At 40.1% G+C, this 72,089-nt stretch overlaps 3 protein-coding genes across 6 annotated transcripts in view; 1 reads left to right on the forward strand and 2 right to left on the reverse strand.

The window, feature by feature from the left end:
* Window positions 1–16,901: 16,901 nt before the first annotated feature.
* On the reverse strand, window positions 16,902–28,616 carry FBXW2 (F-box and WD repeat domain containing 2). 2 transcript variants are annotated; one of them, XM_072431825.1, is made up of 8 exons: window positions 28,492–28,616; window positions 27,541–27,602; window positions 23,773–24,282; window positions 23,106–23,300; window positions 22,121–22,254; window positions 19,832–19,918; window positions 19,034–19,203; window positions 16,902–17,811 (listed from the first exon to the last, which is right to left on the reverse strand). In XM_072431825.1, exons 3-8 carry the CDS (start codon window positions 24,260–24,262, stop codon window positions 17,523–17,525), a joined length of 1,365 nt encoding a protein of 454 aa, XP_072287926.1. In that variant the 5' UTR covers window positions 24,263–24,282; window positions 27,541–27,602; window positions 28,492–28,616; the 3' UTR covers window positions 16,902–17,522. The 2 variants fall into 2 exon arrangements, with proteins under 2 accessions (XP_072287926.1, XP_072287925.1); XM_072431824.1 differs by having other exon boundaries at window positions 28,469–28,588.
* A 211-nt stretch (window positions 28,617–28,827) lies between these two features.
* On the forward strand, window positions 28,828–38,271 carry SLC2A8 (solute carrier family 2 member 8). Its single transcript, XM_072431823.1, has 11 exons — window positions 28,828–28,984; window positions 29,254–29,328; window positions 30,722–30,884; window positions 31,743–31,949; window positions 33,999–34,098; window positions 34,178–34,389; window positions 34,473–34,622; window positions 34,723–34,831; window positions 35,990–36,154; window positions 36,549–36,694; window positions 37,387–38,271. The coding sequence occupies exons 2-11, from the start codon at window positions 29,255–29,257 to the stop codon at window positions 37,564–37,566; spliced, it is 1,506 nt and encodes a 501-aa protein (XP_072287924.1). The 5' UTR covers window positions 28,828–28,984; window position 29,254; the 3' UTR covers window positions 37,567–38,271.
* A 17,524-nt stretch (window positions 38,272–55,795) lies between these two features.
* GARNL3 (GTPase activating Rap/RanGAP domain like 3) overlaps window positions 55,796–72,089 on the reverse strand; it is a 140,321-nt gene continuing 124,027 nt past the window's right edge. For all 3 annotated transcript variants that reach the window (XM_072431882.1, XM_072431880.1, XM_072431881.1), the window contains 14 exons: window positions 70,893–70,997; window positions 70,565–70,639; window positions 69,577–69,688; window positions 68,693–68,791; window positions 65,508–65,624; window positions 65,216–65,367; window positions 64,205–64,363; window positions 63,636–63,702; window positions 62,466–62,573; window positions 62,078–62,196; window positions 61,348–61,483; window positions 60,410–60,619; window positions 59,831–59,942; window positions 55,796–58,935 (listed from right to left, as the gene is read on the reverse strand). In XM_072431882.1, coding sequence (XP_072287983.1) covers window positions 58,773–58,935; window positions 59,831–59,942; window positions 60,410–60,619; window positions 61,348–61,483; window positions 62,078–62,196; window positions 62,466–62,573; window positions 63,636–63,702; window positions 64,205–64,363; window positions 65,216–65,367; window positions 65,508–65,624; window positions 68,693–68,791; window positions 69,577–69,688; window positions 70,565–70,639; window positions 70,893–70,997 — 1,734 coding nt within the window. In that variant the 3' untranslated portion in view covers window positions 55,796–58,772. The remainder of the gene's footprint in view (window positions 58,936–59,830; window positions 59,943–60,409; window positions 60,620–61,347; window positions 61,484–62,077; window positions 62,197–62,465; window positions 62,574–63,635; window positions 63,703–64,204; window positions 64,364–65,215; window positions 65,368–65,507; window positions 65,625–68,692; window positions 68,792–69,576; window positions 69,689–70,564; window positions 70,640–70,892; window positions 70,998–72,089) is intronic.

Raw genomic sequence — 72,089 nt, forward strand, 5'->3', positions numbered from 1 at the left:
CTATAAAAACCATTAAAATGTATTTTTCACAATTTTGTAGAGGGTAAAGCTACGTACACATGTCCAATGGTTCTCGCCCAATAATCGTGAAAGATCCTTTCCAAGGACAATAATTGCACGTGTGTACCCAGCTTAGAACAGTATTATTTGTACAATCAAATTCTCCCCCAAACCAAGTCCATGAAAGGTTTTGGTTTTACACACGAGGTAAGAAGAGGAGTATCCTTCATTCAATGTGTTTTGCAGCACCAAGGCTGCTTTTTCAGGAACGAGAACAAATCTGGATAAAATATACAAACATCATATAAGCAAATATTTAACAGACAAAATGTAAGTGATATACATGTAGAATGCTCATAAAAATCATATAAGAATCATTGAGAATACTTACTATAAATCTAGTAACAGGAGACAATGGTTGTAAAGATTGCATGCAGTACCCATGAGCAAACAGGCACCAGCCACCCAGTTACAGCAACGGACAATAAGGCTATATAGATTGATGTTAGTTATAATATTTATTAAATAAAATAGTTTTATGTAATCAACATCCTATCAAAAAATAATACCAAGCCCAAAAGGAATTAAAACAACCCAGGGATCCGATAATGAAATAAACTCCATTCAGTGTTACAAATTGTTATTAAAGAGTGTCACATTAATATTATATTTAAAAGTGAATAAATGTGCCCAGGTATAATCTATATAATTCATATATTATACCAAACTTCTTTAAAAGAAAATATATAAATATATATGAGAGGATCAGTGCAAAGTACTGGTAGTCATTTTAATAAATTGAATAAAGGGGGTCATAATAAAACACTTTTAGCTCAATACATGTAAATAAACTAATTAAGGATGTATTACATATTGCCAATGAAAATACCTGCGATATAACTACCTCTATTCGAAAGAATGGTACCATTCACCAGCTCTAGAATTGATACCAGAAGTGTCCTATTTACAGCATTACAAAGATACAGAGTACATTACTCTGTACCAAGGGCCTTCAGGCAGAGCAGGTGGGTGTGTGTCACTATATGGGAAAAATCCCATCGGCATCGCGGGGGACCTGCTTGGTCAGTCATGTGTACTGATGCACCAAAAGTGACGTCAGTACTAGAAATACAGGGTCGACTTACGGTCTGTGGAGCGCAAATATGCACTCCAACCAGGAAGGAAAAACTGAATAGCCTGTGTATATATTATAGCACCTAGATAGCACTCCCAACATTAATAGAAGCCAAATTGTAGGAGGCTTAAGCAGGTCCCCTAGGAACAATACAGAGCTTACAGAACCTGGTGAGCAAGTAAACTGAAGAACAGATATCAGCCCCGGAAACTGAGAATAAAAAGGAACAAAACGAATTGGGTAAGTCTTAATGTGAAAAGGGTGGAAGAAGGTCTCCCTGAAGCACCCAGAAAGGTGGAAGAGGCTGACTTACCATTTCAGGGGTCGATCCTGGATTACAGAGAAGAATTAGGGAGGATAGCTCCTTTTGGGTAACTCATCGGTCAGAGGGACTAAAGAACAAAGTCTTGGAGGAGGTTAAGAGAATAAATAACCCTGTGTGAGAAAGAAAGAAATGAGCCAAAACCTATATAGTCCCTATACAAAATCTTACAATAGGCTGTCTGAAAAAAAATCTTGTGGATGAAACAAGAATGTCTAAAAGCCTAAATGGAGGTTAAGAAGTGCAGAGAGGATTGACATTAGATCCCACTGTCACAATACAAAAGGGGGGGAAGGTGTAAATCAGGATCATCTGGACAGTCAGAGGGACTTTTTGGGGAGGGTGGCCGTGCAGGTTAGGCATTCCTTTGAAATAAGGGCTTCAAACTTGCACTTTTGGACCAGTGCAGGAGATAAGCAAAGATACTTACGGCAAGGGCATGACAGGTACAGTCTCTATCTGTTCTATCCGGGAAAAAAATCCTTTGCTGGAGTGGAGAGATCTATTTTAAGGGATTTTGAACATAATATATTGAACAATATTTCTGCAATAACCTGACAAAGTAAAATTAAACCCAGAAAAGGGCCTGCTAGTGATAAATGGCATTACCCATCATTATAGCTTGTTTTTTCAAATACAGGAACATCCTCTACTGCAAGATGAATCTCCTTGTAAAGATGGCCCACTGTTAGACAAAATCTATTTCAAACAAAAACATTTCAAGGTGTTTACCCCATAGATGGACACTATAAACAAGTTGTAATGTAAATGCCTTTGGCATTAGGGGCTCCAAGAAAGACCCTAGACTGAAAATCTTGGTTTTTGTTTGCCAGTCTTGAATCCTCCTGTAGCCAACTGTATAATATTAAAGTAAAATGCTTTCAGCATCCCTTTATGGATGAGAAAGAAATGTTTCCTTTACCAAGGCTGGTTATTATCATACTAGTATATGGTAATCAAAATGATTCCTATAGACTGCTATTGAAGCTGCCTTGTTTAATATGATGGAAGATTTAATTCCAGGTTGAGGCATTGTGCTACAATGTACCAGAATAAACCTACCATGCTTTATCTTCTCCAAAACCACATCCAGTGAAGTCACATTACTGGTTTTAGACATTCTATTTATAGTATATGATCTGGTTTTGTTGGATTATGTTTCACAATGCAATGCAGGTACAGTATATATGTATTAGGTGGGATGGAATATAGCAAAGTTGCCCCTTTTTTATATGACCGCTGAGTAAGCAATTGGTTCATCACAGTTAAAGACCACCAGACACGCACAAGTAAAACTACATTTAGCTCACCACAAAAAAGGGGGTTTCCTTTTGAATAACCAAACAAATAACGGGACTTTATAAGCTGAAATTACCAATTTTCTTCAAGAGTTAACATATATAAAAACAGCTTTATTACAAATCACATATTAAAATGTACAACAAACCATAAAAAATATTATTAGCACCAGTATAGATCCCCTTATGGAAACTCTCTAAAATGAGGTGATCCAAACTTCTGCGCGTTTCGCAGCATCTCAGTCTGATTCCTCAAGAAGAGGAGATCTACAATTAAAACCTCAATTGGTATTTTATATCCACAAATCTATCCATACATCTAATATTAATTGTACAGCGCTGCGTAATATGTTGGCGCTATATAAATCCTGTTTATTATTAATAATAATAGAATCCCTTTGAGTTTACTTACTTTTTAACAGAGGAAAGGATTGCATCCATTTCCCATATGGTGCCTCACAAGTGTCTACACAAGAGAGAAGAAATACTCACCTCCTTCCATTGTCCTGCTAGTCCTTATATAATGGCGTTCCCACATGGGGAAAGCATCTGGCTCTGACGAGCTTCCCCCACGTTGGGCACTCTCCGAATCAATACCTAGCAATGCTGTCCTGTAACGTCGGTGATGCGGGGAGCACCCATCACTCAAGGAAGTGAGGGGCGTCAATCCCAGATAGGGAAACGCCTCCTTCCCTCTGAGTTTCAAAACCCCGCCAGATGGCACAAAAAGGGAACTCAAGGAGTTTGTTTAGTAACCATAAAAATATGTGAGATAGGGGGGCCGTGGCCAACCGATGGCAGAGGCAGACGTGCTTTGGTCTAGCTCCGCGATCTGCAGGGAGAATTAGCCTTTGTTTCAGCACAGCAGCGCCTGTATAGCAGCATCCATGGGCCCCAAGATCAAAGGGAGCCAGAAGGGACGACCCGGTGCGGATATACCGGCGTCCAAGACCATTCCTGGGATTTTTCAGCCCAGCATTAAGGCCGCGGCCGACCAGGCCGCAAAGCCGCAGCCTCAATTTAATCCGGTACCCAGATCCGGTTCGCGGGATAGCGTGGATCGGCGCCCTCCCGCGATTGCAGCGCCCATAATGGATCCAGCAGCCACCAGCTCAGCTCATACAGCGGTGACCCCTTCAGAGCAGGTAACTGATTCCCCTGCTTCTTCCCATCTGAGCCCCAGTGCATTATCCTACTCTGATGATTGTTCCAGGCCTTTATTCTCCCAGGAGAGGGATGAGGGTGAATGGGATTGGAAGGCCCACCTTAAAGCACTACCTACTCGCTCCGATTTGGATCATAGCATTGGGAGGCTGGAAGCGAGTTGTAAAGCGGAGTTTCATCATATCCAACAATCCTTACAACAGGTGTCTAATGCTACCACTGTACTACAGAATACCTGTTCAGATCTTTCCTCACGTATATCCTCCCACGACGCCATTTTGGAGCGTCAAGCCGCTCAAATTAACACACTCTATTTGATGCAAGATGATATTGAAAATCGTAACAGGCGCAACAATATTCGCATTCGTGGTCTACCAGAGACAGTACCTAATGCTGAGTTATATAATGCTGCATACGCCATTTTTGCCAAACTTTTGGCGATCCCCCCGGACGTGGACATTGAATTGGATAGAGTGCACAGAACCCTGGGCCCTCGAGGGAGAGATCCCCAGCGACCTAGGGATGTGATTTGTCGTGTCAATTTCTACAGAACTAAAGAGGACATCATAAAGAAGGCAAGAGTTACTGAAAATATTGAATATGCGGGAGCCCGCATACAGTTACTACCGGATTTGTCCAAACATACCCTGGACATGCGGAGAGCGGTGAGACCCCTATTGGACGTGCTCCGGGAACGGAACATCCCCTATCGATGGGGATACCCTTTTCATTTAATTGCTAGATACAACAGTAAAAATTATAATTTCAGGGGTCCAGAGGACTTACCTCATTTTCTGAGGGATCTTCGGCTTCCTGATCTCCAACTGGCTGAGTGGCCTACGGTGCCTTTATTCTTGTCTATTGGAGGCCCCACTCGTTTGGATCAACGCATTACCTCACCTGCTACATCTCCGGTCCGTCCGCGAAGTCCTGGACAAGTGACAGCTTCGGCCCCATTTGCATCTGCTATTCACCCTCAATGATTCTTCGGAATTGGATGGATGGTGTTATGAACGAAGGTGTGGACCCACTGTGCCGCTGGCCAGGTAAACTCTAGAGGGGCGTAACTAAGCAGCCACCCGGTCTTCACTAGAGCCTCTGATGGTGAGGATAGGCTTGGGCTGCGGGGTAGATGGAACATAGGTAGTGTTACCTGAGAGATAGAACCCGGCGCCCATGCCTGCGATTAGGAGCAGCGGCGCCGGCACGACCTGCAGTGCTAACAGATGGATTGCCTGACCCACAGCCTGTCTTTTCTGGACTCGAGAATCTGTTGCTCAACTTCTTAGTACATGTTTATTTTTCTTACCGTTCCCTGATACTGCTGGATGGTTTCTCGCCGAGAGGATGCTCTGCTAAGATTCATTATCTGGTTTCTTGGTTTGGTAATGTATAGCATATCTGTACTATGCAGGGGAGGGGGGGGAGGCTTCTGTTATAATGTATTTCTTGTACCTGGCAGATATGCGTGCATAATGAGGTATACGTTAATAGATTGCCCCCTATCAGTGGATCATCTGTTGCTAGGTCCTGCTGAATCTCTGTGATGTGCTCCCTTGTTCTGACTGGTTTATTGTATTGCCCCCCTGTAGTAGTATTATTAGTATTTTTTTTTTTTTTTTTTTTTGCAGTTATGTTTGGGTCCCTGAAGACCCAATACTTATTGAGTCTCCCCTTCATATAGATCTGCTCTGAGGTCCTGGATGGCCTAATACAATACTGGCTTATCCCCCGTGCAGATCCACTTGTATATTAGTGGTTCCTCCTGCTATCGCTTGGCTATATCACCCCGCATAGGAATACCGCCGGTGTAGGCGGCGAATAAGGAAGTTCCTTATATTTTTTTCTAGTTTGCCCTAGACGCCTGGGAATTAGCCCCCCCCCCCCTTGTTCAAATTACAGACCCATCTCTTTAATTAACGTGGACGCTAAACTGTTTTCTAAACTGATAGCTAATCGCTTGTCTCGACACTTACCGTCCTAAATTCATACAGATCAAGTTGGATTTATTAATGGACGGGAAGCCAGAGATAACACACTGAAAACCATATTGCTCACTCACGCAGCTAAAATAACCAAAACCCCTATGTGTCTACTTTCGGTTGACGCTGAAAAGGCATTTGATAGGGTTAACTGGGCATTTATGCTTCAGTCATTACGCCAGATTGGTTTGGGCCCTCAGATGTTAGCTAGAATAGCTGCCCTATACTCATCCCCTACGGCTCGGGTACGGGTCAATGGTGGTCTATCGAATCCATTCTCTATAACTAATGGCACTAGGCAAGGGTGCCCACTGTCCCCTCTACTGTATGCCATAGTGATGGAACATCTCGCGGTGGCGTTGAGGTCCAACCCGCACGTGCATGGGATTCAAATTGGGAAACATCACTATAAACTGTCCCTATTTGCTGACGATCTATTATTGTATGTGTCTTCCCCGCAGAGCACTATCCCTGCTATATTGGAAGAATTTGAGAAATTTGGGGTTCTTAGTAATGATTGGGAGAAAGCTTTCACCTTGACCCACAAACTGTCTCTCCCTTGTAAGGTCCAAGAGACTAATTATAAAATTATTTCCAGATGGTATTTATGTCCATCTGATATTCATCGCATGTTTCCCTCCCTATCTGATAGGTGTTGGCGCTGCCATTCCCACCGAGGTACAATGTTGCACATATGGTGGGATTGTCCCGCTATTCGTAAGATGTGGTCTCAGGTGGGAGATATTTATAACACTGCGTTTGGATCTGATTTGAGGATTACCTCTCAGATGGCCTTATTATCTATCCTTCCTGGGTCTATTAAGGCTAACAAGAGAGATGTTTTGCGGCATTTTTTTGTGGCCGCTAAATCGATTATTCCCAGGAAATGGAAACAGACTGTAGCACCCTCTCTGAAGGATTGGTTTACAGAACTAGAACAGATACAGCATTTGGAAAGGCTTGTAGCGGAGGATGACAACAAATGGGAACAATACAAGTTGGTTTGGTCCGCATGGGATTGGTTTAAGGAATCCACTCAATTTAAAGGTCTCTGGCAAGGTTCCCAATGAGAGCAGCGGTGCAGGTTAAATTGTTTTGCATAAGTGTATGACAGTTAGTTGGAGTACACGAGCGTGAGGCCAGTCGGGTACCCCCCCCTCCCCTTCCGGGCCATTTTGTTAGTTCCACCCTTTCCCCTTCCCCCCTTTTGTTCTTTTATCTCTACACCAGTGCCTTGTTGAATGGCTCCTCCAGTATACCGGGGGCGCTATCGCTACTCAACACATCTGATCTTCCTGTTTGGATGGTTTCCCTGAGTCATTCCAGGGAGGTTATGTGTTATGTTTATTATATTTAGAGTTTTCATTACCCCCTGATATTCTGTAGTAGCAGCTGTATTTCTTAACATCAGCACTGCCACATATTTAGAACTATTTGTACAAGTGTAAAATATTGTCAATTTGGAAAATGGCTGTACATGTTAGACCAGGGGTTTTAATGGCCCTTCTTCTCCCCTTTTATTTTTGTATTTGATTTGTCCATTACTTGTACTGTATAAATATATGAAAATTCAATAAAACTGATTGAAACGAAAAATATGTGAGATAGGAACTGAGCATTTTTTGTCAACAATAGGTAAAGAACATAGAATAAAGCATGACGTGGGCCTTTAGGTAAATAATTTCCAACACTGCCCCTGATTCATCATTGAAATCCGCGATCGCTAGAAGCGCAGCTTTTCCGGTTGTTGAATAGCGCGATCGCGCACGATTCCGGATCGCTAATACGAATGCGCGACCGATAATCCGATTTTGCTTGATGAATCAGGGGCACTGTGTTAATCATCTGATACACCCTTATCCACAATCTGGAGACTTTGGGACAAAGCCACCAGATATGGCCCATAGTACCTTTCACAGCACATCCTCAAAAACAAATTGGTGATAATGAGGGGAATGCGTATGCTATCCTAGCAAGAGTAAGGTACCACCGCATGAGAACTTTTTAGGATTTTTCCAAAGCAATAACATTCCTGGAGCTTTTGGGGATAGCTAACCATAAGTTCGAAACATCATCCTCTATAAAGACTATTGACAGTTCCTTTACCCACACTGACAGAAAAGGTAATGGACTTATTAAACCACGTAGTGACAATGGGAACATACAAAAAAGAGCTCCTACCATAACTGGATTATCCCTGCACATATGCTCAAATTCACACACAGATAGAGGGGACTGGACCCTGCCCAACAAACTACCAAGAAAATGTCGAATTTGCAAACAGTGAAAAAGTTCTCGGTTAGGTATAACATATTTCTCCTTTAAAAAAGAGAAAGTACGTACTCCTGAGATGGAGCGCAAAGACCCCACAGTAATAGGATTATGTTGAATCCACCACTCAAAATCCAGTTTATTAGAAAAAACAGGTAGAAAAAGGGGGTTGTCAAATAATTCCCTCAATGGACAGTAGCCACTAATAAGTTTCGTCTTAATCTTAACCAAATCCCAAATTTGAAGCATATGGAACAAAAACGGACTCATAGTCTTCGGTCGAATAGTCTGAGGGCTCCAAAACAAATTTGCCACAGAGCCCTGGTTGATAAGCTCCCTACCTTTTATAATGAGGAGATGGGAGTCCCTTCTCCCTCCAGCATCCTCCAGGTTGCCCCAAGCCCCAAGGATTGCCCTCCTCGAAGACCACAGACTGAGGTGAACAGGGCAGACCACAAGGTGAGCCCACTGCATTCTGTCTCTCCCTCTGCTCACTTTGATAGCCCTTCTCAAGCTTCCCAAAGTCCCGCTCCAGTCCAACACTCTCCAGTTTTGGACAGAGATCAGTGTTTAAACAATATTCACACCATTGATTACTTTGAAAATTTCAAGAAATGCTTGGTGGACACTCTGCGCTCAGAAATTGCCATACTTAAATGTGATATGACACACTGCATTGAAGAGGCAGAGAAAGCTACTGATGATCTAAGGGGGCATGTAACTGAGCATGCCTCTGTCCTAAAGGAGCATTCCAACCCTACTGGAACAGCTGTTTGTGCACCATGATGATTTGGAGAATAGAAGCAGGCGCTACAAAGTGCGTATTAGGGGCCTTCCAGAGTCATTTGAAACCAAGGATCTCTCTGGGGCCATCCTAGCCTTTTTAATGCTGTTCTAGATAAACCAAACGACTCCTCCCTAGAGATAGATCCCATCCATAGGGCCATCGGCATGCATGCTTAAAAAAAGTCAAAGATGAGATCATGAGACGGGCCCGGGACCAGGATGATATCCTATTTAATGACACCAAGTGCTGTTACTTCATGATTTACGCTGCCGCACATTGGTGCAACACAGATCACTAAAGCCACTACTAGAGGTGCTCCGCGCTCAAAATATCCGCAATCGGTTGGGTTTCCCCTTCCAGCTTACTGCACTGGCGGACCTCTCAGATATTTTGGATGTTTTCAACCTTACGGAAATAGATATCCCAGATTGGCCATCCCTACTATCTACAATACCTCACCCACCAGTGGACGCATGGCAGCTCTCCACTAGGAAACGCGTGCGTTCGCAAGGGAAAACCCGACCAAGAATGCTCGTCAATGAAAACTTTTGGATAGGTGAGATCACGTTGAGTGCTTCTATATGTATCTTTTGCACCTCCTAGAACTTTGTGGTTTATTCAATTACTACCTCATATAATGATTAAGTAATTCCTAACTAAGGGGTCCAGTGACCTGGTTTTTGTATTAGTATATTTTGCTGTATTTCTTGGTTTTCTTCTTTTCCTACAGTCCACTCTAGAACATCTTGAAGAATTCAGAGAGGGTATTCTGGTGCTAGGAGGGGATTTTAACTTCACTCCAGAACCAGCTGTGGACTCCACTAGGGATGTCTCTGGTGGAGCACCTAGAGGGAGTAAAAGGCTTCAAAGGTGCTTACTCCACCACCAACTATTGGATGCTTGGAGAATCATTAACCCCCGTGAAAGGGACTTTACATTCTTTTAACACCCCCAAATGTCCTACTCCAGAATTGATCACTTCTGCATTCGCCAAGCGGATCTGCATAGAATTAAAGGGCGCACGATTGGGGAAATGTTCCTCCCTGACCACTCCCCGGTGATTTTACTTATTCAACTCACTAAAGTTTGTCCAAAAGCTTGGAATTGGAAACTAAATGTAAATCTCATGAAAGGATCTGGTGGTGACAAAAGAAACTGAGAAAGAATTACATGCATATTTTGCCACTAACACTACGCAGGACAGTAACCCCTCAGTAGTTTGGAAAGGCCCATGAGGCTGTCATTAAAGGTCATTTAGATTAACATGGAGCAAGAGTAAAAAAGGTGAAGCAGCAAGAAATTGTGCAGCTTCTTGACCACAGAGAGCTAGATAAAGCACATAAAAGAGACCCGAGGGCGGAACTGACTTATTGGTTAATCTTTCTGGGATCCCAATTATCGACTCTGTCTTAATAATGCCAAAGCCTTCTTAGATAATGCAGGCCATCCTATTATGAATATAGGAATAGGTGTAGTGGCACTTTAATGAGAGCCCTGGGGGGGACACCTTTGTCCCATTCATATTTGATCGGACAGGAGTGTAGAATGTGCTCTGGTTGGGGTGCCTTGGATTTAACAACGGACCAATAGATCTTACAAAGGGGAAAGGTTTATTTACAGCTTAGGATAATATTTACATATGATTTTCAATACAAAAGGGAAGCAGGTAAAGGGTATATAGGCCCTCCCCCTTTCCCTTGATTCTTCCCAACCAAAGTTTTTTTTTTTAAACTTCTCTCATTTCACCCTTTCCCTTCCTTTTATCCCTCCACCTTCATAAATAAATTGACAAAATCAAAAGTGGATCCAGGAATATAAAATAAGAACACACCTTTCACATCCAAAATCGTGTAGAAAAAAAAAGTTTTGGGGGTTATATTTCTATTTGTGATCTAGCCTAATCCTAAATCGCATACTGAACAGCATAAAATTTCAAAAGACCAACATTAAAGACAAGACTTGGGGAGGAAAGAATACTGTAAGCTGTAGGGAGATCTCTCTCTCCTTCTTTACCTTCTGACTAGAACAATAGGTCTTCCATGGATCCCATACTAAGTTGAACTTAGCCATCCCATTTTTTTAAATATGAGTCATCTTATCATTAACCATAATCCAGTCTATTTTGGGGAAAAAAAGGGTTGAGTGTAATATTAGGTGGGTCCAAGATTTTGCTAATGTTATTCTAGCCAATAGCATCAATTTTAAAAGTTTCAATGAGGGTTTAGGAACCTTTAGTTCACATATGCTAAATAGAGCAATAGGTGGAGAGCATAATATGTTGCTCTCTAACACTCTCTGGAAAATAGTGAACATCTATTTCCAAAACGATTGAGCAACAGGACACAACCACCACATATGTGACATTGTACCAATGGTGTCACAACCTCTAAAGCATAGCGGAGATACTAACAGGTTACATTTAAAGAGCCGTTCGGGCACCAAATGCTGTCTTAATATCACCTTATAATTTGCCTCTATCAAAGAGGAATTGAGAGAAATCTTTGAAAGTGAAAAAAAATATCTTATTCCATTCCTCTCCTCTCTGGAAAATGTGAGCCCCCCTCCAGGAAGACGGAAGTTATAGTGAACTGATTTGGGCAGAAACTGCCACCAAATGGTCAAACTGGCCAATATGGTAATGATCCTCAGGCATGCACTCATTGAAGATCATTGTCTCTGTTAAGCAATCCTTTGATGTTTGAGGGACTGCATCTGTCTCCACAGATAATGAGGTTTATAGCTTGTTTCCAAGAAGGCAGAATTGTCTTTACATACAAGTCATATTCGTATCAATTTTGGTCACTTCCAACAAGGAGTTAAGAGATTTCTGGTTCAGGACATTGTGGAGGAATTCAAAAAGTTCTTCTTGCTCTGTACAATATTATTGCAATTGACCCTGCCTCTCCATCTCCCTCTGTAGTAATGGCTACCAAGGAGTACTTGACCAGGGTCAGGATGCCCATGCTTTGCTCCAGTGATATTGAAGTATTGGAATCCCCATTAGCGGAGAGGAAATTCTTAAAACAATAGCATGTACACCTTCTGGTAAGACGCCTGGACCAGATGGTTTCTCCCTAGCTCTTTATAAACAATTTCAGGAGATATTGGTGCCCCATATGGTAGACACTTTTAATGCTATTTCAGGAGGGGTGGCTCCACATCCAGACTTCCTGAGGGCACATATCACAGGGATTTCTAAGGAGGGAAAGGATCCGGCCAACTGCTCGAACTATAGACCCATCTCCTTACTCAACCAGGACCTAAAACTTTTTGCTAAAATCCTGGCAATGAGGTTACAGAAGGTCATTGGAAAATTAATCCACACTGACCAGGTAGGCTTTGTCCCCTTGAGGGAAGCGCAAGATAATAACATTAAAGTGCTTAATAGATTCAGGTGGCCTCTACACACTCTTCACCTGTCTTCCTGCTGTCCACGGATGGAGAAAAGGCATGTGATAGAGTGGACTGGACATTCATGGACCAGACCTTGCTGCATATTAGCTTGGGGCCGAACATGTTAGCCTGGATTAGGTCACTTTAGCCGCAGTTAGGGTCAATGGTACCCTTGCAGAATACTTTCCCATATTAAATGGTACTTGTCAAGGGTGCCCTCTTTCTCCACTCCATATTTGTTTTGACCTTAGAGCTTTTGTTACGAGCTATAAGGGCCAACTCAGACATTGTAGGGCTTAAATTAGGGAAGACAATGTATAAAATTGCAGCGTTTGCAGAAGATCTGCTGTTTGTCCTCCCCAACCCGGCAACCACACGCCCGAACATCATGAAGGAATTAGCATTGTATGGCACCCTTTCACATTTTAAAATCAATTATAGTAAAGCAGAGGCACTGAATCTTACATTAACCCAAAAACAGAAGGTTCAAACCGTTAGGAATTTCTCTTTTAAATGGGCAGCGGATTGCCTTGGACATTTGGGTGTTTTCTTGGCCAGGGATTTATCAAAAATGTATATTTTAAAATTCTCCCCACTTTCTCAACAGATAAAAGCTGACTTACTGATTTGGAGGTCGCTGATGATATCCTGGTCTTGGTAGGATTCAGGTGCTTAAAATTAATGTACTGCCAAGGTTTCTGTATCTTTTCATACCTTGCCAATTTGGCTCCCCAAGTCTTTTTTTGACAAAGTTAATGTGGACATTTTTCGGTTTATTTGGGGGTATTGCAAGCCTAAACTAAATCGTAACCTTTTATTTCAACCCAAGACAACTGGGGGTCCAGGTGTCCCTAATTTGTAAAAAAATTATATGGCCACTCACCTAGTTAGGGCGTTAGATTGGGTAAGACATGGTTCCGCCAAGCAGTGGGTGAGACTGGAGCAGTTGGCTGGAGGTCAAAGTTTGTCTTTGGCATCCTGGTTGGATAGTGGTGTAACTGGGAAGCTTAGACAACACCCTTTGATTGGCCCCACCCTGAGAGCGTGCTCAAAAATGTTCCCCCTTTCTCATATAGCACCAGCCCCTTCCCTGCTATACCCGGTGTTGGAAAACCCAGCCTTTGTACCAGGTATAGATGACCCGTATTTTGTCAACCTTGAAGAGCTGGGCTACCATAGGGCAGTGCACTTTTTCTGTAATGACTCCTGGCTACGGTTGTCGGACCTGGCTAGCCTGGGCGATTCGAAACCATTTGGTTTCTGGAGAGCAAGACAAATGGCTCATTTCTTATTCTTTACCACAGAGTAATGGGTTTGCCAGACCGCTAACCCTGTTTGAAGCCCTGTGTGGGGATAGACAGACACATTCTCTCAGCCCTGTATGCTATGTTTACTTCCCCACCCGGGGTTAGCCCTCCCTCGTATATGCTTGGGTGGGAGAGTTAAATATTACACTCGATTCTGAGCATCGACAGAAAGTGATTTGGTTAACCCACCATACGTCAGTTAGTAGTAAGTTCCAGGAACTTAACTACAAAATTCTGATTAGATGGTATCGTACCCCTGTTCTGTTACATAGGTTTTACACATCAATCTCAGGCCGATGTTGGCGTTGAGGTGGAGGATGGTACATTGCTCCATATTTTTTGGTCATGCCCGGTCTTACGTCCTTTTTGGAACAAGGTCAGGGAAATTGTACAAAAAGCGCAATGGTTCACAATTATTAATGATATTATGCTTATGGATATTAATATATTATGCTTATTATATTATGCTTTGCCAACTAAAGGAGACTGTTTCAAGTACCTCATTTTGGCATTTCCTAGCCTGTCATTTGAAAAAAAATAGGGGCCGGTGTGTTTGATGGTCCACAGATTCGGCAGTCTATCAAAGATGAACATCAGGACAATGTCAGAAGTCGAAAAGAATGCCTGGTTATCAATCAAAACCATTGTCAAGGACTTTCCTGGAAACACACGAGCAAAGAGACGGATATTGTGCAGAAACTTTTGGAGAGCTACAAAATGCTTGGTAACAATATGAGCATCAAGGTGCATTTTGTGCATAGCCATCTTTTCTAACTTTCCAGAAAACCTTGGTGCAGTCAGTGATAAGCAAGGTGAACAATTCCATCAAGATTTGAAGGTTGGTATCAGGGGAGATGGGATGTACATAGGATGGCTGACTATTGTTGAAACATCTGGCAGAATTGTCCTAACACTGAACACTCCAGAAAAGCTGTAAGTGTACATTTTTACCTTAACCACTTACCTGAATAATTTTCAAATGTTTTACTGTAAACAAATGTCATAAAGTAACAATAAATCCTTTTTATGAACAAAAGAAATTTAAATATACAGAACATTCAAGTAATTATTTCATTGTATGTAAAATGTGTATGCTTTTTGACAAAAATGGTGGGTACCCTGTGTCGTAAAAACTGGATCTGATAGCAAAAAAATGGGGTAATTTCCTTAAAGTTGTAACTCAACAAAAAATGTGTTCCCCAGTGTTATTTTTGTGCCCTGGTTTGGATCCTCCTGTATAAGCCCTGTCTGTTAGTGAATTAGACAAAAATAAAACTGTTATACCCTCCTCCAGGCACCAGTCTTTTAATCGATAGCAGTGTGGATGAACAAATAACAGCAAACACAGCAGTGAGTTAGAAAACAATTTAAGGAAAACATAGTAAAGGTTTCTCCTGTCCCCCAGTTAACTGACATTAAAAGCAGGTACAAAAGATATTGGTAGGAAACTTAGGATGACAGATAAAGGAAACCAGACCCCTGTTGTGATATCCTTCTAACAGCACAGCTAATTTAGAAAGGAATGCAGGTAAACAAAATGTGGTTGGAAGCATCAAAATTTAGAAAAAGAGTAAAACTTGCATGGGTTTATTCCCAGAAGACCAGACAAAAATAGGACCAAGATGGTCCTATGATTTGCTATGGTCTACCCACCAAAAATTAATGTAAGAAAATAAAGCAACACCTGGGAAAGGTGATAAAATAATTTTATATATGCTGCAATCTCAATTCAATTCTCCATAACTGATTGAAATATCTCCCACTTCATTCACCAGCAGGTATCTACCAGCCTTGTGTTTGTTTTTTTTTCCCCAACTGGAGCACATCCTCTGGATCATCAACCATTTCTTAAGACTCACCTCACATGGATTACAATGTATCCAGCACATGCTTTTGATCTGCGAACTTACTGCTACCCCTGAAGAAGCCTTTATCAGGCGAAACACAACGGGTATCACAAGTTTCACGTATGCAATCTTATACTTCACACTGTTGCTTCTAAATTGATGAAATATTGTACTCACTGTGACTAAATGGTTGATGTCTAGTGCCTTTATGGCCTAATAATGATTGCATATGGTCCTAGGTCTCCACAAAACCAAGCACCAATTTGTATTGTGTATGAGAACTTATTAATACAATACATTATTTGCCTCCAAAACCCGTTTGTTGTATTTTCTATCCCAATTTAGTAGTTATAAATACCAGGATGGTAATTCAAGGACTGCATATCCGTACAGCAGAGGCAGCAGGGTATAAACAGTGAACCTTGACACATGTCAATTTCTTTAAAATGGCAATTATGACAACAATCATCTTATGCATATCGTGTTTCTGGCCTTTCTAATACATCAATATAATGTAATTGGACCAATAGCTGGTGTCTAAAAATCATTATAGAAACAAGACAAGTAGACTGGTTTTTACTGGTACAGCTTCCAAACAATGCACCTAGCCTTGACAGCGAACCACAATTATTATCATGGTCTTAGACAAGGCTAGCAACAGACACTAATGCTCACCCAACCTTGCAGAGGTAGGTTTGAAGCCCAGGTCTAAAAAAAAACAACAAAAAAACAGATACTACATTGACCTAACAACTGCAAAGATAAATTCTTGTCAATGACTATTGTTAATCACTATTATTTCTCAAATAAAAGTGAACACTGATAATTATGCACGTTTGTTAATTAGGCAAAACCTATATCAGAATCTTGGGTAGGGTTTTGGAGGAGAAATATCCTAGAAGGCAAAAATTTTAGCATTACATAATGCTTTTATTGGTCTTGGATACTATTGACAGGTTATGATTTATAAAAGTCACTCTAATAACTAGTGATAAAGACAGAGAGGGTACAGAGCTACAAGGTTAACCAGTAAAGCCGAATAGACCATCCTAGTATAGGCAGCAGCGAATACTAAGGATGTAAATTACCAGCCAGTTGCTTTTAAAAAGCTGATTAGGGAGTAAAAGGAAGAATTTGATAACCTCTATCAACATTTATCAACAAGGGTGTGTTCCAATAGTGGTACTTACTAGATAAAAGCTTGTTAGTATTATTACATTTGTCTGCTTTTTGATGGGAGGTAAAGGTAAAATCTTAGTAATAAAATGAACTCATTCCAAGCCATTGCATGTAGCTGTAAATGTTTTCCTAATGACCATTCTACTAACAGGCAGAACATATACCCCATAATTCACGTGTCCCTAAATAAATAATAAAAGAAAAGAAGAAAACAGGTTGATCTTAATCGTGGGTACATGGAGCTTTATTGTGACAAGCAGAAAAAAAAAGGCTGTGGATTCTGCTCTACCAATGAGCATACAGGTGACATTACACTATATAACAGTTGAACACATTTTCTTGTGGTGGGAGACACCCAGCTAAAACATCCATGTGCAGTCTCTTACAGGACATTTGCCTGGGGTTTAAGTGCTTTTATACAACAGCTGGTGGTGATATTGATGAGGAATTCCTGTCATGGTTTAAATAAACTAGCAAATAATTTATTCTATTTTGTAATAAAATAGATTACGTGTATAAAGACTATCCTAGACTGAAATCTATAATAAAAATGGATGATGGACAAGATACAGGGTCAGCTTTATCTTCCTGTTTTCTTCAAACGTAATCCAAAGTTTGTGGTATGTATGTAAAAATAAGCAATGAGATCCTCTCAGCATGCAAAATGCTAATGTGGCAAAAAAAGGCTCTTTCCTCCTCTCCAAAAAAAAAAAAAAAAAAAAAAAATGATTGTGCAGTGCATGAAGGGAGACTTTGGTTCATGCAAGTTATGCTCTGCAAGTGGTTGCCGTTATTTCAGTCTGAATGTCCAGGAAAAAAAAGCACCTATTTTTCCTTTCAGCCATTTTCTTTCCACAACACTAAATGGATACTGTGATCAGGCATACTTGTGGCAAAGACCAATCCAATGTCATTAATACCATCCAAGCCGTTCAACCATTCCATTTCTCCTGCTAGGAAGCTGGAGCCCCTCTTGGACTTCCTATACTCTGGCAAGGGCCAGCGGCTGATCACTTTCTCAGTCCGTAAATCCATAATATACAAGTGGTGGTTGTCAAACAAAAGAGCAAATATGTCACCAAAGCCGAGAAGAGAAAGGCTGGTAGAGTCCGGCATTTTGATAATTCTAGAATAAAATAAACATTAAGACAATAAAATTGAACAAACTTTAAAGCAGACTAAATTTGACATCAGAGGGCTCTAATGGTTAGACTTCTGTATAAATTTCCTGTATTCTTCACACCTGACACAATATTATGAGGATTCCTACTCTTCTTGGTAATTTTACCATGAAGAGTAGGATCAAGACCACTAAATGTTAAGAGATCTCACTAGTAGGGATCTAAAGGAAGAAACAGATGACCTGTTCCGACACCGAATAGTGCCTACACTACTCTTAGTGTGAATTACCTGCTGTGTGTGCGACTGCTACACTTCAGAGATTCTCCTTACAAATTTGAGATTTTTCACTGTAACTAGTATAAGCTGTACACAAAGTGGTAAAATAAAGTTTACAATTTATTTATAGTGGACATTGAACTGTTTACATACACAGATTTTGAGGAGTTGAGAAATAGTCTGAGGCAGTAAAATTCCAGTTAATTGAAATCATATGACTGAAGGACTTACAGTTTCTGTTTGTTTGCTGCAATCTTAGTTGCCCACATCAGAGAGTGTTAAGGCAATGCCATTTATCTCAGCAAAGAATAGTGGCAAGGACAGGCTGTGTGTACTTCTTCTAGGAACCCCTAGCCACCACACATCTGCCTATCCCACACATCAGATAATTGGGCAGTCTTGCTGAAAACTGCTTGACCAGTTGATGTCACTTCATGTCTATGGGCTCCTACTGAGTTGTATCCCTAGCAAAGACATAATGGGTAACATGCCCATTGTTTTTACAACATTTCATTTCCTATGTTTTGTGTATTTAGAAAAGAGAAGGAACAGTTTAGGCAGTATTAAGTACTGCTGACACTGAAGACACTTGTCATTACATGTTAGGCACACCACTGAATGGCCCTGATCCTTGCCCAGGTTTTACAGAGGATTGCCTAGTAGGGCTATTAATGGTCTGTTTATGCCCAATATACACAAAAAGATATTATACCTTGATGGAATAAACTACAGATCTTTCTGAGACATCTAGTCATATTTATCTGTTTTTTTTGAGGCTTCTTATATCTAACTGTTTGTAACTTGGGTATTTATCTTCAAGTGAAGACTCCAGTCTTCTTTTAAACTGGGTGATTGGCAGGGTGGTATCAAGTGACTGATGACACACAAAAGAAAACATTTCCACTGTCTATCACATCTAAACAGAGGTAAGTGAGGAGTCTTCTATTTACCTTAAAATGTCATAGCTGGCAAAGTCCCATTGGTAGAGTCCTAATGCTGAGCTGCACACGATGTATCTGCCATCGAAATGCAGGCGTGGCTGCAGCGTAATGCTACGGTCATCCGACACATACAGTGTTTTCAAACATTTGCAGTTAATTTCTCTGCCAATTGGCCAAATCTGCAACGCAAACAATAATATACTCATAATCTCTACAGCGTACAGCACAAAATGAAAAAGCTTTGTGACCAGAACACAAATCCTTTGTAAAAGAAAACTGTGTAAATAAATAATAATAATATTAGTTTGTATAGTTAATTAAACTTCATCAACGGAATAGACGAGTCACTGTATGAGTAAGACTGCCTCGCAATAGTTGTAGAAGGTGACTGGAGTTTTTAATTTAGAATATAAAGTATCAGACAATCTGAATGCAATCCCCTTAAAAAAAGCCTTTTTTTACAGTGTGTGTAAAAAAAGGAGTCCAGCATTATTTATTTAAATAAATTGCCACTTGATAAGGGGGAGAAAGAAAAAAGAATTATTGCAAAACACATAGAAAAAAAAAGACCTGTGCACAATATAAGGTATATTACTACCACAACATTACCACCTAACTCCAGGTTTGTTTTTTTACTTACCTCTGTAACATGGGGGGGGGGGGGTTCTTTTGTATTTCCTGTCCTTGTAAGACCAGGACAAGCGTGCGGAGGTGAAAAGGCCTGCCAACAGTGTATCATTTATATATATACTGATATTTCTATATATAAAAACAGGAAACAATTTTAAACATACAGAACCAAAGTACCTTAATTTCATATTTATCTGCGCTTAGAAGGATGTAATCTCCAGGAATATGCATGACGGATTTCACCTCACATCTCTGTAAGACCACCTAAGGGTATACATAATGTTTGTGTTAGCTAAGTATACAAATACAACAGTTAACAATACTATTTTTTTAAGGTGTGTGTACATAGATGATAGTTGTTTTTAGTGACAATTTATATGAACTAGCAGAATGAGGGCAAAATAATTTTTAGAGCGGGGTCTGTCCTAAAAATGTGGGGTTTTTTTAATAGTAAGTTGTGAAGAGTGATACAGTTTGAGTTAAGGTCAGCATTCTCCAAAGAATAGGTACATATGACAGTTGATGCCTTGCACAGGTGGAAGAAAGAACAAGCTAGAAAAACTAATATTACTTCTTTCTAGATACATTTTTTTATTATAATCAGTTGACATGATCATTCTATAACACGTTTATTAGAATGAAAAAATCTATATATTTATAAAATTGTATGTATGTATGTTCTACCATCACTCGAAAACGCATTGAGGCATTTCAACCAAACTTGCCATACATATGACTGAGACTCATGTAAGTGCACCTATCATCTTTGTACAGCGCTGTGTTATATGTCAGAGCTATATTTGGATGAAACGATTGGAGACATTTCAACCAAACTTGCTATACATATGACAGACTCATGTGAGTGCACCACTGATCTTTGTACAGTGTTGTGCTATATTTGGATGTATGTATGTATGTGATCACTAGAAAATGCATGGAGACATTTAAACAAAACTTGCTATACATATGACTGAGACTCATGTGAGTGCATATGTCAGCTATATTTGGATGTATGTGTGTATGTCATCACTAGGAAACGCATGGAGACATTTCAGGCAAACTTGCTAGACATTTGACAGACTTATGTGAGTGCTGATCTTTGTACAGCGCTGTGCTATATGTCAGAGCTATATGTGGATATATATATATATATATTACACATACATACACACACACACAATTGAGTCAATAAATATTCGGAAACAACTTTTTTCTAATTTTGGTTCTGTACATTACCACAATTATTTTAAATGAAACAACTCAGATGCAGTTGAACTGCAGACTTTCAGCTTTATTTCAGTGGGTTGAACAAAAGGCTAAAAATGTGAGGTACTAAAGCCTTTTTTTAACACAATCACTTCATTTCAGAGGCTCAAAAGTTATTGGACAATTTAAAAAGCTGAAAATAAAATGTTCATTTCTAATACTTGGTTGAAAACCCTTTGCTGGCGATGACAGCCTGTTGTCTTGAACTCATGGACATCACCAGATGCTGGGTTTCCTCCTTTTTAATGGTCTGCTAGGCCTTTACTGCAGCGGCTTTCAGTTCCTGTTTGTTTGTGGGCCTTTCTTTCCGAAGTTTAGTCTTCAACAAGTGAAATGCATGCTCAATTGGGTTCAAATCAGGTGACTAACTTGGCCATTGAAGAATATTACACTTCTTTGCTTTATTAAACTCCTGGGTTGCTTTGGCTTTTTAAGATATCCAAGTCTACTGAAATGAATTGTGTAAAAAAAAGGCTTTAGTGCCCCACATTTTTATGCAATCTTTTTGTTCAACCCACTGAAATAAAGCTTAAAGTCTGCAGTTCAACTGCATCTGAGTTGTTTCATTTAAAATTGTGGTAATGTACAGAACTAAAATTAGAAAAAAGTTGTCTCTGTCCAAATATTTCTGGACCTAACTGTAGATATGTGTATGTGAGCACTAGGAAACGCATGGAGACATTTCAAGCAAACTTGCTAGACATGTGATGGAGACTCATGTGAGTGCACAGCTGATCTTTGCACAGCGCTGTGCTATATGTCAGAGCTATATTTGGCTGAAACAATTGGTATATATATATATAGGTGTGTGTATGTCATCACTATGAAACGCATGGAGATATTTCAAACAAAATTGCTACACATATGACTAAGACTCATGTGAGTGCACCTCTGATTTTTGTGCAGCGCTGTGGTATATGCCAGAGGTATATTTGCATCTATGTATGTATGTGTATATGAATTGCTCAGCACAGTGTTCCTTTTGCTTATATTTTTACATACTTTTTTTTTTAACTATAATATAAGATTGCAATAAATAAATACCCGGGCTAGTGGCTTTAATAAAAATAGAAAATGTTACACTTATATTAGATAGGCCACACACAAACAGTGCTAATCTATCAAATAATTATGTGAACTATGAGGATAGCTAATATCAGTCAGTCAGTAAACCATCGCTGAAAGTAATCAGAAACCTGCCTTGGTGACCCACTCAGTGTGTCCAGTGAGTGTATTCAAGCATGATCCGGAAGATAAGGCCCAGATTTTCACAGTGTTATCCGCAGAGCCACTGACCAGTATGTCCAGTTCATCATTATAGTCCACACTAAACACTGCACAGAATGGAGACAAGAACAACATTTGTCACCATATTCGATGAATGTACATACATACTGTTACATACAGTAACCTCAGCTGCATCATTTCATGGCCTACCTTACACTAGAAAAAGCCAAGTATTCATCTGATAAGTCAGCTAAACACTTTTCTTTCTATATCCATCAAAAACAAGCATACACGTTCTATGTATTTTATCTGGAACAGATACAATTCAATAGAGTTGGGGGTTCATGCATAGAACACTGTACCCTATCTACTAACCCCAACATTTGGCACACACTATAGGGGAAGGCCTCGAATTTAAATATTACACGCATAGGGTGGCCTTGCAGCACAAGTGTCCATCTGGGTGACTATCTGCTCAGAGTTTTATGTTATTCCCTTGTGTTGATTTCACTTTTTGTGATTAGCTTTCCTTTCAATTGATGCTATGATGTGGGTATGACTGTGGTGGGGATATTAGAGAATAAACTGATGTAATGTATCAAGTGGAACTTCCACAGCACAGAAGTAATATGTACTCGTAATAATTACACTAACAAGCATCAAAAAACAATAATGAAGAATACATAAGGAGCATTAGTTCTTATATATTTTGCAGCAGGAAGTATGTAAGACTCCAAGAGGGGATAACACCTGATATCCTCAAACAGCGGGTCCTGTAGACCCCAAAATCATGAAGCTGAGAAGCAAGTGCCCCCTGTAAATAGGATAGCAGTTTTGGGAAGGTCATTATTATCAGAGCTTTGTATGACCATTTAGATTTTACCATCCACAGAATCCTTACACTCTCGGATGAGTACCCCCAGCCATTTACCTTAATGCTTCTCTGTAAGCTGCTTACCTGCCCCTGTATGACCCCGGAAGTGCTGAATTCTGGCCCCTGAGCTCCAGTCCCAACAGGCCACTGTGTTATCGAAGGAGCCAGTGATGAGTTTCTGTTCATCAAAAGTTACAGCAGCACATGTGTGTGTCTGAATCCCATATATACATTGTCCAGTGCTGACATCCCATAGTTTGGCGGACAAGTCATCTGAGCCTGTAAGAGAGAAAGTTTTTTGTAGCCAACAGACAAAACATCCAAGTACCAGTAGGATCCATGTGTGACTGATAGATAAGACCTACACATATGGGAAAGATCTATGTGTGACTGACATTTATTAGCTGACTAATAGATGACTATAGAGTCATCTATTAGCTAATAAATGTCTGTCAAATGTTGTGCTTTTTGGCAGGTTGTGTGCATAGGTTGTACAAGCAGTAGTCTGGTGTAGTCAGGGTTGGCCAATTTTGGTGCAAGGTGTAGCAGTGCTAGTCCATTGGAGTTGACCTTTATTCACATATGCTAAAAAGTGTTGAGTTTAGGGAAGATCATGTTGCAGGCACTAATTTTGTGAAGAGTTAGAAGAGCTGGCAGTTATAGGACTAATACCAGGAACTGCTGAATACTAGAGGAAGAACACAATACATCTCCCAATTAAAAGAGGGAGGATAACACAGCAGACACTAACCTGTACAGAGGAGACCGTCTTTGTAATAAAGTGCATAAACTCTGGCACTATGCCCAATGAGTGACGCAGTCTGAAATGCTTCATGGTTAGCCAGCTGTTTCATTCGCAAGACAGCCTTCAGGTAAACTTTCTTCCAGTGAAGAGTATCCTGCACGGTGTCATCAATCTGCCAGCCCAAACTCCGACAAGCTGTCTGCCACACCTCTGTACAGGCACTTATCACCTTGTTCCATTGCTTGGAGACCAGGCAGCATGTGAGTAAGGTCTGTGGGTCCAGCCACTTAAGCAAGTAGAAGCTGAGCTCCAGTGGAAGAAGTTTTAGAAAATCTCTTTTCAGAAGAGTCTCTAGATTATTGGAGAGATGCCTTAGCTGCACAGCCCCACTCAGGCTGATCAAGTGATCCAAAGTCTCATTTTTCTGTAGCTCAGTCAAGGTGAAGAAGGATGCTGAAAGGTTTTCAAGCCATATTTCGAAATCCTTTTTATCCATAGGTTTCTGGTAGCAGTAGGCTGGGGAAAAACATATATTCACCAAAATGTCATCCAGCAAACTAGGCAGGCCATGTTACACGCAGACCTCTTTTGAAAAGACCAAGACTGATATTTATTAAGATATTTATTTATTGGACTGACATCCATCAAGTTTAGACACAACTGCAAATTTTGAGCAAAGCAAAGGTCTCTCTCCCTCAACAGCTGCCATTTTAACTAAACGGGAGACAAACTACACTTTCAATGGCATTGGAGTCAGTTCTCTGCATTAAACATAACTCCTTAGAAATTATAACTGAATATTTTATCACCTCCAGCTCTCACACCTCTGCTGTAGCTGGTCAGCACTATTTCTCAGGACTACCGTATTTTTTGCCGTATAAGACGCACTTTTTCTTCCCCAAAACTGGGGGGGGAAAAGTTAGTGCGTCCTATATGACAAATGTGTTATAAAATAATTAAAATAATATACTCACCCGATACCCGATCCTGCGTGTCTCTGGCTGCATGCAGCGTGTCTCTTCTCTCCTCTGCCAGCATCGTGTCTTCTCCTGTCTGTAAAGCAGAGCGAAAGAAGCCGGCACAGCGCCACCTGCTGTTCCCTGTCCTAACTGCCGTACAGTGGAAAAAAAGCACAGAGTGATCAGAAGGGGAATTTGAATGACAAAAAGTGATCAGAAGGGAATTTTGAATGACACAGAGTGATCAGAAAGGGAATTTGAATGGCACATGAGTGATCAGAAGGGGAATACCGGTATGAATGGCACATGAGTGATCAGAAGGGGAATAATCTTTCAGTCTTTTTTTTCTAGAATTTCCTCCTTTAAAATTGGGTGCGTCTTATATTCCGGAGCGTCTTATACGGCGAAAAATACGGTAAGTTAAGTTTTCCCCTTTGAAGCTTCCTTTTGTTTTTTGTTCTAACAAAAGTAAGAGACAAATTCTATTAGGAGTGGCAGTGGTATAAGATTTGTAGCCTCACCAGAAACATTTTGTAGCCTTATATTTCCTTAAAATTATTAACTCATTTTAACCTATAAAAGCAGTTGATGTCAGGTATCACATTCAATTTGGCAGGCAGCCAATTAAAGTGCGGAGATAAAATTAGATAATTTTATTGTTGAAACACTTACTGTTCTACCCAAAACCATACTTACATTTACACAATAAATAAATCCTATTATTTTTCTTTTCTCTTCAGTGAATACTTTCTGAAATATGTATGTGTCTGTATGTGTACGTATATCTTCCTTTGATGGTACAAAGAGAAGAGAAGAATCAACACTTATATTTACACATTACAGAACCTGTAATTTGTGATACAATATGGTGGTTACTATAAAAAATGACCTCCAACCTATTGCAGTTACAAATATTTATGCTTGTTATTGATCTGTTAGTTACACCCATAAACTTTGTATCATGCCACATCCTAATATTAATAGTAAAAACTAAAAAGTGATTTAAGTAACTTTTTAGGCATTTGTAATCTCATGATTCTTTTAGAACTTTTCCTAAAACCTAACAATTATATGATATTTAAACAGGACGTAAACTCAAAAGTGTCAAAAATAAAAAAATAATTCACTTTCCCTCAATCCCGCAAAGCAGTGGATCGGTCCGGAGGTATCTTTCATTGGGTTCCGCGTCATCCCGGTTTACGTCTTTGGGCCGGCGCCCCAGGCGCCGCCAACCCCTACGTCACCCGACGCAGGCGCAAGATTGGGTGATGTAGTTTGAAAAAAAAAAGCTTTGAGTGTAAAAGCTGCTTGTCATACTCTGCATCCTAACAACTCGCTGTGTTCCAACCTTCAGCTCTCCTAAACCGTTCTCTGAAACAGCAACCCCAAAGTTCATTTTTCATAACTTTTTACATTTGTGACCCCCATATCTTGAAATTCTTTAAAGCTGGGTGGCTGAAATTGTAATAACTAGTATCTATGAGGGTCCCCTGTACACCCTGAAGATTACAAGTCATTGTGACATACAGTTTAGGAGATATGGAGGTTTGTACACAGAGAGCTGTGAGGATGCAGAATTCACACGCAGAGCTAGAGGTGGATACATTTCACAGGCGGAAATCCCAGCTCGTGCTAAGAGATGGGGCGGGGCTGCCTGTCTCCTTCACATGAAGGCTGAACTGTGTGTGCTCACCTCTCATCGGCAGCAATCCTCTGAACGCATGACACAGAGCAGCCTCACTGAGATCCGTGCATCCCAGGATGAGAGCTGCCGAGAGCTGGGCGGGGTATTCACAGCAGCCGGGCGGACCAACCAGCTAAAAACCTCTGGGGAGAACTATGGGTGTTGAACATAACAAACAGAATTTTTATCATACATAAAAGGGTTGTCTACCCTTTTATGTAAAGTGAAAATTCTGTTTTTAGGTATGCTTTAAATATATTCACATAAAAACAAAATGTTGCAATCAGTGAACAATAACAAATTGTTTCATAACAAAGCATTATTTAAACCAGGGGTGCCCACACTTTTTTGGCTTGTAAGCTACTTTTAAAATGACCAAGTCAAAATGACCTACCAACAATAAAAACATAGACTTCACTCCTGTGCGCAATAGAGTTAAGTTTGAAAGGCAGGGCTCCCGGATCTACTTGCGTTGCCTTTGCTATCTACTGGTAGATGGCATTCAACCAGGGCACCCCTTATTTAAACATTTGATGTAATCAATGAACATCGACAGTTTGGATTGCAATGGTACATTTTCTGACACATTTCGCAGACACATAATCTGCTTCCTCAGGAAAATAACCGTGAGACTTACAGAGTTTTATCAATGAAATCAAAGTCAATTATATATATATTATAGACATGTTCTATATACATAAATAATTTAATATAATACACTTATGAAACCAATTTCAATCATTAATGACATTTTCTTCCCCTTTTCCAACACACCAATTGAAGACTGGACAAACAGCATCAAAGGTAGAAAAGGATAGAGCTTGAACCACCAAATACAAAGCTTATACCACCAATCTATAAATGAAATATATTTTTCTTTATTCAAAGATGTTTTCTCATAGTGGTTTAATGATTACATCAATTGTTTAAATAATGCATCATTAAGAACCAATTTACCATTGTTCACTGACTGCAAGGATTAGTTTTATATTGTCATTGTATTTTTTATGTAAATGTAATGGTTATGTTTTAAGAAAATTTCAAGGAGTCATAAGATTATATATGCCTAGAAAGTCTCTTTTTAGCTTTCATACAGAGTAGATTACAGTAACATATAGAAGCAATACATACCATCACAGTAATGTCTCCTGTAATCGGCACAATGCTGTTTCAGCGTACTCTATAGATAACACCTGGATGGAACAACAGCAGAACAATTATATATTATAAACACGATTTAATATAAACTACTTCTGTCCACACATTGACTGGGGAAATGACTCTGTGTTCTCTGTACAGCACAGTGTTTTATGTTTGGATTTTATATGTGAATATTAATAATGAAGAATGTAAGCTCCTCTGTTACAGGGTTCTCTGTACAGCACTACAGCTCAGTGCTCTCTATGTCTGGGCTATAAAATTATTATTTTTTTGATTGAACAATAAATGTATTAATCACACCTCTGAAAACAATACAGTCAGGGTACATTCATACATGGAGGAGCATAAAACACTATATTACAATCCCCACAACATACTTGCAAATAAATTCGTACATATTATTATTATTATTATTATTATTAATAATAAACAGGATTTATATAGCACCAACATATTATGCAGCGCTGTACATTAAATAGGGGTTGCAAATGACAGACGGATAGAGACAGGAGGAGTAGAGGATCCTGTCCTGAAGAGCTTACAATCTAAGAGGTGGGGGAAGCAGCAAGAAATAGGAGGACAATCTGTATGTCCAGCAGACAGGAAGCGGCAAGAGACAAATATCACAGAGGACTCTCTATATACTAATATAGCTGTTGTCAGAAAAGGCCTCTAAAAGTACAAGAAGTTTGCTTGTTCTCCCCATGGGTTTCCCCTTGGCACTCTGCTGCCCCCCCCTCCATGTTACCACCATGAGGGGCATTAGATTGTGAGCTCTTCTGACAGATTGTAGGTGGGAGGACTAAGGGCTGTGTACTGCACATGTCAGCACTACAACAATCCACATAGGCGAGAAGAGGTATCATTCTATATAATGTGTGGGGTGGGGGAGTCCTACCAGGGGCCAAGGTATCGTTGTACCTGGTTACCCACGACCTCGCTATCCTTATCGCCGCCATCTTTCTCAGGAGGCGGACAATCTGACTCCAGCCTGTCCCGCCCCCTACTTGCCGCCGTTCCCGGAGCTCGTCGTTCCGCTGTTCAGGTATGGCATAGAAGATATCGCAAGAATGCCTAAATCCGCCATGTTGGATAAGGGCAGGGTTGCAAATTAGGGAAAATATTGTCCTTGTAGGCTACTGGCAGTGAAATGGTATGGCCGCTCTCCGTTCATAGAACTTTCACAGGGGTCATTCCAGCGGCTATAACAAGATGGAACCTGCTGTATGAATGTTTTATTTATTTTTTAAACTTTTTTAGGGGAGTGCCACGATCTTTGTCACGTGGGTTCCTCAGCTGACTAGTGAAAGATGGTCACATGATTGATGCTCAGCCAGAGTGAGGTGTATACAGAACACAGAGGCGTCATGTCTGGCAGCACTGTACAGTGACGATACCATTGTGAGGTTTTAAGGTAAGAAAGTTCTCTGTAGGGTCATTTTCCGAGGTCAGAGAAGTATCCATGGTGACAAGGGTAACTATGATCGCTGTATAGCTGTACATCAATATCTGTTACCCCTTATTCTGAATCTGTTTGTCTTCTACATTCATAATAAGTTACCTGAACTGTTCAGTTTATATTTATTCAGGTGTCCTGGGTACTACAAAGCTGGGAAGTGTGAATGTTGTACAATCTTATGTGTGGAGGCCACTGCCTAATCTTATCCTTGTGTTTCCTTTCAGGATGGAGGAGGACAATAGACAACCATTGCTGCCTCCTACACAAGACCAACAAATACAGCACAACATATATCTCAGGTATATTTATCATTATATACTTATATCCCAGGTATATATATATATCATTATATACTTTCATCTCAGGTATATATATATACATATACTTTTATCTCAGGTATATATATATATATTCGGCTTGCTCCTACTTTCTGCTCATTTAAAAGAGCACTCAAAACCCATTTTTTTAATCTTGCCTACCCATCTTCTTCTGTCTCTTAAACCACCACTACTTCCCACTACTCCATATCTCCCCTCTTATTGTGTGAGACTTCCCCCACCTCCTAGATTGTAAGCTCTTCGGGGCAGGGTCCTCTTCTCCCCGTGTCACGGTCTGTCATTTGCAACCCCTGTTTAATATACAGCGCTGCATAATATGTTGGCGCTATGTAAGTTTATTGAAAAATAATAAACATAATATATCAGAAGAGAGTCACTGTAATGTTAACACAGTGACACTGACATACAATAGAAGAGATTTACTCGAATGTGCACATCCTGACACTGACGTACACAAGCAGAGAGTTGTCCAGTGCACACACCTTGATGCTGTCATATAAAGGCAGATCATTTTTCTGTGTGCACCTAACCTGATACTGGATTTGAGCAAGGGTGGTGTAGCAACAGCATAAATTGGTAATGTAACAGGGTTTGCCAAACCCTGGAAAATACTCTTTTAAAAGAGAATCCGCAATAAAGCAAACAATGTTTTAATGCCAAACAATGTTGTATGTTTGATCAATTCTCAAAATACAAAGTAAAGCTAAGCACAAGAAATACATGTATCTCAAAGTACACCGTAATTCACAAATATCTGGCACTAAACAATTTGCAACTGAACTTGTAACATCAATTAGGTGGGTAAACATATTCCCTTAAAAGCCCAGTATCAGCATATAGGTCTTAGCCAATCACATGTGTGGCAATTATACCTAACATGCTTCGCCCCATGTAGGCTTCCTTGGGGATGGTCGCACACGAACAGGAAAGTTACCTTACCATTAGCGCGTAAACACCCCTGAGGAAGCCTACATCAGACGAAACGAATCGGGTATGATAGTCACACATATACTGACATATAACCAAAGAGATTTCTCCAGTGTGCAGAGATTCTCCAGAGAATTGTCCTGTACACACACCCTGACACAATCTGCCAAATATAATAGAAGAGAACTTCTAGTGTTCACACTCTGATACTGACATACAATGGGAGAGATTTGTCCAGTTAGCACACTGACATGTAATGGCAGGAAATTGTCCAGTTTACATGCTGTAAGAGCAGCTATCATATAATTAATAATTACTGACTAGACAATTGTCCAGAGGGCACACACTGATATAATGGCAATGGATGGTCCTATCTACACACTCTGACTATCTGATCTATTTGTCTTTCCTCATTTTCTTCCTACAGGAGGGTGCAGAATAGAAATCTATATTTGGCTACTTGGGCCGCTGTATTGGGTCCTCTGAGCTTTGGTTTTGTCCTTGGTTACAGCTCTCCAGCTATCTCTGATCTAAAGAATGCAGATGATCCACGTTTAATATTGGACAAGGTCACAGCATCTTGGTTTGGAGTGAGTGATATTTTGTATGCATGGGATGTTTAGGGTATGAAAATAGCACAATTCTGGACGGTACTGGATTGCTAAAATCAGTGGTCGCAATCAGGGAAAAAAGGGAGGATCTAAAAAGAGAGAGGAAAGTGAGTCAAAAGGATTGGGGGGAGGAGAAGGATTTGAGAGGATCTGAGGGTGTGGGGAGAGGGGAAGGAGGATCTGAGGGTTTATAGAGAGGGGACGGGATCTGAAGGTTTATGGAGAGGGGACCGGGTATTTTAGGGTTTATGGAGAGGGGACGGAGGATCTGAGGGATTAGGGATGTACAATCTGACTGACCAGAGTGAGATAGAGGAGAGAGGGTCTGACAGATCACTGGGGGAAAAATCTGAAGATCATAGAGATCAGTTGGAACTGTCAGAAGGCCCTGACTACTGAGTGGTAGAGTTGATGAAAATGCTTGTTCCTTATATTTTGTATCTTTCTTGCCATGTGCAGATCTTTGACATTTATCACAGAGAAAAATACAATATTGGAGTTTTTTTTCCTAATCATCATATATTCATGTTGAAAAACGGGAAGTGCTGCTTTCACTTGTGCTGATGGTTGTCAAAAATTAGCATGAAGTTCACAGATAATGGATACCACCACACCTTATCCTTTGACAAGGGCCATACAGATGGCAACATTAGCTTAATCAGCTGCCACTCTGCAGTGTGGTAATACTTGTCAGCTGATCTATAATTGTCCTGCTGCATCACTAAGTGCCTGCTATATCTTTTAATAATTATTTGTAAATTGATGATATTCTCACATGTCTGGAGCTGGAAAAGCACCAATAAGTTCATGCATGTCTTTTTCTCTTCCTCCGGTTAGTCTATTGTCACCATTGGAGCTGCCATTGGGGGCCTGTTTGGAGGCTGGATGGTGGATCGGTTAGGTCGGAAGGTCAGCCTCATGGTCTGCTCCATCCCATTTGTTCTGGGCTTCACTTTCATCATATCAGCACAGAACGTCTGGATGTTACTGGGAGGACGGCTTCTTTCTGGACTGGCCAGTGGCATCACCTCGTTGGTGGTCCCTGTGAGTTTAGTTTTCATATCATGTGCAGTACCATAGACCAGTGTTTTTCAACCGCTGTTCCGCGGCACACTAGTGTGCCTTGAGAGATCTTCGGGTGTACCGTGGGAAATTATCCAATTTCAGTTAATTGGTCCCAAAATGATTTATTTACTGCAAAAAATTTGTCTTCATTTGTCTATACCAGCGATGTATAGTGATAGGCAGAACCAAAAAAAACTCTTCCACTAGATGGCAGCAGGTAGCTAATTTACGTGTCTGACTTTTTGGTGGTGTTCCGTGGGATTTTTCTAATTGTAAAATATGTGCCGCGACTAAGAAAGGTTGGGAAACACTGCCATAGACATCTTAATACAGAATTAGGGAAGCAATCAGTCTGCCTTCTAGGGTTTGTGTGCATCTTATCTGACATAGGCAAATACTGTGTTAAGGTTAAAATGTTTTTTTGGAAAACATTTTTCAGACACTGTCAGGAAAATCAACTTTAAAATGATTGCAGGCACATTTTTAAATGTCTGCACGTGGTGTAATGGCTCTTAGTGTGCAAGATTTTTGTGCAACCATTTTGCTTAAGACATGGTTGGTAAATTCTTAATGCATGTAAATACTACAGAAAGCAAAGAATATACACAAGGAACACCATACAGTCAAAAATAGTTAAAAATTCTGGTGTGTGTGTGTTTTAGTTTTTTTTTTTTTTTTTAACAAACATCAAAAGGAAACTTTAAACTGCACTCAATAGTAATTATTAAAACAGACTAGAAATTTACATCAGAAGTAGAATAACTTTGTATTACCCCTACCCTTCTCTCATACACCCATCCAGCTATGACTAAGCCTTTCATCACCAGTCACAAACTATTGTCATAACCATACAAACAAATTACAATTTTTTATTAATAGGAGGGCATTTAACAGTTTCTTCTTAACTCGTTTCACAGATCAGTGTCCACCTCCTCAGGAGATCATAGAGGTATTCTCATTTTCTACATCACATATTGAGATAATTGATTTAAAAGAAATACCTTAAATTTACAGTATAAATTGTATCCAATCAGGAATTATAAAATTTAAAGCTGCACGCATATATGAGGTCATTTTAAAATTGTACTGTACATTAAATATGTGTTTATTAATTATTTATTTGAGTATTTTGTTGCAGAAAATGAGATTAACTCTCCTGGTGAAAGGGGCACTGACCCACAAATGTGTTGAGAATAACCTGTTGTACAACCTGCTAATAATAAAAAAAAATGTAATCATGTATGTAGTTATAAAAATATAAGGTGATGAAATGTTTGTCTATAGTTGAGTAGTGGTATTCCAATGCACTTTTCACTGTTTTAATGATTACTGTCAAGTTTAATGTTAGGCTTTTTATGTTTTGTAATACTTTATGTTGTGAACAACATCATTTTAAATTTTATTTGACTTTGTGTTTTGGAAGAGCTCAGTTTATGGAAATCTGGGTTGCAGCATGTTCATCTTTTCTTTTAAATATGTAGTCTAAACATAGGTTTAAACAAAAAGGTTAACAAAATAACAAGAACAAAAAACAAGACCAAATCTAAATATAAATATCTATAAAGAAAAAAAAAGCAGCTGACCCAATGAACCACTTAGTCTTTTTGTGTCACTGGAAAACATCTGTGGCCAAGCTAGTTCAATTTATTAGTGTAATGAAACCATTGACATATATTTATATGCTTTGTAGTTATCTTCTCCGCATTATTTTAGCGTCTTTCCAGTCTGTGATGTCCTGCAGAGCTATTTGCAGTGCACCTCTGCAGAATATCCATCCTTTACGCAACGATAAAACCTGAAAGATGTCAGCTTCTTATTACCACTGGGTATTTTTCTCAATATTTTTCAGCCTTTGCTGGCTCTAGGGAAGAATTGAATGTTAGAAATCATTCTTTTCAGGCCTGCAGGCTGCTGCAAATGATCAGATAGGTGTTAGAAGCAACAAAGTTGTTAGAGCCATAGAGTAATAATCATGGATTTGTCATTGGAAGAAATATTATAAATAAATAAAAGCTGTCTGTCTTGTAGGTGTATATTTCTGAGACTTCCCACTCTAGAGTACGAGGGCTACTGGGTTCTTGTGTGCAGTTGATGGTGGTCACTGGAATTGTTGGTTCGTATATTGCAGGTAAGGAAGTGGTGGTGGGGTAAAGAAGGCCATATTTTTTGTCTTATTGTGTACAGCAGTGTCTGATGGTCTCCTGCAGGAATGTTCCTTGACTGGCGTTGGCTTGCTGTGCTGTGCTCTGTACCTCCTGTCATTATGGTATTATTTATGATCTTTATGCCGGAGACACCACGATACCTCATCAGCCAGAACCAGACGTTTGAGGCTTTGTCTGCACTTCGTTTCCTGCGGGGGCCAGATGTGGACCATGAATGGGAGTACCGACAGATTGAGTCCAGTGCAGATCAGCAGGTAGATGTCCTTCTTTTTGTGATCCATGAGAACTGTTTTCTGGTAAGGAGCAGCCTACATAATTCTTCTTTTATCTCGGCCAGGAGGCGAGTCTGAAGATGGCAGATCTTTGGAACCCGGCCATTTATAAGCCATTTATCATTGGAATCTCCCTCATGTTCTTCCAACAGTTCACTGGCATTAATGCCATTATGTTTTATGCTGCCATGATCTTTGAAGAAGCCAATTTCAAGGTATGTTAGAGCCCCCTGGTGTACAATAATAAGATAATAGGAAATTACCACACTACATATATAAATGAATTGCACTGTGTCTCAAATTTTTTTTATATAGAACAGCAGCCTGGCATCTGTCATTGTAGGTTTGATCCAAGTGGTGTTTACAGCTGTGGCGGCACTTATCATGGACAAGGCTGGAAGAAAAATTCTACTAATTATTTCAGGTAAACAGCTTTTTTATCTAGCACTGAACTGTGTAAGATTTTCCTATCCCTTTTTATAATGACAATGATGTAATTGTTATACACAAATTCAGCAGCTGTTAGTTACACTGTACATACTATTGCATGGTATAACAAAACTTTGTCCCTATTGCTAATTGCGGGATCCACAGTCAATATAAAATATTCTTTATATTTTATATTTACCAGATGCAAACAGTAGGTGGCACACCTACCATAGACCAGTGTTTTTCAACCGCTGTTCCGCGGCACACTAGTGTGCCTTGAGAGATCTTCGGGTGTACCGTGGGAAATTATCCAATTTCAGTTAATTGGTCCCAAAATGATTTATTTACTGCAAAAAATTTGTCTTCATTTGTCTATACCAGCGATGTATTGTGATAGGCAGAACCAAAAAAAACTCTTCCACTAGATGGCAGCAGGTAGCTAATTTACGTGTCTGACTTTTTGGTGGTGTTCCGTGGGATTTTTCTAATTGTAAAATATGTGCCGCGACTAAGAAAGGTTGGGAAACACTGCTCTAGGAGACAACTATATGGGGACTGTTTACCAAAATCCGTTATCTACTAAGGAATTTTAATTCTATTCTGTTCAACCAAACTTTGCTTTTTTCTCCTGCGAGTTAGTTTGCAGTTAATCATTTGCAGCTATGCCCAAGATCTACCCCAACCCATGAAAGGATCGAAGCACATATTGTTGAGCACATGATTGCTGAAACCCTCCTTCTTTCAGATAGTTACCTGTATTGCTGGCAGCACTTTTTTAACATTGGTGTCCTAATTAGCTCAGACTGCACCTCCTTCTTCCATAATTTTTTTTTATTCACAGGCTGCTGATTTTAAAGCAGATTTGTCTACTTATGCTAGCTGTATAGAAAAATACATTCCAGGGTTTTTTTTCAATTATAATAACTATAATTAATACAAAATGGGTTCAAATTGTTTATATTCATTTTCTGGAGATTAGCTTCAAATTACAATTGATCTAAAAACTTGACTGTTTGATCTCTGCCAGTGTAAAATGAGTTAATCTGCCCTAGTAAGGGACTTTCCAGTTTCCTGTCAATACCATATTTTCCACTATTTGATTCATTCTGTTGTAGCTGGTTGTTCAGCTGACACCTTTTTTTCCTCCTTTCAGGTACCATCATGGCTATCAGTGCCACCCTGTTTGGGGTGTATTTTAAAATCACAGAGATACATTCACAGAATGCCTCCACTATTATGCCTGTGACAGCTATGGCAGAGAGCTCAGGAGAGCAGCTGTCATGGCTGCCTCTGGCCAGCATGGCTCTCTTCATTTCTGGTAAGTTATTGCCAACTGAGGCTCTATTGGTTTCTGTACTGGATGATTCACTGTACCGTATTAAATCTAGGGCAGCTGAATTTAGAAGGTTCATATGTTTTACATATCCCTCTCTATCTCTCTCTCTTCTCTGTCTCTGCTAGCTATCTATCTCTCTATCTCTCTATCCCTCTTCCAATGAGAGGGATGAGGGAGGGGCTCCTACCCCATCCCATGGGAGGTTTTTGATAGAACCCAATAAAAATTTTGGAGCAGATGTTTTCCATTTTCCCTCTTTCCCATTGGAAAGGATTGGTCAAAAGCCATGTGCCCCAGTATAGATCTGAGAGCAGATTTATGATTGGTCTGATAGGCATCCCCAGTACCTCTTACTCTGTTGTTTGGCTTTCTGCAGGTTTTGCAATTGGCTGGGGTCCCATTCCCTGGCTGGTAATGTCTGAGATCTTCCCTCTTCGTGCGAGGGGTGTGGCCAGTGGAGTTTGTGTCATTACTAATTGGGGCTGCGCTTTCCTGGTGACAAAGGAGTTTCAGGACATGATGGTAAGTTTGCAACCTGGAAGATTCATCAAAAAGTCATTAGGAAGTTTTCACTTGTAGTCTCAGCATTGTGAAATAGATCACCATTGTTCAGCCTGTTAGGTATACTGATGGAAAACATTTTGTGCTACTGTTCCTGTATTGTATACAGCAGTGGGTGACCTTGTTATCTTTGATGTGCCAAAAGTAGTCTTTTTTGTTAGAATGGAGGGAATAGCTTTCTAGAAGAATTTCTGCCTAGTGTAATTGTATATTAAGGGGTAAAATAATTTTCTTTAAAAGCTGACATGTTTAAACAATAATGGTTTCCAATTGGCTACTGTGCAATATTCCATATTTTTTTATGCTTTTTTTTGGTGATCCTGCCAGGAACACACTTATATCCTAGGGTTACAATATCTATGAAGGAACAGTATTGTCAGTCTAGGATAGTTGGTTTGTGATAAATCCCAAAAAATACCAGTTCATTTTCTGTATTTCTAAAACATATATCAAACGGCTAAGCAAAGTTTTGTTTAGTTAAGTCTTGGTTGTATGTCTATAACACACCACATGCAGGCTGTATACCTGGAACTTGGTGACCTCTCGGTAGTGCTCATGTACTGCACTACTACTCACACAGATCTTCATTTATAATGTCACTCAGACATTTATGGTTTGCATGATGTGTCCTCTAATAGTCCTCTCTTTTGCAGGATTCTCTGACTTCCTATGGGACATTCTGGTTATTTGCAGCGTTCTGCGCTCTCAATGTGCTTTTTACATTTTTTTTTGTCCCAGAGACAAAGGGGAAAAGTCTGGAACAAATAGAATCTCACTTCCAGGCTGAACGGGGTACAACAAGATTTGGATCATTCTCAAGTACAGTTCAGTAACTGAGCGTAAAATTGTTACCTGGTGGCAGGTAGTGTTATTTTATATCCAATGATGGGATTTATTTCTTCTGACAGGATCAGAATGAAATATCTGCTTTCATATCAGGCACTGAAAGGCGTGTTTGCCAATTTCAAAAGATGCCAACTGTTCGGCTGAGAATTGCAGTGTATCAAAGGGTGGCTACCTGTAGAATTTTGGAATCCATATCAAAACGATGCAGTGAAAAATATAATTCTACTGAGAATGGCTTCTGACTGGACAATACATTCACTAATATTCATATCCGGAGGGTGCAGGACCATGTCAGTTAGGCTTCCCCTCCACCCTATAAAAAAATGTGAGCCACTGATAGATGTTGGGTGGGTGGGTTTTTATTATTCATTTTTCAGCTGGCTGTGAATAACAAGTTTCTTCAGCTGTTACCAAGGCACATATGAACTTTCAAACAGTTATGTGTGACATTTCTGGAACATCTTTATATGCAGATTTCTGTTTTGTGTGATACTATTGTGGTGCATTTGATTTAGATATGTCTGCAATTGTTATGGCAGAATGTGGTGGATGTCTAATGCTAATTTGTACTGACATGATTATCCCAGAAATGTACCCAGGATTTATAATACCTTCCTTTGGACATCATATTACATAGTAAATAAAGGTTATTACAGTTTGACAATAAACATAATTAAAGTGATACCTGTTAACTAGTTGAACTGATGTAGTTTCTTGTGCTGTCATTCCCTGGTGCCTCAATTGTTGTAAAATGTTACAGGGTAAAAGGCCTTGTTGGCCTCTTGCTGGTGTTTTCCTTTTGTCATTTTAGGCTTCTGGATGTTTTTAATAGAAAACATTGGGCCTGGGATGGCACACAAAGGTATATTAAAAATGTAAAAACTCTGAGCTCTCTTTTGTCTCTGTGCCATATCATATGAATTTAAAGTTGTACATGTATTCAGGGTATCTAGGATGTTTCCTTTTGTAACAAGAGCAGGTTTAAAATATTTGCCTATCCTTATAAATGTGGTCTGAAACCTTTTTCATGTGATGTATAAAAGATACCACTGGGTGGCACTAGTCACATGCAGACCTGGGTTTAAAAATCTTCAGCCTGAAGACAAATTTGGCTATACATTTAGTGTTAGAAGAGACCATATCACTAACATAAAAAAATCATGTAGTTTGAAATGCTTGTTTCAATTTCTTTACCCACCCATACATATTTTACTTTAATTGCAAAGTAGAGACCTCCTTCTCCATAGTCCTCTTCTGTTTCCTCTCCCATTGCCTTGCTGCACAAGCTTTTATGTAGCTTATATATATATATATATATATATATATATATATATATATATATGTATGTATGTATGTATGTATGTATATATATATATATATATATATATGTATATGTATTTATACATATATATTTACAAATACATATGTATTTATCAGCAAGGCCAGTGATTGCTAAATATCTGGACTATAATGATTGAATGAATATAATGCAATATTTTCGTTCCAGAAGACAACTACAAATAGAAGGTGCACGCATATTATTATTTGCAGACTATTCTCCGGAAGTATCACGCAAAAGTCAAACGTTTAATAGAGTTTGTTCTATTCTATATCGATTTAAATTGCGCTTCACACTGGCTAATCCAGCGGTTCTACATTTTACAGATCTTCAAGGTCAGAGCCACACTTTTACATCAGCAGAGGATGCAGAAGGTCATATTAGGAAATGGGATGCACCTGAGGCTGTTCTGAGAAAATCACCTTCCACTTTACAACAATCAGTACCCATAGTGGAAAAAGTTTCAAAGGCATTAACGCCTTCTCCATTAAAGTCCCAGAGAGTTATTCAAACAGGTCTTAGATCTCACGAGTTGAAGAAAAATAACACAGGCACTAAAAGTAAAAGGGACACTTAAAATAAGATAAACTTTGCTGTTCTGTTTTTTTTATTTATCTTTTCATGTCTTTTTTTACAAAATTTAAATTTTGTATACACTATATATAGAAGGCTTGCTGGGGTGATATGTGCCTCAAAAGCTAAGCAGCTCAAAAAGTAGATCGAGATGGCTCATGGGGAAAAAAGGAAAGTCTGTTTTTGTATGTCTTTTTTGTTTGGTATGTATATATATATGGTAGAGAGAAGGTGTGTATGCTTTTTTTTTTTGGATCTCAGTTCTCAATTATATATGCATTTGAATATTATTTGGTAAAAACTAGATATACCTTCAAGGATGTGAATCATTATATGACATCAAATGAAATGATAAAATTAAGAGGAAAGACCTGCATCATGTTTCATAGTATTAGCATGTTTTGAGTACTAGATAATATGGATAAAGATGGAATATGCGAATAGTTTCATGGTATGTAAAAAGGGCTTTGTTCACCTAATAAGAGGATGGTGATTTTATGCCATCTTAAAAGATTAAAACCAGAGGTAGCACTACTACAGGAAACCCATCTGGGATGTGCAGATTTTATGAGGTTAAAGATGTGGGTGATAGAAATAGATGGATCCCCAGCAATAGGTTGGAAAGTGGATGTGGTTATTTTATTACATAAAAAATGGGTTGGGAAAGTAAGATTTATGAAACAAGATAGTGAAGGAAGAACAATGTGTGTTACTATTGCATTCCCGGCCATTTAACATAACTGCATGTTTATGGGACGTGGGAGGAAACCCACGCAGACACGGGGAGAACCTGCAAACTCCATGCAGATAGTGTCCTGGCTGGGATTCAAACCTAGGACCTAGCACTGCAAAGGCCAGAATGCTAACCCCTGAACCACCGTGCTGCCTGTTTGGGTAAGTATTTCTAGAAAATATCTAAAAGATATTTTTAGACAGAGATATCAACTGGAGAGGGGGTATACTTTTTTGGCATGTTCATGAATCACATGCAAGGATTGATTACCTCTTTGGTTTCAATTCTTTATTACATCTGATAGACTCCCCAGATATACATACTATTGTCATATCTGACCATTGTCCTATATTGATTGATATTAGAGAACAAATGCCAAAGAGAGACCATGTTCAATGGGGATTTCCATCATTTCTATATCAAGACCTTGAATTTAGGAAAATGGTACTAGCAGCTTGGGCTGAATTTTCGTGTAATAATATTCTCCATAAATCCAATCCTATAATATTCCGGGAGGCGGGTATAGCATAGAGGTTGTGTCATGTCGTTTATGATTAAGAAAAAGAAACATCTGCAAAATATCAACAAACTATTAGGGATTTGAGGCTAATTCAACAAGAATTAACAAATAATTTAAATCCAGACAATAAACAGAAATGGGATGAAGCTAAAAGAAAATTTGATTATTGGCTTGAACAGCAAGAACAATTTAAATAAAACATAGAGATTTGAGGTTTCATAAGTTCGGAAATAAATCAGGTAAGATGCTGGCAAATTTAGTAAGGCAGAAATATAACCGACACATATTTCATCATTGTATTCACCAACAGGTGAGGTTGTAGGAGATCCAAAAGCGATTAATCATTTGTTGGCAAAATTTTATCAGAGCTTATATGCAACCTCACCTGCTGGTTTAGAAGAAGCCGATAGGTATTTGAAGAAAATTAAACTCCCTAAATTGACACAAGATATGCGATCTAGATTGAATGCCCCAATAACATCTATGGAAGTGCTACCATAGTGAGTATGGCCAATGGTAAAGCTCCTGGGCCAGATGGTTTTATTATAGAATTCTATAAAATGATAAAAGAAGAGATAATTTAGGATATATGTGCTTTATATGATACTCTATGGGATCAAGGATGTTATTTTGCAACAGGCAAAGAAGCACATATTAAAGTCTTGTTGAAAAAGGGAAAATATCCAAGATACTCAGAATCCTATTATAGCTGTATCGTTATTAAATATTGATGCAAAAATTCTTTCTAAAATATTGGCAGATAGGATTGCAATCTTTCTCCCATCTCTTATACATGAAACCCAAGTAGAATTCGTAAAAGGAAGATCAGCGGTAACAAATATACGTAAGGTATTAACGGTGTTGGAGTATGCAAAAAATCATCTCTATCCATGCTGAAAAAGCATTTGATAATGTTAATATATCTTGGCTATTCAGAGTCTTGCACTGGATGGGTTTCGAAGGACAGTTTATAGATTTCGGAAATCATAAATTTACATAGAGGCACTAGACAACAGTGTCCTTTATCGCCTTTACTGTTTAATTTAGCATTGCAACCTTTTGTCAGGATAATAGAAAATTCTGATTTAATTGTATTAAATATCAGGTGCATAACGGGAAGTCAGCATTTTTTGCAGATGATATCTTGTTATTTTCCGATAATCCATCAGTAGACATCCCGAATATACAGTCTGAATTGATACAGTTTGGCAGATTATCAGGCTTGAAAGTTAATTTTCACAAGAGTGAGATTCTTTCTTTAACTCCTAAAAGTATGGAGTCATGGGTTTCAAATGTGGATTTCCAAATAGCACAGAATAGCAATAATTATCTGGGTATAAAAATTGGAAGATTGCCCTCCTCTGTGAAGTATTTAAACTATTCCCCTCTGTTCTCTAAAGTAATTGGGGAACTTAAACAATGGAACAATTTGCAGTATCTTTTTGGGAAGTTATTTTATAAAGATGATATCCTTTACTAAATTATTATACCTGTTACAAACTATTCCTTTAATCTTGAAGCATAAGGACATTATAGCTATAAATAAAGCTTTCTCACAGTTTTTAAGGAGAGGTAAAAGAGCAAGGATAGCACTGGATAAATTATATTTGCCAGTCTCTGCAGGGGAGTCAATCTTCCAAATATCAGATATAATTTGGCCTGCATTTCAAGACACGTGGTAGATTGGATTAAGGATTCCTCAAATCGTTCTAATACAGGATTGGAAGCAGAAAGGGTCCATCCTTGGGATTTGAAAGCTATTCTGCATTACAAAATTCCATCCTTACCCAGTCATCTTAGACAAAATATTTTTATTGAGAGATACTATTTTGGCATGGAGAGATTTCTCCAAATATCTATACCTGTATGTGGTTACCCTCAGTTTCCTTAAGGCATACATCAATCTGTCTTTACATCTTGGAAACAGAAAGGATTGGTCTGTTTTGCAGACCTTTTTGACCTTGGGGTTAGAAATACTATCAATTTGGGAAATTTAAAAAATAAATTCCAGCTTTCAGTAGCAGAAGCACATCCTTTATACTATAGACTGTTACACGCCGGAAGCTCTATATCCAAATGAATATAATTCTCTTCTATCTTTATTACCGCCAAGTATTTTTTACGATATATGCATTTTTATTAAAGCAATTTACCAAACCATTATCTGCCTCCAATGTAAAGAAATGGCAGACTGATTTCAAGGAAAGTAATTTGGTGGATAAGATAATACAAGGTTGGACTACAGTCAGAGGTAGCATTATTAACGAAGAGTGGAGAGAAACCTAATTTATGATTATGCAGAGAGCTTTTAAGGCATTTAGACTTTCCAAAATGCAACTCAAGCTGGACAGTGGAATTTTGAATGCCCTAAATGTGGGGTCTCTCCAGCCCCTTTAAGTCATAGGTTATGGACATGCCCCAACATTTTAATATTTTGGCAACTAGTATTACAATTTGTGCAGCACTAGTAGACACACAAATACCCTTTTTTTCTGTGTATATTGCTTTTTTGTATTTCAACAATTTTTATTAATTTTAATCATATAAAAAAAAACACAAAACAGTAAACATACTATACAGAGACATCCAGTATTTGTGATATACAAAATTAGTACATTGTATTGTTCCTGAATGTTAAATTGTTATTCTATTAAAATCATAAAATGTTATTTCAGTTTACCCTTTTTTTATACTTCTGTCTCTTTTAATATCTGACCTAAACCAAAAAAAAAAGTGAAAGAATTCCCAAAATATTTATTTATAATCGTCATACAGAAAAAAACTAAAATACAGTGCTTCTCAGTATACAGTATTAACAAGTTATCACAATCTGTGCCAATATTCAATCCATTTGTGAATTATAACAATAAACAACCAATAACTCAATTTTGTGCTAATATTTCCATTATTTTAATCTATTCTCTACCCCCTACTTATTCCCCAGTGCTATTCGCTACTTGTGATCTGTAAGATGAAAAAGAAATCCAGGGCTCTCAAATACCGTCAAATTTAGTCAGAGATTTTTAAAGTATAAGATATTTTATCGTTTATCATAATCCAATTTAGTTTGGTTTGGTTCTAGAGATATCGTGGGCTTTTTCCAGGCTTTTGCTAATGCAATCCTACTTCCCAGAAGTATCATTTTAATCAACTTCAGTATCGATTTTGGCAGGATCAAGTCCACTTTACTAAATAGGGCTGCTTCAGAGGAGCTGCAACTTTCACGTTGCAAAATCCATGAAATCATGGTTAACACTTCATCCCAGTAATCCCTAGCAATTGGACACGCCCACCAAATATGTATCATGGAACCCTTCACGGGGCATCCTCGAAAACACATTGGGGAAATTGATAGAACATACTTTGCCATTTTGTTTGGAACCTTGTACCATCTGAGCATCACTAATATTTAGCTTCCACAAGAGCGGAATTCAGGGATACCCTGAAAAAGGAATATGCCATCTCTCCCCACTCCTCTGGTTCCCATGTTTTACTCAACTCAGCTTCCCAGTCCAGCATACATAATTTTGCCAGAGGGGGCCACCAAGGCTAAATAAATGATATAAATTTGCCCTTTTGTTGATATTGATGCACAGGTGCTTTCAAAAGGAGTGGACCTCGTAGGTCTCTGAGCTTGCCTGAATAATTTGTTAACAAATGAGCAGAGTTGTCGGGGACATCCTATTCCTCCCTAGGCTTTTTCTGTTTTCACAAAACAGGCTTCTATTGGGCCTACAAAATTATCATGATTCTCCATCTCTACCTATTGAGGTCTAGTACCAGGCAAATTACTCATCAACATTTGTGATACCTGTGCTGCTACATAATAATGTTTAAGGTTTGAGATTCCCAGTCCTCCCATTTGCTTGGGGGCATATAGGGTGGCCTTTTGGATTCTGCCCTGTTTTCCTACCCAAATAAATTTGATCATTCTCGATTGAAGGAGCGCTATCTTTTTCAAGGGAACTCTAATCGTGAGAGTTCTAAATAGGTATACCAATTTTGGGAGCATATTCATTTTGATAGCAGGTATCCTCCCCAACCATGACAGAGGTGAATGAGACCACCTTTGAAGGTCAGCTTGAAGTTTCTTAATCGGCAGTATAATTATACTTATAAAAATTTCCATAAGAAGATGTCAAATTTATACCTAGATATTGTAGGAATCCCTCACCCTAACTAAAATCACACTGACTTGGCATTTATTATGTTTATCAATATATATTTAAATTTAGGGCTTGGGACTTAGCTCTTTTCACCCGGAGACCTGAGCATATAGCAAACTCGTCTAATAATTTAAAGAGATTAGGCAATGTAGTAACCTGAGATGTGATAAACATCAATATATCATCCGCAAATAAGGCACACTTGTGTTCTGTGTTACCGCACATAATGCCCTTGATATTTTTATTAGTACGTATTGCTTTCGCTGGTGGTTCTATTGCCAAGGCAAACAATAGGAGGGAAAGTGGACAACCCTGCCTCGTTCCCCTTTTGATTAAGATGGAACCAGAAAAGAATCCTCCTAAAGATATTTTAGCTTCCGGAGTGTCCGACGGGCCAACAATAGATTAATAAAATGGTGACCAAAATCCATGTTTAAAAGCGCCTGGAAGGATGTCTGGGCTCAGCTGATCTTAAAAATAAAAAAAGTAATCATGTAAAAGCACCTGGAATAAATATTTCCATGAAAAGCTATCAAATGGGCAGCACGGTGGCTCAGGGGTTAGCACTCCAGCCTTTGCAGCGCTAGGTCCCAGGTTCGATCCCCAGCCAGGACATTATCTGCATGGAGTTTGCAGGTTCTCCCCGTGTCTGCGTGGGTTTCCTCCGGGTACTCCGGTTTCCTCCCACATCCCAAAAACATGCAGTTAGGTTAATTGGCTTCTCCCCAACAATTGACCTTAGACTACATTAATTACATATGACTATGGTAGGGACATTAGATTGTGAGCTCCTTTGAGGGACAGTTAGTGACACGACTATGGACTTTGTACGGCGCTGCGTAATATGATGGCGCTATATAAATACTGTATAATAATAATAAATGCTTTTTGGAGATCAAGTGATAGCAGCATAGCCTGACGGTGTAATCCCCCATCCCAATTGGAATGCACAACTGTTTTTGGTCTTGGATTCAGTTTATTAACCAGAAGGCTACCTGGTTTATCCCTCCACACGAAGAATTTATGTGCCACCCAGCGTATCGATTTCTCTGCCCTAGTTGTAAGGATTAAATTAGGTTCTGTTTGTTTAACCTCTAACTGTCTTTTTAACCCAGCCTGGGGATTCTTTTTATGTTGTTTTTGTAACTCATTGTAATCTTTAAGTTGGTCTTCAATTAATTTATTTTGATTTTTCTTACGAGAGGAGCCTAATTTATAAGTTCTCCCCTAATATATGCCTTGTGAGCTTCCCAATTTAAAGCTGGAGAAGTATCACTAAATTTATTGATTTGAAAATAAGCAACTCTTCTGTTTTTCTTTCTATAGCGGGCTCTGAAATCAGATTTTCATTGAGTCTCCATCAAAATCCTGATTGGGTCCTACTAAAACCCCTTAAGAAAACAACCAGTGGATCATGATCTGACCAGGAGGTTGACAAAATACGAGCCCCTAGAATACCTGACAGCATATAAGGTTGAACAAATACAGGATCAATACGCGAATATTGATTATGGGCATTTGAAAAATACGTATAATCCCTAGTAGAGGGATTTATTTCCCTCAAAGAGTCTATAAGATTATATTTTCTTAAAAGGAGAGATAGATGATGACTCTTCTTTGGAGGGTCTCTATATTTACTCAATTTTGTTTTATCTAGGGTATGGATCCAACGCTATATTTGTATCCCCCATCAATAAAATAGACCCTTGTACTTTAGACCATATCTCCCTCAACATGGTGTGAAAGAATGCTAACTGTCCGTCGTTAGGAGCGTAATATGAAACCACTGATATTATTTGAGTGCCCACATGGCCTCCTACCATTATAAATCTTCCTTCTGGGTCTCTCATGATTTTTTGAGGGCAGAAATTCAGGTTTTTTCTAAAGCATAATAGAACCCCACATTTCTTTTTATCTAAATTTGCCCCATAAAATATAGGGTAATTTTTATGCAGATATTTGGGACATGATTTATTGGAAAAATGTGTTTCCTACAATGCCAGTATATTAACTTTTAGTGAGTCATATTAGTGAAATGCCTTAGATCTTTTTTTATTGGGGAATAATTCCCTGAACATTGTGTGAAAGAATTGTTTTTTTAGATAAAGCATTGTGGGCCTGAAGTGAATCAGTAGACATCAAACTTTAAAGGAGTATGTGCTAATGTGTGCATATACTTTAAAAGTGAATGTTCACAAAGACTAAAAACATCAAAATCACAAAAACCAAATTCAATTAAATAAAAATAAAGATCCAAAAAACAACAAAACCTAATAGAATTATTCCAAACTAAGTTGAGACAGTCCACCCCCACTTAGGACCGCCCTCCTCCCCCCAAGCTTTCAGGAGCTTCCTTGGGCTCCATCTATTCAGGGATATAATGCCTGGGTCAACACAATAAATAAGACCCAAGCAAGATTCTGTAATGCGCCTGGGCACACAAACCACAACCAACTCCAGATATCCTTTTATCATGTTTTAATTATTGTCATAAAACACGACAAGGGTTAAGTCCGATAAGCAAAGTACAGGAGGGTAAGGCAAAGGCAGGTCAGGAACAATCTGAGGTCAGGGCAGGCAGCAGACAAGAATGGTCATTAACAATCTGAGGTCAGGGCAGGCAGAGTTCAGCAAGAGTCAGGTTCAGACCAGATCGCTATGGAAATGACGAACAGGATTAGCATAAACCAACACAAGGACGCACCCAGGCACACTGTGTTCACAGAGGCTTATAGCGGGCAATGGTGTACTGGACAGGCTTTCCTTAAATAGCCAGAGTGACCAATGACCTTGCGCCATCTGGCGCCATTTGATTGGAGAGTAACTGAATCCCCTGCGGCCGATTGGCCGCAGGAAAGTCAAACTAACTATGCCGTGCCCCGCGGCGAGGCAGCCGAGTGCTACGCCCTCAGGGGGTACAAGAGGCACGCATAGTAGCGCGCGCACTTTTTCCCACAGCATCCCTAGGACGTGTGCACATCCAAAGGAGTGCTGAGAACAGGAGTTTCTGTAACCACGTCCATAGAGATGCAAGGGATGCCGCCTGTCCGAACAGTAGTTTGGCCAGGACGGGTCCCTCCGCCTGCAGAGAGAGACACGCTGCGAGCAGGGCAGCAGCCTCAGCCATGCTGCCTGCTACAGCGGCGTCTCCCTCTGCGGCTGGGATCCCCAGGGACACCGCGGGTAAGTTCCTTACACCCTCATGTCAGGTAATCACGGTGAAATTCCGACACAAGTTCCTCCGCATGTACGCGGTGGGCCGGCACCCAGCATCTCTCCTCTAGTCCAAAACCTTTCCAATCAATGAGATATTGCAGAGAGTTACGCACCTTACGAGAGTCCAGGATCCTCTCAACTTCATATTTGGGTGCTCCCTGCACCTCTACTGGAGGAGGGGGATCTGAAAGGGGAGCAGAGTCGGCAGCAGAATTTAAAAAAGAGACATGGAAGGTGTCTACCACCCTCAAAGAACTGGGAAGCTTGACTCTATAAGTCACTCTATTAATCTTTTCCGATATTGGGAACGGGCCAATAAATTTGGGTCCTAGCTTGGCCGAGGGTTAGCGGAGGGAAATATTGCGGGTAGACACCCAAACCAGATCACCCGGTTGGAACTGGGGCCCAGTGGATCTATGGCGATCTGCAAACTTCTTCTGCTGGGCTACTGCCTCTCTAAGACTACTTTGGAACTGGTTCCAAACAAATCAGGAACGTTCTACCCAATCTTTAGGGACGGGAAGATCGGAGGGTGGACCTGACAGAGAGGACACTTTGGGACTCCGACCCCCGACACACATAAACGGAGGGATCCTGGTGGATAAGTGCTTTGCGTTGTTATATGCCACCTCCGCAAAGGGGAGATAGTCAGCCCATCTCTCCCGGCAATCAGATACAAAGCTCCGAAGGTATTCCAGTGTTTGGTTGGTTCGTTCAGTCTGGCCATTCGTCTCGGGGTGAAACCCTGACGAAAAGGAAAGCTTGATGCCCATTTGGGCACAGAACTCCCTCCAGAACCTAGACACAAACTGAACCCCACAGTCTGAAACAATGTTCTCCGGAGCCCCATGAAGGCGGAACACATGAAACACAGACAAATCAGCCAATTCCTTGGCTGAGGGTAACTTGGGTAGCGGTATGAAATGGGCTTGCTTACTGAAGCAATCTACCACTACCCAGATCACCGTAAACCCTAAGGACCCTGGAGGGTCCGTGATGAAGTCCATGGAGCAGCAGGAATGGGCAGAGGCAGCAGAGTGCCGGAGGGAGCGTTACGGGAGGACTTACTCCGAGCACAAACTGGGCATGCACGGATTCAACATCCACTGACATGTGAGGCCACCAAACGTGCCTTTTAATTAAATTTAGGGATTTGTTAATTCCTGGGTGGCCAGCAGTTTTAGAATCATGCAGCTGTTGGATAACCTTCAAGCGAAGATGGAGGGGAACATACAGCCGCCCTTCAGGTTTTGCAGGGGGGTAGTCGGTCTGGTGGGGTGCCAAGAGGTTCATCAGATTCTGTAATAATACTGGAGTTTGTATGGCTGACACCAAACATTGCGGGGGCAATATGGGGCTAGGGCACGGATCTGAAAAGGAAGCTGCCTCTGGGAAACAACGGGACAAGGCATCAACTTTCACATTTTTTGAACCTGGTTTGTAAGTAATTTGAAAGTTGAACCTCGTAAAAACAGGGCCCAACGGGCTTGCCGGGCGTTGAAGCGTTTAGCCCCTTCAATATACTCCAGATTTCTATGGTCAGTATAGACCGTTATGGGATGTTCTGCCCCTTCCAGCCAATGCCTCCATTCCTCAAAAGCCCATTTTACTGCCAGAAGCTCCCGATTGCCCACGTCATAGTTGCTCTCCGCTGGATGCACCAATACGGGTGCACTGCAGAAAGCCCTTTTCAGCGCTTTGAAGGCTTCGCAAGCTTCTGGAGTCCACCTTGAGGAATCCGCCCCTTTCCTAGTGAGGTTCGTCAGAGGGTGGACAATGGACGAGAAGTTCCGTATGAACTTCCTATAAAAATTTGCAAAACCTCAAAAGCGCTCAATGCCCTTGAGATCAGTGGGTTGCGGCCATTCCAGAACTGCTGAGACCTTGCTTGGATCCATGGCCAACCCGTGATCTGACAGAATATACCCTAGGAAAGCAACCTCACGTACCTCGAAGGCGCACTTCTCCAATCTTGAATAGAGGCAGTTTTCTCTGAGCTTCTGGAGGACCTGGCGTACTTGTGCTCTGTGGAGGAGAAGATCAGATGAATAAATCAGAATATCATCAAGATACACGACCACAAATTTTCCCAGAAATTCTCGGATTACATCATTCACAAATTCCTGGAATACTGCCGGGGCATTACACAGACCAAAGGGCATTACTAAGTATTCGAAATGCCCATTCCTGGTGTTAAAGACAGTCTTCCATTCATAACCCTAATCCTAATGCGGACAAGGTTGTAAGCCCCCTTCAAGTCTAGCTTGGTGAAGAATCGGGCACCATTGACCTGAGAGAACAGGTCATCCATAAGGGGCAACGGGTACCGATTCTTTACAGTGATCTTGTTTAGGCCCCTGTAATCAATATAGAGTCTTAACCCGCCATCCTTCTTCTCCACAAAAAAGAAGCCAGCACCTGCAGGGGAAGAGGATGGCCGGATGAAGCCCTTCTTTAACTTTTCTCGGATGTATTCCTTCTGGTCCTTTATCTCTGGCCTGGTGAAATTGAACAAATGACCCCTAGGGGGCATGGTACCCGGGAGTAACTCAATAGGGCAATCATAGGAACGATGAGGAGGGAGTTTGTCAGCTGATCAGGGGCAGAATACATCAGCAAACTCCTAGTAAGGCTCGGGCAGCTTTTTAAGCACCTCAAGGGCCCGTACTGGCATTACTGGAGTCAGGCATCTAGCCTGACATTTGGTTCCCCATTGAATATTTGACCCGATTCCCAATTATTGATAGGGTTACGGGTTTTCAACCAAGGGAGGCCTAGAATCGGGGGTTTTTACCATCCTGATCACAATAAGGTGGATCCCTTCCTTATGGGAGGCCCCCACTGTTAGTTGCACTTGTGCGGTAATAGAGGGTGTAAGACCCTTTTGAAGAGGGGTGCCATCAATGGCTGCCAAGGACAGTTCAGATCCCAAAGGGGCAATTGGTATTCCCAGTTCAGAGGCAACATCTTGGTCCAGTAGGTTACCCTCTGCCCCGGAGTCAAGAAAGGCCATGACTTGACGGGACTTCCCATCCCAGCATATAGTAGCCGGCACCAGGATGCGTCGAGTAGACCAGGCCAACGGGTCTGAGGGGCTCCCTTCTGCACCCCCGATACACTGGGTCCTTACAGGTCCTTTGCGAGGGCATGTCCTTGCCCTATGACCAGGATCGCCACAGTAAAAACTAAGTCTATCTTGCAAACGCCGATTGCGTTTGGCGAGGGCGAGTTTGGATGATCCAATCTTCATGGGTTCCCCCAGGTCAGGCACAAAGGATGGAAACTTTGCAGGTGGTGTGGCGTTTGGAGTATTCACCAGAGGTCTGGGTTTTAACTGAGGGGGAGAACGACTCCTGGTTCTACGGACGGACTTTCTAGACAGCGTTCCCGGATCCTCCGGTCAACACAGATGGACTGCTGTATCGCAAGATCCAGGGTGGATGGAGAAGGGAGACCCAACAGCAGGTCTTTGACTTGATCGCTGAGGCCTTGACGGAACCGATGGAGTAGAGCTGCGTCTCCCCAACGGGTACAGGTGGCCCAGCGCCGAAATTCTGCTGCATATTTTTCCACGGGACGTCTCCCCTGAGCAAGGTATTCCAATTTACCTCCGCTGTCCGGGTCAGGTCATCGTAAATCACCCCCATGACAACAAAGAAGTCAGTGACCGAACTGAACGCCGGGTCATCTGGCGGTAAATTGAATGCCCACCTCTGCGGCTCACCTTTCAGGAGGGAGATGACCACTCTAATGCGTTGGCGTGTTGTCCCCGAGGCAATAGGGCGAAGTTGGAAATACAGAAGACAGGAGTCCCGGAAGTTGGGGAAGTCCTCTCTGTTTCGTGAAAATTTCTCTGGTAAAGGAATCTGGGGTTCCATTGGCACAGCTGGACTGGATACATTTGGACCCGAGTCTTGCCCTGGGAGCGACCGTAATTGACACGCTGCGAGCAGGGCAGCAGCCTCGGCCATGCTGCCTGCTACAGCGGCGTCTCCCTCTGCGGCTGGGATCCCCAGGGACGCCGTGGGCTCGCAGGACGGGAAAGTTCCTTACAGATTCCCTGTTAGTTAAGGGCATGTGTAACCTCTCTAGCTCCAATCGCCCCCCAATTTGAACTTTTGAGTCTAGTGGAATAGTAGTGAGATTATTTATTTAAAGCCACCTCTTAGGGAAATTTCCACTAGAATCTATATTGTTCATGGATTCGATAGTCACAATCTATGGGATTCAGTTCTATACCATAGGTAAGTGCTTGCATTTTTCAGCCATTATCATACACATTATTATTTGACAGACCTACTAAACAGTAATAATCAAAAATAATTTCAAACAGAAATTATCTATATTTTTAGCATTAGTATAAAAACATATTTGGTAGTGTAATCATTATATTAGCCACAATGTAACCATCATCCTTCTTTTACCTACCTGTAATGCGCCTGGGCACACAAACCACAACCAACTCTAGATATCCTTTTATCACGTTTTATTATTGTTATAAAACATGACAAGGGTTAAGTCCGATAAGCAAAGTACAGGAAGTTAAGGCAAAGGCAGGTCAGGAAAAGGTCGCTATGGAAATGACGAACGGGATTAGCATAAACCAACACAAGGACGCACCCAAGCACACTGTGTTCACAGAGGCTTATAGCGAGCAATGCTGTACAGGCTCTCCTTAAATGGCCAGTGACCTTGCGCCATCTGCGCCATTTGATTGGAGAGTTCAAACTATTCAAACTATGCCCCGCGGCGAGGCAGCCGAGTGCCACGCCCTCGGGGGGTACAAGAGGCACGCATGGTAGCACCTTTTCCCACAGCACTCCTAGGATGTGCACTACTTTGCACATCCAAAGGAGTGCTGAGAACAGGAGTTTCTGTAACCACGTCCATAGAGATAGATGCAAGGGATGCCACCTGGCCGAACAGTAGTTTGGCCAGGACAGATCCCTCTGCCTGCAGAGAGGGACACGCTGCGAGCAGGGCAGCAGCCTCGGCCATGCTGCCTGCTACAGCGGCGTCTCCCTCTGCGGCTGGGATCCCCAGGGACGCCGTGGGCTCGCTGTCTTATAAACGGGTGTCTTATTTTAATTATTTTTTTAAAAATCGGGGGTGGCTTACTTAATGGGGATGTCCTAAAATCGGGGAAACACGGTATATTTGATCTTATGGTTAACCAAAACCTGTAACAAAGGCTTGAGTGCCCTCCTACGCTGGATGGTAAAAGGTGTCAGGTCTGAAAATATTTGAATTTTTATGACCTTCCATATTGATGTGCTCCAGACCTCGTTACCTTATAATTAAGGCTTCTTTGGTGGAAAATTAATGGTACTTTACTATCACATCTCTTGGGGTACCATGCGATCTTGGGGCCATCAGAGCCCTATGGGCTCTGTCGATCTCCAGCTGAGACTCTGGGAATTCTGGTAATACACTTTGCAAAAATGTTTCTGTTCCCTCTGTAACAGCTTTCACATCTTCTGGAAGGCCTCTTATCCTAAAATTATTTCTGAGGGATCTGTTTTCCAAGTTATCAATTCTAAATTGCAAGTCCTCTATCTGATTATGCAATGCCGCAATTTCCTTAGAATGTTGTGAAACCTTTAAAATTGTCTTAACTTCTTTATTTTCAAAAGCATCAATTCTATTTCCCAGGTTTTGCAAATCTTGCCTCAGTTCAGTGGTAATAATTGTTGTGGTTTTGGCTAATTCTGTTTGCAGTAGTACTGTCATATGTGTAAAAAGCCTACTTTCTTCCATGGAAAGCTCTAATGGGGGGCTTGCGATTAGAGGGTCCTGAGTTAAGACAGGGAACCTGGTATCTGGGTCAATTCATGAGGACTATAAGGTAGTAATTCTCCCATGATTTGTTGTTGTAGGTTATGAGCAGTGCTTAATGATGTGTCAAAAGAGGAAAATTGTTGGAGGCTGGGAGCAGGAGGCATCTATTCTACCCGGGGGCTAGTTAGTAGTACTCGAGGTGAGGTTCCCCCTCTTCCAGATTCATTAAGGCCCCCATTCCTACCTGCTAGTTATGTCGTTTTTGCCGCCTAAGGTGCAGTGCCTGCAGCTGTTTGTTCGCCCTGGGCAGTCGCCATCTTGGTTGCCAGCCGCAGTGTCTGAGAGCGTGGCATACGGTCCTTGTTCTTTGTCCCCGACTTCCTGGTCATAATTAGCTTGAGCCAGGTAAGCCCATGTGCTTGCTCCTATCTGTGGCGTGTCTGCATGCCTGCTCGTTCCTGTAACAAGGCTGTCGATCCACTCCTTCAGGTAGGCCATTAAGGGAGCCGATCCGACTAGAGGGTGTTCCTCATAGCCGGCAGCGCATTGGCTTTCTGCAGCCCATACAGATGGTATATTGGTTTTTGGATGTTGGGAGGGAGTTACTAGCTTTATCAAAAAAGGAAAGACAATGGATAAATATCTGCCTATTAGCAGCAAGAAGAGCAATAATGGCATATATAATTTAGTGGATATATTCACCTAATCCATCTTTCCATGAAAATTATTTTCTATTGAGAAATGTTAAAGACTCAGCAAAGAAATTAGGAATTTATTACACCATTTTTTCAAAAATGGTATCCATTTATGGATAAAGTATTTATAGATGGGGAGAAAATGGCTATTTTGGAGAGTTGTAAATATTTATCATGATATAGAGCTAATAGAGAATATTGACAATTCGACAGTGAATAATGATTTATAGGCTCAATAAAAGCACTAAATACCTTATGAAAGATATGTTCATAAAAGGAAAAGGAGAACTCAGAAATATGTGTATGTGTTTACCATATTTTAGACATGTTTGAATTGATCTTGTTATGTTATGTTTGGTGTTTGAAGAATGTCTACGATTTTGTTTATTTTTGCATGTTTTGTATGTATGTAAAAATTTGGTATATTTGTGGAAATTTTTTTTCAATAAAGATATATTTCAAATAAAAAAAAAGAATGGTCTAGTGACAGGTTCTCTTTAAAGCAAACTCGGAGAAATGCATACCTACTATTAATATTGCTGATTCTCTGGGTCCAATATCTTCTCGGTCACTAACCCAGAAAAAGTATTGGCTTCAAAGTTGTTTTGATTTGAAAAAAGTATTAAAACTGGAACAAAGGAATAACATGCAACTAGAATTTGTCAGAGGGCAGTTGCCATAGTTCTATTATTTCAGGTTTTCATTATTGAGGTGAAGTCTCATTATGCAATCACCTAAATAAAAGGCAAGCTGTCATTTGTAATTACTTAGATGGAGTGTGGTGGGTTGTTCAGGCTGTAATAAAGTATATACTGGTAAATACAGGGTGTATTTATAAATGATTCACCTGTCAATTCGACCCAGATTCATCACTAAATTTGTAAGAAAATACAACTTTTACTATTGTGATTGCTGTGCACTTCTGATTATTGGCCACCAGGTGGCAGAACGAGTCATTGTCTTAGTATGCATTGAAACGAGAAATGTAGAGGGATTGGATTGGTTGTCTGCAAACTTTCATCCAAATTGACAGAGGGATGAATTTATAGTTTTACCCATTAGGACTGGAGGGAAGAGGGCAACGCAACTTAAAGTAGGACATTGTATTAAATAACAGAAATAAAAGCATTTCCCCATCTCACAATAACACTGTGATCTCCAATCCTTTTATTTACTGATAAAGTGCAATAAGAGACCAAAGTTCATAAATATTTATTATATATAAGAACAAAATAATCCACCTCCACAGCAGTGACCCCACAGCACTTTAAAATATTGTGGTAATATTTGTTATTTATCAATAATTCAGTATCTATACAGGCCACATCTGAAACACCAAAACATTTACATTATCACTTGGCTTAAAAACAATGAAGTACAATATAGTTTAAGACACTTGGTGGTAATCTTTTTGTTTGTTTTTTTGTATCACAGAAGTTTAGCAACAGTCTAACAGTAAAGAATCAGATACAAAACCACTGCAAATAGTTCTGGGAGTATAAGAAAGCAAATAAAAACTGACCCGACAGGGAAAAAAGGTAACAAAAATAAATCAAAAAAGAGGAAATTGTACAAACCTTGCCATTGTAACATTATTCCATTCACCAAGTTAAACATTTAATAATAAATAAGTAAATCTGCAAAAAAATATTTTTTTTTCTTTTTTTTAAATGTTCTCATCAAGGCTCGTCATAGTGTTGGGAGTTCACATTTAGACAGGTAATGGGGTTAGGGTGGGGGCATGCAGTTCACAGGGCAGGCCACAGAACAGACGTCACTGGCTTTTATCCAGAAAGTGTCACAACACTGGCCGTAGCGCTGATAGCCATCTGGCCACTACCTCTGGGTCATTTGGCAACAGAATTTGGCAGCCCAGGAGGCCTCCAGTGAGTGTTATACTACCACCCCCAGCCTGCAGGGGGTGCAGAACTTCAAAAACCAGATGGGTTGACTGCTTCCCCTGTTTACATAGTAAAATCACAGCTTCAATGTGACTGAAGAAATCCTGAGAAAATGGCCTGCAGCAGGGGAAACTGAGGTACACAGAGATGTCACTCCATGCTATCCCTTTTTACAGCTGTGACAAAATCAGACCCCTCGGGGGGGGGGGGGGGGGGGGGGGGGGAGGAGTTTAAAAATTTTCTCTGTGAAAAGAATTTGGTGATCTCACCACTCATCTCACTGTTCTGCCTTCTGCCCACCAGTGTAAGTGGGTGTCACTATCCTGGTGTGTCTGTATGTATGTATATATGTGTATATGTGTGTGTGTGTGTGTGTATATATATATATATATATATATATATATATATATATATATACACACATACATACACACACACACACACCCCCTGATCATCTTCCTCTACACATCTGTATGTAACCAACCATTTATTCTGCATGTACATACAGTATGTGTACAAGAATATGACCTCTCTTTATTCCATCTCTATGTGGATATAAGCATTGGTTCTGTGTGTAAGCAGTAAGGAGTTATCTCCTTGTCAGTAAGTAAAGGTCAACTGCCTATTATTTTCTTACATGTGTGTAAGTGCAGGACATCACATTTTGTCTTTGTTATTACATCTCAAACGTCTGTTTCATTTTTTGGGCATACACAGGTGATCTCCCTGCTCATCTATGTGGAGTCAAAGGTCATCTGCCTATGTGTGTACAGACCAATCATCTCCCTGTTCAGTGCTCCAGAAACATTTTTAAGCAGGGTGGGAAGAAATTTTGTATTGTGACCCAACTCATCAGTAACTACCCCAAAACAGCCGGGTGGTGACTAAAAAGGGGTTGGGAAGAACACTGCTGTTCTACCTATCCCTAGTTGTATGTCATCACTCACTTCTTTGCATCCATAAGTGCAGGTCATATGCTTGTTCACCTGCCCCTAGGCATAGGTCATTGCCCTCCTAAATGTGTACAGCAGTGGGATATCTGCCCGTGTCCATGTACGCACCGGTCCTCTCTCTGCTTTATCTGCACAGGAACGTTTCGTAAACAATTTTCAAGAACAGTGGTCACACTGTTATCCAAATATCTCCAGAGAAGCTTCAAGTAATTGGATTTTCCTGTGTGGATATACTTCAACCTATTTTATTCCTGAACGTCAAAAACCTATACAGAATAACTGAGCTCTAGTAATTTAGTGTTTAGTAATAAACACTAAATTAAACACTAAACAGTAACTAGTGTTTAGTAATAAATCATAATTCAACTACTAGTGCAAGTACCTGAATTTGACCTCATATCAGCTTCAAGAAATCGCCTGTATAGCAGTTCTGGGTTTGGGAAATGAGGAGAGGGTAGCACTGGGAGACAACCAGGTATGTTGCATGCAAATGTGCCAACAAAGAACATGCTTAGATGAGAGCAGAGTGAGAGAGCTAACTTATCGGCCTTCACTGTCCTATCAGAGGGGTGTAACTGCATTCCTTTTACAGTTTATAACTTATCTACCTGGCTGGGATAAATGACAGACTTGTGTTAATCCCCGAATTGGGTGGACAGACATTCTACCTAGAGTTCAACTGTAATGGTTTGTGGCAGCTGTCAGATTCCAGCAGGTTTCAATTGTCTACTCTGTTTTAGCTAATTACCACAGTGAAAGGAGATATAACAGCTGGGATGCTGCACAAGTCACATCTTCCTATATGGCTCTTGTATTCACGGTGCTTACATTTCATAGACATGACAGGTAAGGTCGGGGTTGATTTCCAATGTTCGTTAAGCTGAGGTAAAATTTGTAAGTATAAGTAACAGGATACAGTCATCTAGAAATCTCCCACCTCCCATAACCTACTGATGTTCCATGACTTCATGTGCTGCAATGAGCAAAGGTGATCCGACAGCCCGCATATTATTTGCTACAGGAAGCGAGGCTGTAGCATGCTACATTGTAAATAAGGGATGGGTATAGATCAGATGATTCAGTTCATTTGTCTGTCAGCAATGTCAGTTCATGAAACTCAGTTTAACAAATTTTGTGTTCTGCAGCAAAGGATAGCATAAAATTATATGATATTGTTTATTATTGGATTGTCCAGTAGTCCTAATGCACAGACTGTCCTCTCCTACCTCAGGCTCTCCATTGCAAACAGCTGTGTTGTGACATTCCAGTGACGTATAAGGGAAGAGGGTGGATAAGGTGCAGGGTAAACAAGATTGTCGTCACTTTAAATCAACAATATCTTCATCAAAGGACTCCGCAATGTGGAAGGGACTGCCGCTAAATGGGGGGCTCTCCTCCACACTGATGTTGGATTCTGGATCAGAACTGGTTGAACAATGGCGCTGACTTTCCGAATTACTTTCAAAAGAGCCCGAATTAATCCTGGTAAAAAAAAAAAAAATCTATATATAATGTCATGAACTAGGTTTTCTAAGGTTTACACTATATGGCCATTTTTACACAGGTTCCAGAATTCTCATAATTAAGGCCCATTTGTATTATTGTAAGATGTTTAATAATCAACATCTATGTCTATCATCAAATTATCATAAAGTACCTATTCAGAAAGTGCCACCACCCCACACAACAGTCCTGTGGCCTTGCAATAGGTTGTTTACAACAGGCAAAGTATTTACTTTCCCAATAAAATTGAAGTTGGGGGTATTTGGGTAGGCTCTGCAGATTACAATCTAACTCTTTAGCTAAATGTGAAAGCTTTGGTATTGTAAACCTGATACACCATAAAAACTACAGTAACGTTTCCACATCAGATAATCTGACACGTAGACAGTAGTTTCTCAATGTTGTTCATCAATTCATCCTGACTGATTACCAGTTAGGAACAACCACTGTTGTTGTTCCTAACTGGTAACTGGAGTTGTGCAGTATGTCTGGAAAAACAAAAGTTTTCTGCAGCAAAAGGGTAAAGGCGACACAAGGGGTCCTGGAGGCAGAGCTGGCACCATCTGGGCTCACATGGGGTAGCAACAGAAAATGACAGTAGATAAGCAAAGTAATTTTCTGTATGTTTTTACAGCTGCAATGGGTACCATCACATACACTGAACTGAGCGTTTTGTCAATAAATTTGTGCAACGAGTTAGCAGGGAATCTCTACCTATTCCAAACATTCAAAACCGTCTACTGCACAAAGGTGCTAAAGCTATGAAATCCCTCTTGCCCCACACAGTGTCAAGATATTCAGCTCTGGGTGGTGAGATCTTGCAGAGTTTCAGAGATGATGGTGTGCAAAATTGTGCATAGTGCCTGTCATTTACCTTTCAGTGCTGGTTGATTGTACAGCTTCTTCTTTAGTCTCTTCCTCCACTGCTTTTTTGGCAAACCTTTTTTGTCGCTGTGACCCTTCAGATTTTGTGTCCCCAGTAAGACCTCAATATGAGAAAGAAAAGAAACATTCAAAACCACCATCACTGGCAGCACCAATATATTTATTTGTTTTGTTTTCCTATATTCAGCCTGTTCTAAAAAAAAGTTAGTTGCAGTGTATAGCAGAAGATTTTAGTTGGGTGAAGCTTTTTTTAGTTTCATGGCAGGTTGATGGTATTACTCGTTCCAACGCTAGAAGGCCAGCAGGAGAATGCAGCTGTCAGTGTCTGAAAAAAGAACCTGCGGGGAAAGACTAAGGGATGACTAATTTTTCCACATGAACAAAGTGCATCAATCTGACCAAACAAGTCATGCCTTCTCTATGGTTCTTTAGATAATCGCTGTTTATTCTCATTTTTCATATAAACACTTAAAAATCTAAACATGTAAACCTAAGGGTGCATCTGGTGTGGAGCTTGCATATTAAAAATATATATATTGAACAAAATGGACATTTAATAGATGATTACCCAATAATTCCTTCCTTGTCCGACATGCAATCTCCTTTATCTCCATGCGGGACAGTGACAGGGAGTGGGTGACAGGTATGCAGGCGATGCCACTGGATGTTGGGGTTGTGATGACTTTAGGGATCATCGGGGACTTCAGAGGACGCTCAATGCTTTGTCCAACCAAATTACTTAGTGGGATCTTGTAGATGTTTCTGTACTGGATGTCCCCTAAAAAAAACAACTTTTACCATTCTGTACATGGCAATTGGACTTCTTGACAATCTTCTGACAGGCAGGAACACGGCAGAAGGTCAGCTGAGTAAGTTTTTACTGATACCCTCAAACCACCTACTTTACCAATCCAATAAAAAAAAAGGAAAGCAGTTTCTGGTTGGCTTTTATCTTAACACAAATTAGTATCTCCACATCATCTTCCCTTATTTCCTTGTCCGAATCCAAAGCTTTCCAAGTCTTTCAGGCACATCCATGTCTGCATTTTTGGTCAGGTTCACTCACCCCCAAAGAACTGGAAATATTACAGTGACCGTTATATGGAGAGGGGAGGAATTAACATTACATTTCCTGCACATAAACAGATTTCTGATCAGTGTTTCTAAGCTGTGCCATATTATGTTCTCTTAAATATTCTCCATATTCATTAGGTGGCTATGGAGTAATTTCAAAAAACATAGACGATACTGATGATGACCCTAGTGGTCTGTAGTGCTGACAAAAGCCATCTCTACAAATAGGAGCAGACAGGATTTAATTCTTGTCATCCCTCTGCTGACCTGTGACATTTACTGATGTAAACAGTGAATAATCTTTGTGACTGGAGGTTGATATGCAACATCTTGTTATGCATCATCCTTTAAAGGCCATTAAGAACAGATGAAATGTGATGACAAACAGTCCTGTGTGTGATTTCCACTCAGAGTATGCAAAGGATTGTTTACCTTCTGCTGGCAAAGAAGGAAAAACTGGCAGTTCATAGCCGGTTGGGGTCTGTGGTGAGCTGTGCGAACTCGTATCCTTCGAGCTGCTATTTGATGAGGTGCTCACTGCTGCTGAGGCCTTAAAATAGATATCTGACTGGAGAGAGAAGCCACAGTGTCACACCTGTTCTTTTATTTGTACAGAAAACAGTGTAAATGGGGAGGCCCCTAATATGTGCAGAGATGTGTTGTATAACTAATCAATCTGCCAGAACAATAAAAAGTGCTTGGTTGCTATAGGTTAATGATCTCAAAGGAGGATTATAATGAGCGGGGAAATTGCCCCAAGCAGCTTCAATATTAGGACAGGCTGGTGGTAATATAACAGGCAAAACAAAAATCTCTGTTTTTCCCCTCAAAGATTAGGTCTGATTCTGCCCATTTGTGGCATGCTAATACCTTTTAACATTCAAATATTTTAATTATTACAGGTATTGTTCTGCAGTTTCTGTTGTGTGATCTATAATAGGAGCAATGTGCCACAAGCCATAGTACCATGAGTGAATAGTACGTCAAGATGAGGGGAGGTTACAGGGTTTGTGTATCTCCACATGCTATCAATTCCTATTTTATCTATGCACCCACTCAGTATCCACCCAGAATACACTTGTGTTTTAGCCATTGCAACCATCTGTTAGTTGTCCAGAATGTAACCATGCACCCATCAAATGTGTACACCAGCACAGCTTACCCGAGATGCCACCAGCTGCAGCTCTGCAACTACTGCAGTGTGCACCAAGTTCCCATTCACAACGAGTCGGATCTCTATGGAGTCAGTGGTGAAAGCCAGGATGTACGGGAAAGCACAAACTGTCAGACAGACCAAAGACAGATTATGTCAGGAGATGTATATGCCTAATCTTTTCATAGTCAACATGGAGAAAAAAATAAGCCTTACATAAATAGAAGAAATTATTCTGCTTTATATTCCTACTCACTTGACCCTGACCATTCCTCTGCCTCACCTACTTTCAGTCTCTTCTCCCAGGCCCTGGCAGGGTCTTACAAGCTCAGGTGGAGAGGAAGACCTCCTAACAATAACTCTGAGGGAGTAAAATAGCAAACAAGTATAGCCTCACCAACAGCATTGGGAATCTGATTCCAGCTGAAATGGAAATCAGACGCAGAAGGCTGAATGAGTGGAGTTCCTCCATTGAACGGAATGACTTTCTTGTAGTAACAGATGTCTGAAATAAAAGAAAATGACATCAGCATGTGAAATGCATCTATATTGTATACATATACAGAATGCATACATGTGTGTGAGAAATTATCTTTTTCCATGTGTATTTTCTATTCTGTTACATCGCCAGAGAGGCGGCAGATGCTTCATTATTGTTCTGTGGTGTCGCCCCATCGATGGTTGTGTAGGATTATTTTGACATCTTGTGTTTTGGTACTCACTGTTAATTACACACTGAAAATCTGCTTTAATATAAATACACATTTCTCATCCCACACAGAAATGACAAAATGCACTAGATGCCAGCTGAACACCCAGAAATACTGCACTATGACCAATCCCTGTCACATTTACAGGCTGGATTATATTAAAGAGCCGAATAGCTCAAGAAATATTAGGGGTGGGCTGTGTTTAATAGTTCAGGTATATAGGTGTCATAACTTAAGATGGAGGGTTGTTGGCTCAACAGACACTTTTTATTGCATAATACAATGTGCACTAAGTGGTTTTATTCATTTCATTCAATTTCAGTATATGTGTAAAATGTGCTACTGTAAATAGGCCCTTAAGGCCCTTACTAGGTAAGACCCTTTTCAAATTGTTTGGTATATATGCATAAACTTCTAACTTTACCTGTTAAGAAATCACTTGGATATGAAATTACAGATACTTAAAAAGAAGTTTGGTCTGTAGTGCCAGTGAAAATGATATCTGAAGTAACACACTTTTCCCTGTTGATATGTTCACACATTTTGAACCTACACAACAAACCATTTCCAATTTTAAGGCATTCCCATATATAAGATAGTACCAGTTTATGTAACAAATCCTTATTGCTGCTCTGCCCCAGCACTTTGTCCAAAAATGGAATTTATTCAGCTTCAGACAATGGAGCAAGCTCCAAGCTTTGGAGCCAATGACTCACCAACCCCACTATAAGGGGGTCCCAATTCATAGAACACTTCTAAAAATCTAATAACCCCCATACACTATCAACCCAGCTTGAAATATTGAATTGCTGCCCCCAGTCACAGAATACCTCTAATGATTGCCCCCAATCACTCACAGTTGTAACAGAGCAGTAATCCGGCTTCTCCATCTTCATAAACATCAATTGCTGCAACAAAATGAACCTGGAATGATAATGTGGAAGACTAGCTGGACATTTTGGATGGGGTTTCCATATATCTTGCTTTAACGTGTAACACAAGAAGAAAAGTTGTTGAAAAACCTGAACACCTGGCCATTCAATTTTACTGGTTGCATTGCCATACATTTATTCAGGTCAGAGAAATAGTAAACCATCCCAGAATTCAACAGTTCACATGCAAATTCACAATTTCTTCTCAATTGGTGCCAAATAATCATGGAAGACAATTCTTTATTTTACTGCAATAATTTTGCATCCAAGTCAATTGTAAGAACCTGTTATCTTCTTTACTGTGTGTACCTGGCAGGTCCTGTGTTGCCATGCATCTGAGTAGCACATCTCACACCCCACCATCCGAGCATCCAAGAAGCACATTCGACACGTTTACCAGCATTTACCTGCAGATGTCAGCTACAGCTCTCTCTTTCAAGCCACATTCATTATACTTTTCACCAATTCAATATAATACAAGATGCTTAACTCACCCTACTTGCATCAACATGATGCAGTCGGCAGGACTCTCCAGTACTTTCATTTACCAGATCAAACTGGTGTCGGTAGGCCACACAAATCATGTTGTCATTGTCACCAGTTGGGCCATCAACTAAAGTCATCACCATGGGGGGGTCAGACAGGCAGATTTCCTGCAAGACAGAAATCAACATTAACCAGTGTAATAAGGAAAAAACAGTGTAATAAGGAAAAAACAACCCCAGCACTGGGAAGAAATAACTGAGGCCAGGAAACCACTACTAAGGAGAACAAACAAACACCATGACACCAGCATTAAGGAGAACAGACACAACATGAGTACCGAGGAGAAATGATAGGTACTCCTATGACTTCAAGATATCATTACTGAGCAGAAAAGACGATGAGCACAACACCGAGGAGAACGAAGAGATGCCATTCCTCACAAGTACAGTGAACAAAAATATGCCATAATACAGCAGTAAAAAGGATAGACAGACGCCACTGAGAAAAACAGATGGACACTATGACTCTGAGAATACTAGATGAACATCAAGACATCCAAGACGGAAAAGAGACAGAAACATTTACATCAGTATGGACAAAAACAAACATGGTGTCAAGACACTGACTTTCAGGGGAACAGAAAGACACCAGCGGTTTGGAGGACAGGTGAAGAGAAAGATGCCATTGCATTGGCAATGAGGTAAAAAAAGAAATGCCATGGAGCAAGCATTTATACTTATACACCAATACTGAGGAGAAAAGAAATTCACTATCACAGCAGCACTGAGGCACAGACAGATGCCATTACACTAGCATTGATAGATTGAATACATTGTCCTCATATATAATGAAAGAGCAGGGAATGATTTTGGTTAACTATGTTTTTACCTAACCTAAGTTTGCTTAGCAGCTTACACAGAAGGACACTGATCAGTGCACTCTTAGAGCAGAATGTAAGTACAGTGTGTTGGGGTCAATGCAGGTTATTTTACTATTATGCAGTCCGTTTGGCTCCTCACCCGAATGTACTGAAATTCCTCCACTGGTGAATATCCTCCACTGCTGCTGAAAGGATTGTGTTTCCGGGTGATGAGCAACAGTTTGTTTCTGATGGCTGCTACTATTCGGAGCTCCTGGCTGTGGTGTGTGTTAATAGCATACAGATGACACCCTGTGCATAAAAAGACTTGCATCAGAATTGTGTCATCGATCTTGTATTCATAATTGGGAAATACTGCAGATTGTACAAATCTCTCTATCTGAAGGATGAGAGGGCTGCAAAAGGGAGAACACCAACCAATGTGAATTTACCTTTTGTTTTCTCCAATTTGTTTTCCCGACATTCAAACTTGTTTCTGGGGACTTGTTTGTCTTCTAGTCCTTTCCTGATGGCACTAAGACGAAACACAAAAAGACGTGCGTCCTTGCCTAGACGAGCAAAAGACACAGCAAAAATAACTGAATATCTGTAAAAAAAATCTCTATTCACAATATAAATCATGCTGCTTATTTTAGACACTCACTTGGTTGCATACAATTAAGTTGAACTGCAACTAAAACATTTTTTTCCAGCTCTCAAGGATCTTTAAGGATTTTCCCTTACTTCCTGTTCTGGTAATATGAAAAGTAAGCAAGTATATCTGAGGATATCAGATATGTCAAGTACAAGAAGTCACAAGAAATCTCCTGAATTATTACATAGATACAGAACAGAAGCAATGTCAGGTTGTTATCCAATTCCATCATTGGTCAATACCAGGTATAAATGCAGCGTCTGTATGACAGATAATGGTGGATTGTTTTTTTTGCAAGAACTCTAATTCAAGTGGACCTGTCATACACACCTCATAAGTCAACAGGACACGTATCACCAAATCATTATTTTGAGAAATTAAAACAACTTTCCGTAGGACAGGGCACAGTAAAAGCAAGGTTTCTTACATAACACACCGATAAACTTTTTTACATAAAATAGTTTAACCTTCCAAAATGAGCTATAATTCTGCTCCAACAGCTTGCATTTTACACATTTTAACACATTTCCAGGCTTGTCCTAGTTCAGTGATTCCGCTTCCTAAATCACTTCCTATGCAGGAATTCTAAACCAGGAAGCAGTAGCTGGCTGTGCTGTGTGGCAGAGGTGCATACAAAACACAATATTAGCTGAGTAGAATTACAACTCCCACAGGGAAAACAGTATGAAGATGTAAAGGGCTGCCTTGATACCTGGAAACAGTGTCTTTGGTAGAGGGAGAGACTCAGCAATGTGCCCTGTAATAATCCAATATTACTATGATCAAGAACTCAAGATGAGCTACTGCTTCTCTACTTACTGTATATACCCTCATATAAGCTGACTTTTTCAGCACCCAAAATGTGCTGAAAAAGTCACTCTTGGCTTATACGCCAGTCAGGCTCCCTGGCATGGTGACACAGTGCTGAATTACCTTGCCAGGAAGCAGTGCTGCAAAGGGGGGGAGGATGTACAGTGTACTTACCTTGTCTTACCTTACCTTGCCGGGACCCGCGCAGTATGACTTCAGCCTGGGACCCGTGTGACCCCACAGGGCGGAACTTCAATACCGCGTGCGCCCTGTACCGAGTTCATTAAACAGGTAAGGAGATTCCTAAATATTATCCAGCGAGCAAATGATCAGCCAGCTGTGCGTATGGAGTTCATTCTGAACTTTTTTGATATATTGAAAATTAACATTTAATTTTCTCGATGTGACCAGCCTAGCTTATACTGAATATGAGTTGGTATTATCATTAGGGTTTGGGTTCTGCATGCAGCAGTCAGCCTGTACAGCTTAAATGCAGTAAAGTGGGGTCAACACCCTGGCTGTGTTATCTAATTCCTGGCTGTGCCTAAATCACAAGACAAGTGACTCTTTTGGCAAGTAAATTGCCTAAACTCTATATAAGATGGGTGAAGATAGCGGTTTCAATAGGGAACCTCACTGAACCTTGTATCACTGGAAGCAATGCTTAATGAAGTTGCACTTGAAAAAGCCAGACTTTTCCCATTTTTTTCGTCTTATACGCGAGTCAATCAATTTTTCCTGTTTTCCAAGGTAAAAATAGGTACCTCGGCTTATACGCGGATGGACTAGTAAATGCGGTACTCAGTTGCACACAACATCAGTCATCATGGGGCTCTTCGGCACTAGGTGCAAGGATTAGGACTGTAACCAGGGAAGTTGCCACGATCTACAGCAAGATGGCAGCAAATAGGCAATCAAAAATGTTTTTTAGGAAAAATTGTATTTTCCCATTATTTGTTAGGATTTTTTGTGGTAAACAGACAACATAATTTGTGTGTCAAGTATTTTGTTAAAACCAATTTATTTTTCAAACTTTATTAAAACTTTTAAAAATAAAGAAATTCAACCAAATTTACATATATGATAACACAGACCTCTTAATCACATATAACCCTATAATATTACATTAGAACAAAACATTTTTAACACATGTAAGTTTTTTGAAGCATATTTGAATACCCACTTGAATTAAAATATGGATTTGTTGTGATATATATATATATATATATGTTTTGATTTAGAATATATAGAATACGCTCATCCTGATGAAACAGACATAGCTCTGTGAAACGTGTTGTGAAATTCACATACACCTGTATGGAACCTCAAAAATGTGTTTTTCTAATGTAAAATTATTGGTTTATATGTGATTAGGAGGTCTTTGTAATCATATATGTAAATTTTATATCAGCTGAATTTTTTAAATTGTTTTAATAATGTTTGAAAAATAAAATGTAATTGGTTTTAACAAAAATACTTGATACACAAATTGTGTTGTCTGTTTACCACAAGAAATCCCTACAAATAATGGGAAAATACAATTGGGATGTGGTCTATACCTACAAGTCACTAAAGCCATTCTAGATAGCAAATAAGCAATACCGATTGCTTCCCTAAACATCCTATCCACCACAACAGCCAACAAAGTAAGGGTTGATTGAGCTGCTAAAGGAAACAACTAACAGAACAGTGAAAGCATAGTACCAGTAGTAACCAATCAAAACCTGTCCTGTAATGGCCTGGATTTCCGACTGAAGATGCTAAGTCCGATTAGTTACTATGCGTTACATGACTTCATGTAGTAAAGGTATGTTTTTATTTGTCATTTTTCCACACGCTGTGTAAACAAAAATCTATGACCAATGCAAAGATTAGCATTTTAATTCCAGTGAGTTATACTGTCTGCTGTGGTATTTAGGCCTTATGGTGTTCTTAATGGTAAACAGAAACCACCTTCATAAAGATCCTCCTACAGGATAACAGAAAAAGCCTCTCCTGTAAGGTGACAGCTAGAAACCCTCTACAAGGTGACAGGTACAGCCTCTTTGTATGGTAACAGGTAGGAGTGTAGCCTCTTGCACAGGGCAACAAGGAGAGTCCTCCCTATAGGGTAATAGGCAGTAACTCTCTTATAAAGCAAAGCTCCATCCTCAAGGAAACAACTGGCCTCACCTTTGTCTACTCGGGTTAGCAGAAGATCAAGCATTTCCAGAACATGCATCTGTTTTATCTGCACTGTTTTATCGAACACTGCAAATTCTGGCTGACCATCTGTAAAAAAAGACAGAGCAAACATCAGTCATTCATCAATACCAACTGTCCCAAAAATGCCACCCTCTGGAAAAAGCAGAACAGCCTCCTTCTACATTCCTTGATGCTGTCAGATGAACATGGTGGATGCTGTCCATATCGTCCAGATTTCAGACACAAAATGGAAAAAAAGGAAGATCCAAATCGCTCAGACATTAATCCCTGTTTTATCTCCAGCTGGGGAGACATTAATGTCTCAATAATTTGTAGCCTTCTCCAGCAGGAGCTAAAAATAGCCAGTAATTGGCAATGGCGCATTACATTAATAAAACAAGTGAAATAAATGAATCAATAAAGAATGGAGCAGCTTTAATGAGACTGCGAGCAGCAAAATCTTACTTGTTTTTTCTTCAAAGCTGCAGCTCCACGATTGTTCCCAAGAGGGCCCTGTGGGTTTATTACACAAAATGCTGCGTTTTATACAGCAAGCTCACCCATTAGAGAGACCATTTTAACATCTGTGTAAATGCTTTTTTTACATTCACATTCACTATTGCAGAACCTCCAATAGTGATGTGCAGTAACCCATAGCAACCAGCTTTGCCTTTCGTCATTGAGTGGTCACCACAGCAGACATGGATTCTTTTTTTATGTTGCTCCGTGTATTCTACTGTATGAAGAGAAAGGAAAGCTATACTAAGAACATATGGGGCCCGCCCATGCTGATCACTCCTTCCAAGAATGCTAGCTGCTGTGCTGTAATGTTGATGCAATGGCTTCAGTGGTGATAATGATAGGATTCTCACCATCTAATAGCAACACTCCGGAATCTGTGGATATGAAGAGTGATGGGCCCCAGGAATCGCCAATGATGGCTTCATGGCTAAAGTTGTTGCAGAAACACTGAGACTCCCAGGGCTGACAATTAAAACAGAGTCATTATTAATTGATTACAGTATTTTATTTTTCCTTACAGGATAAATATATTGGAATAAGGCTTAATTGTATTTCATGAGTTTGAGGACTGTAGGATCAACACAGCCCAAAACTTAGCCTAACCCAAATACAAAACTCCAGTAACATGCCATGGTCTTGAACCTAAATGCCAACAGCAATTCCACCCACAGGTATTAAAATAAATGGATATTAGAATATGCAACTACAATGCACAAACTGTTTGAAAGAATTTTGTATCTTTCCTTTGATGAGTGTCTACACACCTTTGCCATATATTTAAGGAAAGGACTGGAGCTCTACTGAATGTGATTAGTGGGCTGCCACACAGCACTGAACTGTTTCTGATACAATAAGAAAACCTCCTTTGTGAGGCATGAGCAAGTCACTGAAGAAATGCATGCATTCTGTATAAAGACCAAAAGCCACAACCCTGGGAATTTGTTAGGGTTCCTCTGGCACTGTGCTGAAGTGACATGTATTCTATCAATAACCCCTTACACATTGTACTTCTGACAAACCGCAGCTAGGTAATATACCCGAGGTTTAAATGTTCTGGAAATAAGAGAACCTCTTGTTCTGATATACTGAACTCCAGTATTACTGTCATTATAATAAGAGTTCCATTGGTAAAAACAGCGAGCAGTACTTGATTTTAATTGATGGCTTGTAAGGTAATTTTTTTTAGAAACTTATTGTAAAAATGCCACATGAGTTTATCATAACATTGGTTTACATGACAGCCTAGACAATAAATGAAAATGTTTGATGTCGCCAGCAATCATCAGCCAGAAACATATTCTTGTAATTGTCCTATATACCTTACGGTGGACATCTTACCTCTCTTCTGTACAAGCCTGTGGTAGCAAGACTAGTTGGAGCATCTCCCCTAACTATGGTCTTCAACTTCAGAGCCTAAAAAGGTTCATATAACATCATTAAACACAGAACATGACATGACACAGAACAAACAGACATAAGCACAGACAGATCAACCTAATGCCGATTACAGCAATATACTGCCCACTATCAGAGATCTGCCAAAGGTTTGTAAACTGTACAGAAGAGGACTGTGGGCTCACTAAGGAGGTCACATTATTCCCAAAATGTCTAATTCATTGTCTCCTCTTATACAACTCACACTTTCAAAAAGATACAGAATACTAACCTGACCAATTCTAACAAATTCTGCCTGGCGCGCCTCTTCTTTTTTCCTGGCAGATTTTGGGGATTCTGGCAAAACGTCACTAAAAGACCTTCTGTTGAGCATGTTCTAAAACAGCAAAAAAAAAATGTATTTTCTTTTAACTATTGAATTTAAAAATAGTTTATCGTTTTATCTATTGGTAAAGGATCAGCAGGAGAAATGAGCTGTAAGAAAAATGCCGGAGGGACCAACAAGACAGATCATGGGACTATAGGGTTGGGGAACTCTATAAAGGGGAAAAATTGTGAAGAGGAATCAGATGGGAGGGGCAGCAGGAATGATTAGGTAAAACAATAAGTATAAAGCATCAAGAGGAAAGGACTGGGGGGAGTCACCCTCTGATTAAGATAACCAGACATGAGGCAATAAGAATAATAAACAGGTGCTGCATGTTACCCTATCTGGGGAAATTCTAACTTTTACAAGATGGCCAAGGAGACCTAATCTAAAACTGCTTGTTAATGATATTTTAAGAGTTTTACAAAGTGTAAATTTACTCAAAGGTCATGCATAGATCCGATTCTTGGCTCTACTACCCCTAGTGTAACTACACATATTTATGGCACATGTGCAACGCAATAATAACTTTGAAGACTTTTGTGTCTAGACAAAAATATTATCTATGATGCCTACACAGCCAGGCCCCGAATTACAGTGAAGGAAGATCATTTAAAAGTATTATATTAAGTCACTGATTTGCTTTTTCTCTGAGTCTGGAGACTCTTTTACCTGCACATAACAGTTGGCTAGATACATGGCTTTTATAAACATCATACTGCACAAAAGATGCCTAAAATGATGGAAACTCTGTAAATAGTGTTGGTCGAATAGCTGAGTGTTCGATTCAGCAGCTATTGGATCGAATAGGCCGATATTTTTCGGGTGATTGAACGCCCAATTAGAACACCATTAAAGTCTATTGGGGGGGGGACTTATCAGCCCGGTGACTGTGGGAAATAAACTGCAGATGAACTCTCAATGGAGAAACTCCACTGAGAGTTCATCTGCAGTTCCACTGTGATCCCCAGGCACTGGAGGTTAATTAAACTCTAGTGCCCCGAGATCACAGTGGATTCTCAGAGCTGCATTCATTCTTTCAGCCCTGGGAATCCTTCTGTTTGCGATCCCGGGATCGCAGTGGATTCTCAGGGCTGCATT

The sequence above is a fragment of the Pyxicephalus adspersus genome, chromosome Z (genome assembly GCF_032062135.1).
Source record: "Pyxicephalus adspersus chromosome Z, UCB_Pads_2.0, whole genome shotgun sequence".
In the NCBI taxonomy this organism is placed as follows: domain Eukaryota; kingdom Metazoa; phylum Chordata; class Amphibia; order Anura; family Pyxicephalidae; genus Pyxicephalus; species Pyxicephalus adspersus.

Bases quoted from the DNA above. Each gene is read 5' to 3' on its own strand.
- FBXW2 (XM_072431825.1), bottom strand. From the start codon at position 24,262: ATGGATAAAAAGGATTTCGAAATATGGCTTGAAAACCTTTCAGCATCC. The intron at 23,301-23,772 runs GTTAGTGTCTGC...TCTCTCTTACAG, and splicing joins AGACGGTCTCCTCTGTACAG to GCTCAGATGACTTGTCCGCC. The intron at 17,812-19,033 runs GTAAATAGAAGA...ATTTTATTCTAG, and splicing joins GCCAGCTATGACATTTTAAG to AATTATCAAAATGCCGGACT.
- SLC2A8 (XM_072431823.1), top strand. From the start codon at position 29,255: ATGGAGGAGGACAATAGACAACCATTGCTGCCTCCTACACAAGACCAA. The intron at 30,885-31,742 runs GTGAGTGATATT...TCCTCCGGTTAG, and splicing joins TCACAGCATCTTGGTTTGGA to TCTATTGTCACCATTGGAGC. The intron at 34,390-34,472 runs GTAGATGTCCTT...TATCTCGGCCAG, and splicing joins AGTCCAGTGCAGATCAGCAG to GAGGCGAGTCTGAAGATGGC.